At 36.8% G+C, this 72089-nt stretch overlaps 1 protein-coding gene, 2 non-coding genes and 1 pseudogene across 3 annotated transcripts; 2 read left to right on the top strand and 2 right to left on the bottom strand.

Annotated features, from left to right (window-relative positions):
* Positions 1-6701: 6701 nt before the first annotated feature.
* Positions 6702-9645, top strand: LOC131635444 (uncharacterized; annotated as a pseudogene).
* A 2151-nt stretch (positions 9646-11796) lies between these two features.
* On the top strand, positions 11797-14599 carry LOC131635445 (tryptophan synthase beta chain 2, chloroplastic-like). The gene is made up of 5 exons (XM_058906064.1): positions 11797-12122; positions 12558-12914; positions 12989-13431; positions 13523-13617; positions 13977-14599. Exons 1-5 carry the CDS (start codon positions 11958-11960, stop codon positions 14150-14152), a joined length of 1236 nt encoding a protein of 411 aa, XP_058762047.1. The 5' UTR covers positions 11797-11957; the 3' UTR covers positions 14153-14599.
* A 1443-nt stretch (positions 14600-16042) lies between these two features.
* LOC131635447 (small nucleolar RNA snoR114) lies at positions 16043-16123 on the bottom strand. Its single transcript, XR_009293819.1, has one exon. It is a non-coding gene; the product is annotated as a small nucleolar RNA snoR114 (small nucleolar RNA).
* Positions 16124-16132: 9 nt separating this feature from the next.
* TRNAG-GCC (transfer RNA glycine (anticodon GCC)) lies at positions 16133-16203 on the bottom strand. The gene has a single exon. It is a non-coding gene; the product is annotated as a tRNA-Gly (tRNA).
* Between the last annotated feature and the right edge of the window lie 55886 nt (positions 16204-72089).

A 72089-nucleotide genomic window follows, 5' to 3' on the forward strand; every position in this document is an offset into this window, starting at 1 on the left:
GCTCGCTAAGTTGAAAACCTGAAAGGGCAACTTAGGCAAAAAAATGAGCGTCTCGGTGGATTGAAAACCCGAAAGGGCGGTCCAGGCAAAAATTAGAGACTAAACAAATACTATCCCGGTAGGCTGAAAACCTGAAAGGGCAGCCTAGGCAAAAGTTAGGGAATGAAGCATACAACTATGTTCCGTTCAGCTGCCTACTCACCATCAAGATTCAACATCTCAAAGACACCGATCAGTCCAATTACTTTCTTCCAACAAGTGAGGGATGAGATGCTCGAAGACAGATTGGCAATAGCAGAGTTGAAACTTGACTGGATCGTTTTCACATAGCTATTTATCTTCATAAATATTTTCCAAAACTTTCTGACAATTTCCTACTTCTAGGATTGTTGTCTCCCTGTGCTAACCAGCCTATCATGGCTCTTTTTCAAAAATCAATGCAGCTTAGGCTCAAAATTCACTTTTTCTGTTTTAAATACGTAAGCGTCCCAATGATAATTTTGAATGAGCATGTGCATTTGAATATGATTGATGTTTACCAGGAAAAACAGGAATAGCATTCAGGAAATGTCCCAATTATCTGGACATCATTCCATCAGAAGAAAATCCCCAAGAGGAACACATTTCTCAGCAAATTCCTCAAAAAGATTTTCTCTTCAAAAGAAGTCTTATCCCCCAGCAGGGTTGTTCCAGATTGCTATCTTCAAAAGGTGTGATCCCCGCACCCGGACTTGGTCAGATAGTGCATCGGAGGATTATGCATCTTCCTCATTCCCATTTGAAAGGGCATAAGCACTTCCAGCTACCTTTCATTCTCAAGAGATATTCAAAGATCCTTCAACAGAATACCAGGATTCTCAAAGAATTTCCCCAGCCAAGGGTACTCAAACCAGACAAAAGATCATCAACGATCACAATATAGTCATATCCAGATGACTGGCAGAAATTTATTTTCCCAAATAGAAGCTCGACATCTCACATTCATACATTCACATATTCATACATCACACATTCATATTCACATTCATACATCATGCATCATGCGCATATTCATACGCATATTCATACACAACATAACATGCATATTTCTCTGGGAATATCTCACATTTACATGCATCATAAACATTGCATATCACTAACTTGATTTTTCAGGTAGACGCATATCTTCAACAAAGATGTTCTCAATCACATGCAGTGTTCACCTGAACTCCATGAACAGTTCTCTCAGATATAATCAAGCCGAAGATTCATTCTGATCACTTACCAACTCCAGAACGATCTAACGTTGCAGATCTAAAGCGATACCTCAGACGGTTCCAAAACGATCTAACGTTGCAGATCTAAAGCGATACCTTGGACGGTTCCAGAACGATCTAACGTCACAGATCTAAAGTTGATACCTCAGACGGTTCCAGAACGATCTAGCATTACAGATCTAAAGCGATACCTCAGACGGTTCCAAAACGATCTAACGTCACAGATCTAAAGTTGATACCTCAGACGGTTCCAGAACGATCTAGCATCACAGATCTAAAGCGATACCTCAGACGGTTCCAAAACGATCTAGCATCACAGATCTAAAGCGATACCTCAGACGGTTCCAAAACGATCTAACATTGCAGATCTAAAGCGATACCTCAGACGGTTCCAGAACGATTTAACATTGCAGATCTAAAGCGATACCTCAGACGGTTCCACAATGATCAACTTCCAAAATCTAAATCGGAAAAACTTTGGACAAGTTCCGTAACGATTATCTTCCAAGACTTAAAGCAGTAACCTTGGACGGTTCCGAAACAGTCAACACAAAGACTTTCAAATCCTTCATCAAGATATAATCAATGGATTCATTCTAATGAACAGACCATCAACACATATTCCAGGTGGCATCTGAAAGCCCATCTCAGGTAATGTTTCAATTTGCCAACAACATTTCGCAGACGACATTCAAAGGCAACTTCCAACATCTCTTCTGATCAAGGTAAGTGCAAATTTTCAGGGCATCTAAATATTCAATCATCTTCTACCTTCAGATTTCAAACAATCTCTTCAGGTTTAAGAAGATTGAATAGGGGCAACTGTTATACCCCAAAATTTGCCCACATATTTTTCAAGAAAACTCCAATCTGAAAATTAAGAGTCTCATATAATCATGGATTTTTATTTCAACAAATATCCTGACATATGAAATACTTAGTTTTTAGAATTTTTCTTATACAGTAATTTGGCTTGCAGTTGAATTTATTCTTACGCAAACGCCAAATACTGTTTATTACTTCACACATGCTATTTATTTATTTACAGATAAATAATACTGACGCAATTGGTACAGAGTTAAATCTTTTTGCAAGCGCAGAATCAGGAAACTCAGACTGTACTGGTAACAAGTAGATTATTATTATCTTTTGTTTCCCACTAATTTGTGTACTATATTCCATTATTTTCAAAAATCTTTTCAAATCTCTTTTTCAAAAATCAAATCTCTCTTTTTCCCAACACTATCTCCACTTTCTTTCAAATCTTACTTCCACTCAAATTTTCCTTTTGTACGGAATCACATCATTCCCCAACGTCTCTTTCCTTCTTTCCATTCTATAAATACCTCTCATTTTCTTCCATAAAATCTCACATTAAATTCCAACTCATCTTTCAAATTCCTATCTCATATCTATTTTCTCTTCTTCCCTGACAAGAATGGCAAAGTGGATAGAGACACTGTTTCTTACAGTCATCACCATTGCTACGGTGATCATGACTTTCTTCTGCCTACATAGTCCTGAAGAGTGTGGACCTGCAATGGTTGCACTCCCAATCATCTACATGTTATTGTTCATAGCATGGGTCATTAATCGTCATTCTTAAAATTTGCAGTATGTGATATTTGTACTGTCAGTATTAAATGTTGTACTATTTGTCATAATATTGCTTAATTACTAAGATAATATTTTGTGTGTTTTCTGCCAGTCAAATATTCCTATTTCTGTGCATTAAATGATTTTCAGGGTTATTATCGGTAATTTTGCCCGCATACCGTAAATATTAGTTATTTATTATGTCTATGTTTTTTTTAACAAGTCATGTAAATAAACTTTCATTTTTCACATAAAACAAAAAAAACAAAAAAAGAAAATTAACTTTGACTGTTGATTTTTCACTCTAACTGCTACCTGAACAGTCAGTCGACAGCCAAACTGCTGGCAGTACAATTCTCAGTGCTTTGTACCATCAATCAAATCAATCTTTCACAATTCAAAATTCCAAGATCTTTTGTGCTAGAAGTCTTCTGAATATCACGCGATTAGCAGAAACTCAGCACTGCACAAAAATCAGGTACGCTTAACTGTCTCCTACACAAACAGTCCCTAATTAGGGTTTTTCTTGTTTTTACAGGAGCAACAAGTTTTTGAGAGCTCAAATGGATTTCATACACATCCATATATCTCAAAGTACCATCATACAAATTTTCAAACTTCAATTCATTCAGACGCACCGTCAGCAGCTCAAACAGTCAACAGACGACCCGTTTGACCAAAAAAGTCAACAAACAGTCAAAAATGAAATTTTTGTCAAAGTCCATATTTTGTCAAAGGATTCATCATTTGATCATTGGATGATCATAATTTATCAAGGAAAGATCAAAAATCAACAAAACCCTAAGATTCAAAATTAGGGTTTTTGCCTGAAAAGTCAACTCAACTTTGACTGATCATAACTCTCTCATACTTCATCCAAAAAATTCAAACCAAAGCTTGTTTTAAAGGAAATTCAATTATCTTTCAAATGCCATTGATCCCATGGTCATTGGATTCACCATTTGAAAAATATGATCAAAGACATTACAGGTCATTTTCAAAGTCAACAAAAAGACACTTTTTTCAAAAGGACACACAAGGAGCTTCAAAAATCATTTTGACATGAGACCAAAGACATTGGTTAGAGGACTCTTTGAGGTTTCTAAAAAGTGCAATATCTCCTTCATATGACAAAAATTGAAGGATTTACACCTTGTTGAAGTTGGCTAAATTTTGGGAAAATGCATGAAATCAACATTGCTCAAAAATGTATTTTTTCCAAATGGGGCCAAGTTTTCAGCATTCAAACATCATTTCCATGATGATATGGGCCTCCCACGACCAAGACTAAGCCCACATCATTTTTTATCCATTTTTGGCATAATTTTATCTTATTTTAAGATTAAAATTAAAAAGAAAATGAAATGGATAAAGAATAGCTTGTATTCCAAGCATGACTCATTCAACTCTGTCCCAAAGCAAAGTACAGCAGAGGAGAAGAAGAAAATCAAGCCATGGTGGCTTAAAGGCAAAGCTACCAATGTTGAAAAAGTCAAGATTCCAAAAAAACTCATCAATGCTTTTGGCTTAGTTTCTAAGCACTCTAATGCTTATAAATAGGCTATAGCACTTCAGTAATGAGATCAGACAGAAATTGAGAGCAAAACTCTTGCTTGTAACACACTTGTAATCTCTTAAAATATTCAAAGAATTTTGAAATTCGAATTCCAAATTTAAGTCACTTTCCATTCAAACTAAACACTCAAACACGTTCCTTGAACTTCACTGAACATATCCAGATCATTTGCAAGGTCTGAAACTCCTTGAATCAAACGCTACAGGTCTCGATTCATCCAAACTAAAACTGACTTGTGTCTCATAACCCAAGCATATCTAGCACGATGTAGACATATATTTGAACTTGGTGTGGTGTGTAGATCATTTCTGGAGCTTTAATTGAGTTTTAGATGCTTACACACGAAGATACCATTTTAGGGTTCTTAAGCTAAAATTTGGGATCCTCTGATTTAGGCAAAATTAGAAGAAACCAATGACATATTTGAACTCAGGGGACGATTTTAAGCTTAACCATGGTCTCCTGAGTAATTTATATTGCTTGTATGAAATTTTGACATGTGCAGGTCTTGTAGCTACGGACGAAAATCGTCACTAAAGGCTTTACCTACAGTTGCAGAGCCTATAGCAACGGAGAGAGGAAGAAGATGAAGGCGTGGCAGGCTCTGGTTGGCCAGAATGCGCGCGCCAGCTTTTATTCAAATTCTTGGATCCTGTGTTGCGCTGTCCATGCTTTTGTCATGCTCCTCAAAATCTGAGCCCTCTGATTCACTTCCAGTCAGATCCAACGTGCCAGATCTCTCACCACACCATACTCCTTCATTGATTTCCACACAGGATCAGTATCCTTTTTATTTTCTATTTTATTTTCTATTTTATTTTAATTTCTTTGTTAAATTAATCAAAAATAGTTTTTAAAAATCCAAAAAATACACAAAAAATATTTTTAGACTTCTAAAATAATATATTATTTTCTGAAATAAAAATATTTTATTTTTCTTCAAAATTTTAATATTTTGCATAATTAATTAGTATATATTTATATATTAGCTTTTTAATTATTCTAACCAATCAAAAAATCATAAAAAAAATTGTTCTTTATATAAAATAGTGTTTATATATTATAAACTAATTTTGTACATATTTTGAATAATTTTCTCTTTAAGTTTTAATTATTTGTATAATTATTTGCATAATTATGTTTTAATTAACTTAAATCAATTTCAAATCAATTTCAAAAATTCCAAAAAAATTAGTTTTGTTTTAAAATTAATTGACAAATATTTTGTACATATTTTAAACTTAATTTCTAGGTTTAAATCAATTTTCATCTTTTTTCTTCATTTTAATTTAATTAATCATGCATTAATTATAATTAAAACCAATCATAAAAAATCCAAAAACATGCCTTTTATTTTTCTTGCAATTTAAAATTCCTAGATAAATGTATAGGATGTCAAATTCATGTAAATAGGCTAGTTTACATTTCCCGCACAATCGATGTAATAGCGTAGATTTACTTTCCGCACTTTACATTTCCGCACTTTAATTTCCAGCAAATATAAACTGCGTGTATGTCAAAGATAAAATTGAACCGTTAGATCACTAACTTCAAAGATAAATATCTGAATACAAACACAATCACACTTGCACCTCTTAAGGTAATCCTTTCTCATTCTTTTCAAAATCAAAGTCAAAATTCTACTGTTTTGAGTACAAAATCGAACCTTGCTTTTATATCCGGTGAAAGGATAGATTTTTAAAGGAAATAGGATAAAGACCTTACAACTCAGGGTAGACCTCCTAGTTTGCTTGCTCAAATCAAAACAAACAAAATTCTCATACATTGTTGTTTTTCAAAACAAAACTTTCAAAAAAGACAATACTTTGTATACATCCAAACACGGATTATTACAAAGTTAACGTTCTTTTCAAAACATCTTTCGAAAGATAAACAAGCATTTTGTATACATCCACACACGGATCATTACAAAATTCAAATTACAAAGGTATTTGAAACCACATATGAGCAATTTCAGAGCAATTGAAAAGTGATCGAAAAACAAGTGAGCTAAGCAAACTTAAGAGCCCATGGATAACCATGGATACAAAGGGTGCTAACACCTTCCCTTTGTATAACCCACCCCCTTACCCAGAATTTCTTAAAGGTCTTTTTTCTGTTTCTTTTATAAACCTTTCCTTAATTGGATAAAATAAAAGGTCGGTGGCGACTCTGTGAATTTTCAAAAATGCGAAAGCATTAAGCGATAAAAAAGAGTCAGTTCACGTATCTCTACAGAACAGAGGTATGGCCCGGGATTAAAAAAATCGGAGGTCCACAAAATGCTATAAAGTACCTTTTTAAGTATGTTAATAAAGGCCCTGACAGAGCCACTTTTGGAATTTCAAATCAAACTGAAAATGGAAAAGTTTTGGATGAAATAAAACAGTACTGTGAGTGTAGATATTTGGCTCCTTGCGAGTCTGTCTGGAGGATTTTTGAGTATGACATACATTAGAGGTGGCCTCCTGTTATAAGGCTTTCTTTTCATCTGGAAAATGAGCAGTCAATAATGTTTTTAGAAAGTAATTTAGTTGAGTCTGTTCTGAACCGTAGTGAAGAAATTGACACGATGTTTTTGGCTTGGTTTGAGGCAAACAAAAAATTTCCAGATGGAAGGGACTTGACTTATGGCGAATTTCCCACAAGGTTTGTTTATGATAAAAGTGTTAGAGCGTGGCATCCGAGACAGCGGGTAACTCTATTGGAAGGCTTACATATATTCCCCCAGGGTGTGGTAATGTTTTTTATTTGAGACTCCTGTTGACTATACAAAAGGGATGCGCAAGTTACAATGATATTAAGACGGTAGATGAAACAATTCACAAAACCTTTAAGGAAGCATGCATTGCACTTGGATTGTTGCAAAACGACAAAGAATTTGTGGATGCTATCATTGAAGCCAGTCATTTGGCCTCTGGTAATCAGATGAGAAGATTGTTTGTTATGTTGTTATTTATGGATTCAATGACAAATCCCTTTGTCGTTTGGGAAGCAACATGGAAACTTTTGTGCGATGGAATTTTCTATGACGCAAGGAAAAGGCTTAACAACCCAGGTATTTAATTATATATTTAACATATGTTTTACTTAAGTTTGCACACCTACTGCATGTTTAGGTTCAAACATGTTGTTATGCTTCTTCTATGGCCCCAAGGTAGAAAAATTGGTTGTGTTTAGTCTTACCTATATTTATTAAGCAATATCACAGTATAGAAATGTCACGGGTAAGTATTATGAAACTTGATTGAATTTTTTTATTGACAATTCCGCACAATTATTTGTCTTCCTATTTTTTGTTTGCTGAACTTTATTATGCTGAAATCTATTATGATGAACTATGAATTAGGTTATTTTATTCTCATATTTGAAGTTACGTAGTACTAAAAAATATAACTCCTTGTGATTTCAACATGACTTATTTGTATTTTGAACACTTCATACAATAAATTGTGCAACTATTTAACAATTTTAATTTCAAAAAATTCCACAAATAGTTTTAAACGACATAGGTATTCAATTATATATTTAATCTAAAATTTTCTTGGATTTGCACAAATGTTTAATTATATTCTCTCTGTTGTAGGTCTTCAAATTATGGATGATGATTTGAAAAATATTTGTTTGATTGAGTTTGAAAGATTACTCTCAATGAATGGCAAGTCTCTTGATAATATTGAGTCGATGCCACAACCTTCAAATTCTGAAATGCAACAGTTTAGAAATAGTCTATTGGCTGGTGAATTAAATTATGATAAGGAAGAGATGGTTGCAACCCACATGTCATTGATGTCAACCTTAACTGTTGAACAGAGGTCAGTCTATGATCAAATTATCAATTCAGTGATGATGGATTGTGGAGGATTTTACTTCTTGCATGGATATGGAGGCACATGTAAGACATTTATTTGGAAAACTGTGTCGGCTGCTCTTAGATCCCAAGGTTTAATTGTTTTAAATGTTGCTTCGAGTGGGATTGCGTCTTTATTGTTACCTGGAGGAAAAAAAACTCATTCAATGTTTGGAATTCCTTTAGTTACAACAGAAACATCTGCTTGCAGCATCAAAAAACAGACCGATAGACGTGAACTTATCTTGCAATCTAAGCTTATTATTTGGGATGAAGCTCCAATGCTAAATAGATTTTATGCCGAAGCTCTCGATCGTTCTTTGAAGGACATAATGAGGACTGTAGACGACTCTAACCAATATAAACCATTTGGTGGTAAGGTGGTTATTTTTGGTGGAGATTTCAGACAAATTTTACCTGTTGTTAGAAAGGGTTGTAGGCATGACATAGTGTCAGCTTCAATAAACTCTTCTGAATTATGGAAAATCTGCAAGGTATTGACTTTGTCAAATAACATGCGGCTGGCGAGCTCCTAACTCCAACATAGAATCTAAAGAAGTTAAAGAATTTTCAGATTGGATGCTTGATATTGGAAATGGTAAACAAGCCTCAAATGAGAGTGGATAGAGCACACTTCATATTCCTGAAGACTTATTGGTTACGGATTAACATATCCAAATCTTTTACAAAACATGAACAATTTGAAGTACTATGAAGAGAGGGCGTTACTATCTCCGACTCATGATTCTGTGGATATTGTTAATGATTTTGTTTTGTCCTTAATTTCAGGTGATGAAAAGGAATATTTGAGTGCTGACTCAAATGTTCTTTCAGATGAAAATTGTGCAGTTCGTGCGGATTGGTTCACACCTGAATTTTTGAATGAAATGAAATGTTCAGGAATGCCGAATCACAGATTAAGGCTGAAGATTGGAGTTCCGGTCATGCTTCTTAGAAACATAGATCAATCCAATGGCCTTTGCAATGGAACAAGGTTACTCATAAATGAACTATGTCATAATATTATTGGTGCCACCGTCATTATAGGAAAGAATATTGGTGATAAGATTTACATACCGAGGATGAATTTGATTCCTTCTGATCCAAGCTTTCCATTTAAGTTCCAGAGAAGACAATTTCCAACTGCGTTGTGTTTTGCAATGACCATAAATAAAAGCCAAGGTCAGTCTCTTTCTCAGGTCGGTTTATATTTACAACGCCCTGTGTTCACTCATGGGCAATTCTATGTCGCCATTTCAAGGGTAAAGTCTAGAAAAGGGTTGAAGATTCTTATTTTAGATGACGAAGGAAATCCGTGTGCGGACACTACAAATGTTGTTTATAGAGAGGTTTTCGACAATTTATAAGCATATGAGGTCAGTATGTCATTGTTCTTAATAACACAACTTTATGATGTCATGTTAGTATTAATTGTTTTGTATGGTTAATCATTTGAAATTGCTTTCTTTTCTACTGTACAAATTACTTATTATTGGATTGGATTTTTATCTATTGGTGAAACAATAACGTATTCATGTATTGGAATGAATTTTCTTTTCTTAAAAATAACACTGTGGAATATAATGGTAGCATTTTTGGGCCATATACAGTGCATTTGATAGGTCTGTTATATATTTTTCTATGATACAATTATTCAATCTTATAATGTCTCCACATTTAGAATAACATCACTTTTGTGAAATTTCTTTCTACCAAATTATACGATTATTGTAATTTTATATGATTGTTCTTAATGTTGTGGTACGATTTAAAATGCGTGTTTATGATATTGCTAATGTCGATTTTACTACAGTTATATGTTATGTTTACTGCTAGGTTCCATTTCTATTTAAACATGGTTTTGAAGAAAATTGAATGAAAAAATTAGCGTTAACTGAATTAGGTGTTTATGCGGGCGGTTAAAGTGTTTATGCAACAATGATGTTATGATTGTGTAAAATTGGATACACTACTTAATCTTTTAGAACTCTGCCAAATTAATTATTTTCTATGCACTTTTGAATTGTTGAATGTTTTGATTGATTTTATTTAAATTTCAAATGATAATGATGCTGATGATGTTGTTTTGTCGTGAATATCTAATGCAGAAAGATTGATATAATTGAGGGAAATGGATAGAGATGCAATCACATATATGATGGTTGAAGCATCGGTCTTGGATGGCTAAAAGACTTGAAGAAACTACATTTTGTAGTCTGTTGGCATGCATCTTATGTACTATAGAAACCTTTGTTCCATTTGTGAGGTTGAATTAGTGGGTGATTTGGGTGGGGGGTGTTATTTTACGGTGAGAAAACAAATTGATTGTTGATGATGGGATGTTTGGCTTAGGTGTTTTGTGAAGATAACGTGGTAACCGTACTACAAAGTTATTGTATATGAATTTTTTAGGTTCTTTTGAGTTATGATAATTTACAGTGTTTTAAAAATCTGACCGAACCGGCCGGTCGGACCAGTCGAACCGGGAACCGGCCAGGTAACCGGTCTGGTTCAATAGCTGGATCGGGAATGTCATCGAACCGGTGTGAACCGGTCAAAACCGGTGTAAACTGCTAAAACTGGAAAAACCGGCGGTTTTTGTGAACCAGTGGTTTAAATGCATTGTTTAATTTTTTAATTTTTTTTAATTTTAAAAAATTAAAACAATGTCATTTTGACTATTTTAATTAAAAATTAAAATAAAAAATAAAAAATAAAAAGATGGTTGTAAATGCGGTTGATTTTGTCACACATGATTTTGATATTGAAGAAGGAGATCCCAACATTGAAACAAATTTTCTTTTATTGAAATTAAATTTAGTAGACAATAGAATTATTTAGTTATAAATTATTCAATTTAATTATGTTGCGATTAAACTTTTGTTTATATTTTATAATTATGTACTATTTGATTGTGTGTGATACCTATGTGTAAAATTTGAATTTAAATTATGAACTTGTGAATTTTTTTATAATATGATGTTTTCAAAAAAATTGAAGTACTAGTTATATTTTGTAGGGACTGAATCATCCGATTCGACAGATTTTATAGCTATATAATTTTGTTATAACAACCGGTCTATTCAACCGAGTTATCCGGTTTAACGCGGTTTAGTCATGTGGTTCGACTAGTGACCCAGTGGTTCGACCAATAAACCAGTAACCCAGTACCCTCACCGGTTTAATATCCGGTCCGGTTTTTAAAACACTGATAATTTATTCAATTTGGAGGAAATTTTAGTTAATTTTAAACTTTTTATAATCTTCAACTTATTTTAATGTTACTATAACTTTATTTGTAAATTATAAATAATTTTAAAATATTTTTTAATTTAAGAAAATTTATCCCGTGCGAGAGGTATACACACTAGTTTATTTAACTTTAGATTTTCCTAAATCTTGCTTTCCCTTTAGCTTCTATCCCCTTTATTTCTTTTATACAATATGCTTTTATAAATAAAAAGATCAATTAAGTAAAGATGCTGTGTATTAAAATAAGATAAAGTAAATAAACAAACATGTGTGCCATTGTTTATCAAGAAAGATAGTACTAGTAATGTTTGTTGCACAAAATCCATTTCCAGTCTCCACACACTTGAATTGACCTCCACACTGTACCATTCAAATTGACCCTTTAAATTCCTCTAAGTTACAATTTTCCCATTTTCTTCTTCTTCCAATGGAGAACCACAACAACGACACCGGTTCGGTCCTATCTCAGCGACCTGATTCCTTTAGCCGGTTCGGCCGGTTCGGAGGCAAGTATGTCCCTGAAACTCTCATCCATGCTCTCACCGAGCTAGAAGCTGCATTCCATTCCCTTGCTTCCGACGAAGACTTTCAGGTTCTCTTTTTTTTTTGTTCAACTTCATAAATGCTTATTATATAAAGTGCTTATGAATATAATTCATTTTCTACTTCTTTGGCACTAGTTTTGGAAGTTCTAATCAATTTTCAAGTAGCAATCCTTTGCATGCAAAATCGAGATTGTCTTTGGTTCTGCGGTGAAAATAATTGATTTTGAATGAATTGATTCTCGTTAAAAGGGAATTGAATGTAAACTGATTTATGTTTGGATAATTGTATGCAAAATTGAGTTGAAGCTTAAATTTGAATGTAAAAATCACTTTAAACTCAAAAGTTACAAAATCCAGCTTCAATTAAAATATATTTTGGAGGCAGAATTAATTTTACTTTACAAGAATCAAACACACCAAAATCATTTCTACACCTGTAGAATTGCTTTGTCCTCTTTCAAATGCTTATGATTTTTTTGCAGAAAGAGCTTGATGGGGTTCTGAAAGACTATGTGGGTAGGGAGAGCCCTCTTTATTTTGCTGAGAGGCTGACAGAGCACTACAAGAGGGATAACGGAGAAGGGCCTCACGTTTATCTAAAGAGGGAGGATCTCAACCACACTGGGGCTCACAAGATCAACAACGCGGTTGCTCAGGCTTTGCTTGCCAAGAAGTTGGGGAAGAAGAGGGTTATTGCTGAGACTGGTGCCGGTCAGCATGGAGTTGCCACTGCCACTGTGTGCGCACGGTTTGGATTGGAATGTGTTGTTTATATGGGAGCTCTAGATATGGAAAGACAGGCCCTTAATGTGTTCAGAATGCGCCTTCTTGGTGCTGAGGTATGTTGGTTAGCCAATGTCTACTTGGTTATACTTATTCGCTGAAGTTGATACTTAAATTAATTGTGATGTAGGTGAAAGCTGTACATTCAGGAACTGCCACGCTGAAAGACGCTACATCGGAAGCTATAAGAGATTGGGTGACTAATGTGGAGACAACACATTATATTTTGGGTTCCGTTTGCGGGCCACATCCATATCCTATGATGGTAAGAGAGTTTCACGCAGTGATAGGGAAAGAAACAAGAAAACAAGCATTGGAAAAATGGGGAGGGAAGCCAGATATTCTGGTAGCATGTGTTGGCGGTGGTTCAAATGCCATTGGTCTTTTCCATGAATTTGTCGATGACAAAGATGTTAGGTTGATTGGAGTAGAAGCTTCTGGATTAGGCCTTGAAAGTGGCAAGCATGCCGCTACGTTAACAAAAGGAGAAGTTGGAGTTTTGCATGGAGCAATGAGCTATCTTTTGCAGGATGATGATGGACAAATAATTGAGCCACACTCTATTAGTGCAGGGTAACTCATAGTGTAGATAATTGGTTAGCATTTCTTGTTGACTTTTTAGATTTTGGTTTTCCAATTTTTGTTTCTTGTTTTTGTTGGATAGGTTGGACTATCCCGGGGTTGGACCAGAGCATAGTTTCTTGAAAGATGTAGGGCGGGCTGAATACTACAGTGTTACCGACGACGAAGCACTCGAAGGTAGGATATTGTCTATCTCAGTTTCTTAAAGTTTGTTATGATAGATTTATTTAAGTTTATCTACTAACATAAACACTTGTTACACTGTTTGAGAGAGTTGAAGGAAAAAGCTAACAACATTTCCATAAACTGATAATTTTTTCAGCTTATTTTTTTAAGTTCTCCTGAATAGTTTATGAAAACAGCTTATTAATTATATGAAAACAATTGGGTTTGGTTTTATTATTTTAGTATAGAAATAGCATATGCAGAAGCACTTATATGAAAAGCGCTTGTGCTATGGAAATTTCTTTTTTCTACTAGCTGCATGCATGTTTGTACCTTGTTTTTGTCTCATTTGTGTACTTCTGTATCTGCAGCTTTTAAGAGATTATCTCAATTGGAAGGCATAATTCCAGCTCTGGAAACATCTCATGCTCTGGCATATTTAGAGAAACTATGCCCTACCCTTCCTAATGGAACTAAGGTTGTGGTTAATTGCAGTGGTAGAGGGGATAAGGATGTTCAAACTGCTATCAAGTACTTGAAAATTTGAAACTATATATGATTGAGTCTCCACACAGCTTACTCTTGATTGGCCTTATTTTTCATATTGAGATTGCTTCGAAGTTACATGAGTTTGAAGAGGATCGCTCGTGAAAGAACACTTTTTGGAGTAGTTCTGTTTCTGGAAACCAGTTTTTGGGTAGGAATGTTCTAAATGTTGTTACCATTATCAGGCATTAAAGGATACTGTCATTGTTTTATTGTAAGAATAAAAAGTAAAACAATTTCTGTTTTGTTAAAGTAACAAAATTTTTAGAAAACTGTAAATCATATAGGCTTGTTTGGGGTGATTTAACTTATTTGCTGGCTTATTTCGAATAGACGAATCTATCTCCCAGTCAGAGATAAAGGGGCCGTTTAGGGATCAAACTAGATTATATGCCTTTGCAACATTTCTCCAATTCATAAGTGAACACTAAGTTTTATTTGTGAAAGCTATATCAACACTACAAGTAAGTGTAACCAAAAAACAATGTGGGATTTCAATAACAACTAATTAATATGCAGAAAATCAAAAACAAAATCCATGTTGTTTCTTCTACATAATGAAAGAACAAAATCCATGTTGTTTCTCTACCTGTTCTACTTTGTAACAGCTCAGGTTGTTTCTTCTGCATAATGAAAGAACAAAATACATCTCTTTAGAAAATCAATAATATCAACCTGCTTCAAAGAAATGAGAGACAATCGAGATAATGTCTTAAGTCATCAGTGGAATAATCCAGAGTTTCCTTCTCTTCGCATATTCAAGTGCATTGGCAAAATTAATCATCAAAGGTAAATAAAAGGGCTTTTTCAAAATCAAAACATCTACATACCTTACTATGCTGCTCATATTATTAGCTCTTACCTTACTATGCTGCTCATATTATTGGCTCTTACACAATACACAAGGAAGATTTTGCAACAGCAACCATGATGTATCACAAGAATATAGTAAAATCTCATCATGTAGACAAGATTAACCTCACCTCCATTAATCGGGAGAGCACATTGATTGGTGGATATATCGTCCTAATAAAAGTAGACATTGGTTGCATCTAAATAATATTTGCATGTGAATTCCAGCCTCTAGACTACTTGACCAAAAAATAAATAAATCGTCAAAAATAAATAAGTCCAGCCTCTAGACTAGTTGAGCCATTACATAGTTGCCAACCTTCCTGTAGAAGATTTTCACCATAATCCAATGTATTATACGCATTTCACATTTCATCTAACTTAGAGTTAGAAGCCATTTCTTAGATGAGCTAGAAGGCATTTCTAAAGGTTTAAATTTTGCTCAAAAACAAGAAACTTAGAGTTCTTTAGTATAAAAGAGTTCCAAGTATGAATGATGGTAAAGATGTACTCAAAATTTAGAGTAGACAAAAAGTATACAGAAGTTTTATTAAAAAACTTAAAGTTTTGAGATCCTAAAAATGATATTCATGCATAATAAGGTAGTTGAAATTTCCCATCCACCTAGAGTGTGGTTAGATACAAAATATATATAATGCACAACAGAGTTGAGTCCCTTAAAGCCAGAAGAATATTGAAAATCAAAAGTGAAAAGGCAATGAGAGTTTGAAAGCATGTTAAGTAATACATTTTGGTGTTAAATAAGAAGAATAAAAAGCATAATCATAATAATTCAATGTTGCTGTCTGTATTGAGTTTTGATAGGTAAAAAAATAGTGGAAATTTGAAACTAGAAGGTGTTTGAATAGAACAACTCTGCAGCAGCAGCAGGGAGAGTCTCAAGGGACATGATTATCCAAGTAGTAAGAAGCATTGTTTGGTTTGTATTCAACACAACATGCATAAACATTGCCCTGAACTTGGAGAGAAGGAAAATGTATTGCCCTGAATTGGTGTTAATTAATGACAAAAAAAATAAGAGCTCAGAGTCACATTTTCTCATCCAGTATTACAGGATGAGGTGATGTTACCGAACATCACTGCATTTTCATCACAGCTCTAACTGCTTTGCACCAGCCGGGAATCGAACCCGGGTCTGTACCGTGGCAGGGTACTATTCTACCACTAGACCACTGGTGCTTGTTGACATGCTACCAAAATCACACTATAACTACCTAATTCAACTCTTCCATTACGCAAGAATGCCTTTTAACAAAGATTAAAGGCTTTAATTTCTCAACGTCTTCTTTATTTTTCATGTATTTACTAATAATATTTTCTCATCAAAGAACCAAAACAATTCAATTTTTTCTACTAATTAATTTTACTGCTTGCTTGCCTAAACAATTTTTTTATAGTTAACTATTATTATTTAAACAAATCATTTGACACATTTTTATATGGATATGTTTATTTGAATTTTTTATATATTGATATATCAACAAAAAAAAGAATTTCATTTTAAACCCGGTAGTTCAACTCAATTGCCTGATTGTATGGACGCGTAATTTTTATCGATATTTTCTTATCTCATTAGAGGAAGACAAAGAGAAAACATTCTCATTTTGTATATTACCATAATGTTTGTTATAGCACTAAATTGATTTAATCATGAATATTGTTTGGTTTGTAATTAATTAATTTTAACATTCAATTATAATGGACGAATCTTTGTTCAATTTTTTAATCAGTAAAGACAAATTTATCAAACCCCTCAACGAGTTAAGGTGTTGCAAAAATGTTGTACCCGAGTCTCTCAGTTGGAGTTATCTCTCATTTTATTTTTATGATTTTGACACTTGGAAAAGCTATTTTGATATTTTGGTCAAAATAAATTAAATGTCGAATGAGAGGCCTCATGGAGAAGAAATTGTTTAGTAATTTCGAACTGAAAGCTAATGACAACAAAAGAGAAGAATTTGATTTAGTTAAAGGGAATGATTTAAGTGAGAGATTAATTTTATAAATAAAAAATAAAAAATTGGGTAAGGAATTATCTAAGAGGTTTAGTTCAAATGTAAGGTCTATAATTGAGGAGAACAACAATTTTTTTTGAAGAATCTTCTAGAGATCATCCAGGTAAAAACAACATAAATTCAAACTTATAACAAATGTGTTGGATGATTGATGCGTCTGTCGCGGGCGAAAAACCGTTTTGTTCCTCTTTTTTGTGGATGAGACACCTGATGCCTTCTTTGGGCTCGAGTGCTCAAAAAAATGATTTTTCTTTTGTACCGACCAAACTTTTTATTGTTTCCAAAGTAGGAAAAGGAAAAAAGCTGCAATAACCTAAAAAGTGGGGGAGAGATTCCGGGTAAGAGGGTTGGTTATACGAAGGGAAGGTATTAGCACCCAACGTATCTATAGTACTCTATAGGTTTCTTTGTTTTGTTTATTCCATTCTTGTTGTGGTGGAGGTTCTTGTGAAATAGGTGGGACCTAAGGTGTTTGTTTGATTATGCTCGCAAAGATCATCGCGATCCTCTGCATACATATCCCTTAGAGGGAATCAGAGCATCTGTAGCTCGGGTCTACGGGTGCTAAGGTTTGAATGGTTTTTTTTGTTTTGTTTTGCTCGCCAAGGATCGACCTTGTGCCTACGTATTCTCAAAGGGATGTTGAGAAAGTCAGAGCAATCGTAGTTCCCACTTATGCTAGTGGAAGCAAAGGAAAATAGACAAATGTCGTCTAAGTGCTAGATGTATCTAATCTATATCATCACATACATCTGTTTGATTTTTGTTTGTTTAACCAGCCTTGTGGCAAAAAACTTTCAATGAAGTCAGCCTTGTGACAAAAAGTTTTGATTAATCAGCCAGCCTCGTGGCAAAAGTTTCAGTGAAGTCAGCCTTGTGACAAAAACTTTGATTAATCAGCCAGTACGGTGGTAAAACAGTTTGATTGATTAGCCAGCCTTGTGGCAAAAAGAAGTTTGATTTTGATTGATTGATTGTTTGTGATGATATAGAAGAGATACTCCTAGCATAGAGATGAAAAATGTCTAATCTCCTAGGGTATTTGTTTTGGATATTGGGGATGCTTATAAGAAGCCCGTGGGTCCTTGTACGAAGCCCAAGAGGAGGCTATCCGAGGGTCCTTGCATTGTAAGCCCAAGAGGAGGCTATGGGAGGGACAATCCAGGGTCCTTGCATTGTAAGCCCAAGAGGAGGCTATGGGAGGGACACTCGTTTGTACAAAGCCCAAGGGGAGGCGTGGTATAGTTGGTTTGAGCTCTTAGAGCGATTTCACCGGGAAACCATACTCTATGTCCTAACCTAAACTAGTGGAGATTCTTTGCACGAAGCCCAATAGGAGGCTATGGGGAACCTAGTGTTGTACTAAGTTGAACAAGCACACATATCACACATATGAACAAACATGAACAAGTATGAACAAACATGAACAGATATGTATATATGACAAAGTGTGTGTATATAATGGAGTTTATGAAGGAAATATACCTGTAAGCATGATCCATTTGTATACACAGGGACTCGGGACTCGCACTCGGGGAGAAGTCCACTTGAATTTATTCAAAGCTATGTAAACAGGTATTTACAAAGGGGCTTGGGACTTATACCTACAAGGAGGCCCATGGTATTTTTGGGAAGATTTTAAGAAACCTTCATTTTTGGTTTGTTATTCAAAGTTAAAAAACAGATTGAGATATGTACAAAAATGCGTACAATGAAATACCTAATTTCATGTACTGGAGTGGGTATGTACAGAAGGGCTTGGGACTTATACCTACGTGGAGGCCCGTGGTATTTTTGAAAAGTTTTGTTTCTTTGGAGTTTCGTTGTTTTGAAAATAAATTGAAAATTGTTTGAAAAAAAGTTTTGTTTTGAAAAAGTTTTAAAAAAACTGTACAAAAAGGAAAAAAAAATGGGACTTACACTCTCTAATATTCGAGAGGCCCCACTTCGTTTTGAAAATCAATTGATCAATTAAAAAGATTTAATCAAAGAAGTGGTTTATCGTTTTGAAAGAGAATCGCGATCGCTTGTTTTAAAACGATTTAAATTTTGAAAGAAGTCAATTTAATCAAGATAAACAAAAGATTATCCTCAATTAACACTTAGATGATTAGGGTTTGCTTCAAAAAATATTTACAAGTGATTAAGTTTGAAAATCAAATGAAAAATAATATTTAAAAGTATTAAAAATACTTAAAAACAAGTCATTTTAAACTTAATTAAAAATATATTAAATGAATCTTTTTTGTGATTTTTTTTTAATATTATCAAAATATGTATATTAAATAAAGAGTGTAAAAAAAAATGAAGTGAAAATACTGAATTTTGATTGGTTAAATTAATTGGTGAAGTTTGTTAAAAATGAAAGAAAATAGGTTGCAAAAAAAATGGTTTTGTCTCCACTAGGGCTTGAACTCACGCCCTTATGTTCACCAGCCAAAACACTTGCCAACCCAGCTGCGCGCGCAGCTTGTTATTATAACTACCCCCTTTAATTATATTTAAAAACGAACATTTGAAATTTCTGAACAGAAAAAGGCGCCAAGAACACATCCCCAATTTGATTTTGAAATTTCTGAAAACTGAACCAAATTGATCAAGTGAAGGGTCTATCTCACTCGGTTTTTTACAAGGATCATGATGGTGCCCTCATAATTCATTTATTTTTGCTCTAAGGTGATCAATTTTGTGATGAACACGAAGAACCCTAATATGACAAATCATTGTGAAATCGTGTATGATCATGATATGATGCAATTGATTGAGGGTTAATGATCCTCATAGGTGCAGAAACAAGATGGTATATCAATATTCCATTTATGATGCGTGCATGATAGAGTTTGAAGTTCATGAGCACTTACCTCAAAAACGGCCAAACTGAGAATTGAATTCTGCAAATGAAGAGTTCCAGTTGTTGTTTCTTGATCTGGACAGCATCAGTGGACCTTATGGAAGGTGTTTGAATGCCTGGAATGAATTGAAAACCCCTGGACCAGTTGGTGATGCTCGATCTACAGTAGGACTCAAGTGAGGATCAAGCTTGATGATTTTGGAGTTACAGGTCAGGGAGGATGATTGGGATAGCTCACATATGGTATATAGGATGTGTTAGAAGCATTAGTTTGGACAGAAATGAGCTTGTGTGAATTTTGGCATGATAAGGCTCATTTCATGTTCATATGGAGGTTGAAAAGTGAATCTGAGTTTTGGGGTGATTTGGGGTGTGTGAGTGGATCAAACACATCACATTTGATGTTTATGAGATGTTAGAACCCTCACTTTGGCCAGAACTTCAAAGATTTAGAGGTTGAGAATTTTACCTCTTTGAAACTTAAGAAACTTGCATTCTAAGAAAGAAGAGAGAAAACCTATAATTGTGAGGTTTTGGTGTGAATTGAAGAGTGATTTAAACCTCTATTTATAGGCCAAGGATTCTGAACTCCAAGCTTTGCAACTTGCTTCAAGAAGTGATGATTTGGCTTAAGGGATAAAGTGGAATCTTTCACATTAAATGCAAATGGTTAAAGTAACTAAACCATGGTTATTTTGGCCAAACTTCTTATCCCTTTCCTATCTGATCTTAAACCAGAAAATATCATTCAATCATTGCTTTGGTGTGTCATTACTTGCATTATTTGGCAAATTGGTTCATAACTTTGCAAAAATGGCTTGAAATTTCAAGTGAAATGGTCACTAATGTCAAAATTCAAAACCATAGCTACACTCCATATTTTTTCATGCTCTTGGACATTTTGGAAAGCTCATATTACACACTTCAAAACCCTAGTTGAAAGTTTCTTCAAGATCCTTAAGGAAGTGGGTGAAAAAGTTCCATGAACTTTGAAGAAAATGAAGTTTTAAGTGAAATTTTCATAAGATACCAACTTTGAAGCTCCATATCTCTTAAATGGTTGATCTTATGGAAAAAAATTATATGTGTCAAAGTTGTTTATTGGATCAAAATCTACAACTTTCATGTTGGAAGTTTTTTTCAGTTTGTAGGTGAAATTTTGAGTTATTCCCCTCCAAAGTTTGGAAAAAACCATGAAAAACACTTAGAAAAATTTTCTAAGTATGAAAGTCAAACTTTTGACTTTTTGATTCTTGATTGATTTTCTTGATTTTTCTTGATCAAATGACTTCTCATATCATATATTGATGATTTAAAACTTCAAAAGTCATGGTTGACCAAAATTCCCCAAAAGTCAATGGTGATCTTGTACAGTTGACTTTTTTAGTCGAATCGCGTTTCTGGAGATTTCAAATGAAACAGGCTACCCTCACCAAATGAATGGTATGAATGAATCACATTGAAGCATTAGAGGATATTGAGCCATGGTTTGAGTTGTGGCACCATGTCCTGATTAAAAAAGTCAGTTATTCAATGAATTAGGTCAAAAACCCTAATTGTCGACCAGATGAAATTGATGACTGTGGATCTTGAATTGAGATGTAATTTCCATTGGATGTTGTCATAGGGATTATTTGAAGATGATTGAAACCTTTGATTGACTCCCTGGGGATTTTTAGGGTTTCCCAAGTGTGATCCCTGATTTTAGTCCCTGATAGTTCCAAAACCCTGATCTGAGGATTTGTCTGATCAATCTTTGTGTAGGAGATGTCTTGAGCCAATGGATTAGGTCAAAATGATGCACTTGAGGTCTTGATATCATGTCCCAAGCCATTAGGTCAAATTCTGAGCAAAAGTCAGGAGTGTGCTGTCTTCAGTCAAAACCCTAATTCAGTCGATTCAAAGCTGTTGAGCTTGTTGAAATGAATCTCTGAGGACCAAATGTTGATTATTGATGAAGATGATTCATTTGAGATGAAGGGAGAACAAAACCCTAATTGAGTGTTATTTGCACTGATGAGTGATTTCCTGATTAAATCCTGCTGAGTCACAAGTAGCAAACACAAGCTATGCAATTTGTTAGAGATGCAAATGATGCATATGCAAATGATATGAGGTGGTATCTTAGGTCAAAAATTGGGGTATGACAGATGCCCCTATTTAAGTTTCTTCAACCTGAGACATGAAGATTGAAAATCTTTATTTTGATAGGGTGGAAGAGACTTAAATATCAGAAGACGCGAATTTTGGACCTAAGATACCAAAATTGCGAATGATGCAACGATGTCTTTACCGAGGGATATCAAGAACTGACTCCACTGGGGACAAGAGATCGGGAAGGATGTCTCAATCCGTTTTAGGAAGAGAATCCGTTTTTTCTTTTTGGGAAAGCAAGTGTATGCTTCACCGGGGAATGATAGCTTTGTAAGAAAAGCTTACCTATCGACATTACCGACTATCTGCATGGGGATAGACTTGTTTAATAATGCGAAGGTGAAAGTATGAAACTGCATTACCGACTATCAGCATGGTGACAGACTTGACAAGGTAAAAAGAGTTTCAAAGGTTCGGTTAATATTACCGACTATCAGCCTTGTGATAGACATGTTTAATAATATAACCAAAACAAAAGGTTACCGACTACCAGCCTTGTGATAGTGGTTTTGAAGACATGATCAATTATCAGCTGAGTGATAAAATGATCTCGGAGACTTTGCTAGGGAAATTATTGGATATTCAGCCTTGTGAACAGTAATAAGGCCCTGATCGTCAAATGGTCTTCATGATTGATCTCCTTGAGAGGAAAAATCTTTTGAAAGAAACATAAACTGCTCAGATGATGAGGCTATCGTTTATGGTTCGTTTTTCTCACGACTCTGTTTGGTGGAATCGGAATTTGAATTTCTGGCAAAGACAAGGTTCTAACCAAGAATGAATTGGAAAGAGACAGTCAAACAAGACTTTGTACCCATGAGGAATGAACTCAACTGGGGATTTTCTCCTTTGTTTTGGAGAGGAGAAACTAAAGCAACCTTCTTCCACGAGGAATGATCTCAGCGGGGAACTGGAGAAAGAATATGTTCTTTCTGCTTATGGGTGACAACCTACTTGGAGAGATGACACGCCCATACTGTTTCTTTTTTTCTCTTTTCTTTCTTCTTTTTTTTCTTTTTTCTTTCTTTTTCTTTTTGAGGATAAATATATCCTAAACAAGTAAGTATTGAAAAATGCAAGAATGCATAAATGATGCAAATATGTATGAATGATGAATGTTATGAATGTAGCATGCATACTGACAATACTGACAGACAAAGAAGTATACTGGAGAGGGACCGACGTCGCAATACAACCAGATACTTGGTTAATGTTCTTCAACACGGTGTAGATAACACAGGTGATGAATGGTGCTGCGTGCTTTAGACTTCTCTGGGGAAGATAAGCATCTTTTCTTATTGAGATTGAAGAACCTCTTCACTGGAGATGGAAAATCTTCGTCACCGGGGATAACAGATCCTCTTCACTGGGGATAAAAGACCTTCTTCACTGGGGATAGAAGTGCTTTTTCACTGGGGATAGAAGAGCTTCTTTACCTCGAGGGATAATTGCTTCAAGAATTCTTTTCTGGGACAAGAATACCGTTGTTTCAACAATTTCTCAGGGAGAATCCTTTTGTTCATCCTATGGAGACGACTGCTGATGTTCCTTCCGTTGTTCACAACTCAAAGGAAAATTTTGCTTTTATTTTGAAAAAGAAAAGTGAAGTAAATTCATTTAAAACTTATTTTTTTCTTTTTTTCAAAAGTGAATAACACAATTAAAGCGTCATTTTGAAAGCTAAAAGAAATTAGAGATTGCAAACAAAGGGCACAAGGCTCAAATTTATTTAATAGGATGGTAATCAGCTAAAGGCATGATTCCATAGAGTATTTACAAAAGTTGGAAATGGTAATTATGCGGAAAAGGCTACATTGAAAGCAATAACCACTATTCCCCCTAAACAACTTTGAGTTCCAACTGTGCTTGTTGCTTCAGATTGGCGATAATTTGATTGAAGATCCTCTGATGAAGTACAGACTCTTCAGGTGACGAAGTACAGACTGATGCAGTTACTTTGTCATAATTCCTTAATTTTTGCCTAGATTGCCCTTTCAGGTTTTCAATCTACCAGGATGAATTTTTTCTGTTTATTGTCTCTAATTTTTGCCTGGACCGCCCTTTCAGGTTTTCAGTCCACCGAGACGCTCATTTTTGCCTAAGTCGCCCTTTGCGGGTTTTCGACTTACCGAGCTGTTCTTTTGTATTTTTTAGACAAAGTATTTCTTGACTGTATCAGCATTCACAGGATGTGGGAGTTCATCACCATCCATGGTTGTAAGAATCATGGCGCCGCCAGAAAATGTTCTTTTGACAACATACGGGCCTTCGTAATTAGGAGACCATTTGCCCCTAGAATCTGGTTGAAAAGACAAGATCTTTTTAAGCACGAGGTCGCCTTCTTGAAATTCACGAGGTCGAACCTTTTTGTTGAAAGCTTGTTTCATCCTTGCTTGGTATAACTGTCCATGACATAGAGCAGTCATACGTTTTTCTTCGATTAAGTTCAACTGATCGTATCTGTTTTGACACCATTCAGCCTCTGATAACTTAGTCTCCATGAGGACTCTCATTGATGGGATTTCAACTTCTACGGGGAGCACAGCTTCCATGCCATATACTAGAGAAAAGGGAGTTGCCCCTGTTGAAGTACGCACTGAAGTACGGTACCCATGTAAAGCAAATGGCAGCATTTCATGCCAGTCTTTGTAAGCGACGACCATTTTCTGGACGATCTTCTTTATGTTCTTGTTGGCGGCTTCAACTGCGCCGTTCATTTTTGGTCTGTAAGGAGAAGAGTTATGATGCTCAATCTTGAATTCCTCACACAGTTCTTTCATCATCTTGTTGTTCAAGTTCGAACCATTGTCAGTAATGATCTTGCTGGGAACACCATATCGGCAAATGATGTTATTCTTGATGAACCTCACAACCACTTGTCTTGTAACATTGGCGTAAGATGCTGCTTCGACCCATTTGGTGAAGTAATCAATTGCTACTAAGATGAAACGATGACCGTTTGAAGCTTTTGGTTCGATCATTCCAATCATATCGATACCCCACATGGAAAAAGGCCATGGAGATGAGAGAACGTTGAGTAGAGTCGGTGGCACATGGATCTTATCTGCGTAGATCTGGCACTTGTGACATCTCTTCACGTGTTTATAACAGTCTGATTCCATTGTCAACCAATAGTATCCTGCTCTTAAGATCTTCTTGGACATTGCATGCCCGTTTGAATGAGTTCCAAAGGACCCTTCATGCACTTCGTGCATTAATATGTCTGCTTCGTGTCTGTCCACGCATCTGAGCAAAACCATGTCGAAGTTTCTTTTGTATAGCACATCTCCGTTCAGGAAGAAACTGCCAGAAAGTCTTCTTAGAGTTTTCTTATCTTTGTTTGATGCCCCAAGCGGGTACTCTTGAGTTTGAAGGAAGCGTTTGATGTCGTGGAACCACGGTTTATCATCGATGACTGCTTCGGTTGCAAACACATAGGCGGGCCTTTCAAGGCGCGTAATTCTGACTGTAGGCATATCGTTCCAATGATTGACTTTGAACATGGAAGATAGAGTAGCCAAGGCGTCTGCCATTCGATTCTGATCTCGAGGTATATGATGCAATTCAACCTTGTTGAAGAAAGTCAAAAGACGTCTTGCATAATCTCTGTAAGGAATCAAGCTAGGGTGGTAAGTTTCCCACTTGTCTTTGATTTGGTTGATCACGAGGGCTGAATCTCCATATATGTCGAGGATCTTGATCCTTAAGTCAATGGCTTCTTCTAGACCCATGATACAAGCTTCATATTCTGCGATGTTGTTGGTACAATCAAATAGTAATCTGGCGGAGAATGGGATATGAGTACCCTTGGGAGTGATGATGATTGCCCCAATTCCATTGCCAAAAGCGTTAACAGCTCCATCGAAAATTAGGCCCCATCTTGATTCAGGATCAGGACCTTCCTCAGGTAACGGTTCATCACAATCTTTCATCTTCAAGTACATGATATCTTCATCAGGAAAGTCAAACTTGAGAGATTGATATTCATTAATTGGTTGATGTGCCAGGTGATCGGCGAGAATGCTTCCTTTGACCGCTTTTTGAGCACGGTACTCAATGTCATATTCGGATAACAGCATTTGCCATCGGGCAATCCTTCCTGTTAAGGCAGGCTTTTCAAAGACATACTTGATCGGATCCATTTTGGAGATTAACCAAGTAGTATTGTTGATCATGTATTGGCGGAGACGTTTTGAAGCCCAAGCCAAAGCACAACATGTTTTTTCGAGCATGGAGTAACGAGACTCACAGTCTGTGAATTTCTTACTCAGGTAATAGATGGCATGCTCCTTCTTACCAGTTTCATCTTGCTGTCCAAGCATACAACCCATGGATTCTTCCAACACAGTAAGGTACATGATTAATGGTCTTCCTTCAACTGGAGGAATCAATATTGGTGGTTCTAACAGGTACTCTTTGATACTGTCAAACGCTTTCTGGCAATCTTCAGTCCATACAACCCCTTGATCTTTGCGGAGAAGCTTGAAAATTGGCCCACAAGTAGCAGTCATTTGAGAGATAAATCTGGAGATATAGTTTAATCGTCCGAGAAATCCTCTTACTTGCTTTTCAGTTCTTGGTGCAGGCATCTCTTGAATAGCTCTGACTTTGTCGGGATCTACTTCAATACCTCTTTGGCTGACAATGAAACCCAAGAGTTTTCCAGATCTAACCCCAAAAGTACATTTGTTAGGATTCAAGCGAAGCTGATATTTCCTTAGTCGTTGAAACAACTTCAAAAGGTATTCAATATGTTCTTCTTCTGTGCTGGATTTGGCTATCATGTCGTCCACATAAACTTCAATTTCTTTATGCATCATGTCATGAAAGAGAGTTGTCATCGCCCTTTGGTAAGTTGCGCCTGCATTCTTTAATCCAAACGGCATCACTTTGTAGCAAAAGGTACCCCACGGGGTGATGAAAGATGTCTTCTCCATGTCTTCAGGAGCCATCTTGATCTGATTATAACCGGAGAACCCGTCCATGAAGGAAAAGACGTTGAACTTAGCGGTGTTATCAACCAGCATGTCAATATGTGGTAATGGAAAGTCATCTTTTGGACTGGCTTTGTTCAAGTCACGGTAGTCAACACACATTCTGACTTTGCCATCTTTCTTTGGAACTGGCACTATGTTGGCCAACCATTGAGGATACTCAGAGGTGACTAGAAAACCTGCGTCGAGCTGTTTTTGAACTTCCACTTTGATCTTGTTAGCCATGTCAGGGTGAGTCCTTCGCAATTTCTGCTTAACTGGCGGACATTCTGGCTTCAATGGCAAGTAATGCTGAACAATATTGGTATCCAACCCAGGCATGTCTTGGTAGGACCAGGCAAACACGTCAACATATTCTTTGAGAAGGTCTGTCAACTTACTCTTGACATCAGCACCAAGTAACGATCCAATGGTCACTTCTTTTTTGTCTTCTTCAGAACCCAAGTTGATCTTTTCTAAAGGCTCTTTGTGAGGCAGAATGGCTCTTTCCTCGTGCTTAAGTAATCGAGAGATCTCGTCCGGGATCTCCTCTTCTTCCTCTTCTTCGGCTTCGAACACAGGAAACTCAAAGTTGGGAGAGGGCATAGGGTTATTGCATTCAATGGGTTTATCAATAGTAAATCTGCACATGTGATTTATATTTATTTCAGAAAATTTATGAATGCAAAAGTGTATGCAGATTTTTTTTTGAAAAAGTTTTTTTTTAATTTATTTTGGTTTTTTAGGATTACCATTTCCAGAAAAAAAGCAAAAAATAAAACATATAATGTAGGGAATTCAAAATGACACTTTATTTATGATTCATTTTTGAAACAAAGCCCTAAACACAAACTCATTTGTCTTGGGCAGGACAAAGAGGGAAACTTTTAAAACAAACCCCTATACACAAAGTTATTTGGGCGGAACATTTAAAAGCAAAGCCCTATAAAACATCTCTCTGCTTTGGGCAAGGCAGGAGGTCAAAATAACAGCGAGGTGATTACTTTGAGCGGCGAACAACATTCGGAACGTCGACAGCTTTCCAGTAGCAACGAACTCCTCTGTGTATTATGTATTCAGGAAAATTCTCCTCAGAATTATCTTCAGTATTGACATTGACCGCTGGTCGAGCAGGATTTGAAGGTCCTGGTTTGTCAACCTTGTTCTTTGTAGAGTTGAAACGGTCTTCTTCTACTTCTTGAAGAGCATAAGACGAGTCACAATCTTCAGAATTTTCAGGATGTATTTCCCAGTCTTCAGGATGAAGAGACTCATTGTCAGCGACACTTTCCGAGTCAGTTGCGGGATCATCTTCCCCTTCATCTTCAAAAATGGCATTTATGTGATAATAACCATCTTCAGGATTATAAATCTTGGTAGATGCGTTGAAGCTGAAATCTTCAGTAATTTCAGGCTGCTGAGAAAATTGACAGGGCTGATAAACCTCTTCTGGTTGACTATCATATTCAAAGGAATCTCCCCATCCAGTTGGTTGGATATCTTCAATCGCAATCTTGTAACTTTCAGGTGCAGTGTATTTCACCATATAATCAAATTTTCCACTTGGTTGTCCCAAGGTGTCCCAGATTTCTGCAGGAACAGGCTCAGTTTCTTTGCTTTTGGATTCTTCTGAAGGAGGATATGGTTCTTCCTGAGATATATATCCCGAGTCATTGAGATAACATTTCCATTCTTCTTCAGGATCGGGTAAACCTTCTTCGATGCATTCTTCGATAAGGACATTAACCTCTTGAGGAATTGGGTTAAGGAATCCTCCACTAATGAATGTTTCTTTAATCGGACGAAGGGTTTCATCCTTCTTGGTGCAGTTTGAGAACGTTGGTGAACATCCGAGTCCTGCTCTGGTTTCATTCTTGGTAGGGATCACAACTTGCCCCCAGCCAGTGGTAGTTCCATCTTTCACTACTTTTACCACCTCTTTGTAAGAAGAGATTGATGCTTTCTTCTTGGAAGATTCATCTTCTAAAGAGAGACCTTGGAACTGAGTTCCTTCCACATCATCAGCACTAATGAAAGAGAAATTGGATAAATGGCTCACCATCAAGGCTTGTTCTCCACTTATTGTCACCAATTTTCCATTTGTTACAAATTTTAACTTTTGATGGAGCGTAGAAGTTACTGCCCCTGCTTCATGGATCCATGGTCGTCCTAACAGGCAGCTATAAGCAGCTTGAATGTCCATGACTTGGAAGATGATTTGAAATGTATGTGGACCAATTGTCATGGGAAGGTTGACTTCGCCGATAACAGATTTTCGCGATCCATCAAATGCTTTGACAACTACACCACTGAACTTCATAGGCATTCCTTGGTAAGACAAGCGAGCAAGAGTCGTCTTTGGCATCACATTCAAGGAAGATCCGGTGTCTACCAGTACATTAGACAAAGAATCTGACTGACAGTTCATAGAAATGTGCAAAGCAAGATTGTGATTTCTTCCTTCCTCAGGGAGTTCTTCATCACAGAAGCTTAAATTGTTACAAGCTGTTATGTTGGCTATTATCCCATCAAAGTGATCAACAGTCACATCATGATCGACAAAAGCTTGATCCAAGACCTTCATCAGGGCTTCTCTGTGGGCTTCTGAATTCAACAGCAATGAAAGTATTGAGATTTTTGAAGGAGTCTGCATAAGCTGATCCACAATCTTGTATTCACTTCTTTTGATAAGTTTCAAAATTTCATCAAAGTCAGGATTCACATTGGTTCCACTGGATTGACCTAAATCAATGTTTGTATTACTGACAGGAGTTTCCACAGGATTCCCTACTGGTGCATTGACAGGATTTTGCCCGGTTGCAGGAGCAACAGGCTGCTTTGGAGGTAGTGGAGTATACACACGTCCACTTCTTGTTACTCGACTCACATCAGCGATGTTTACGACAGATGAGAGAGTTGGTAAAGGAACTTCTTGTCCATTCTTTATCATTGTTGCATTATAGTTGTATGGAACTGCCTTGTCAGAGTCATAAGGAACAGGTCCAGGTAGACAGATGATCAAAGGAGCAATAGGAACCTTCGGCTTGTTGTAAGTAACTTCCATGCGCTCAGGCATGTTGAAATGAGGAACGATGACGTTAACTGTAGGCATTTCCGAGTTGATATCTGAGACTAAAAGCTCATGCGGATAGCATCCTATCATGTTAACTTCATTTTCATCCCTATTTCTGTAGATCTCAATAGTACCATTATCTAGCAAAACTTGGAGATCTCTTCTCACAATCGAACACCCGTGAGGATCCACACAACATATTCTACAGGAACCGTATTGATGCTGGCGAAAACTCGGCCCTCGACAGAGAGTGGCGTGCATTTGTACCAAATCAGCTCTTGAGAAATTGATATTATAGACTCGGTATGGACCAGGACATCCGTACACCATGTTTACAACATGCCCTCCATGATTGGGCAGCGGATTTGCTTGCACATTAGGATTCAAATTTCTGAAAGAGAGGAGATTAGACCTAACCAACCTCTGAACTTCATGTTTCAAAGCTATGCAATGCTCAAGATCATGGCCAGGTGCTCCTTGATGATAAGGGCATGAGACCTCAGCTTTGTACCACCATGGGAGTCTCTCAGGTACTGGTGGTGGTGCTCTAGTTTGAACGAGACCTTTTTCAATCAAAGCAGGGTACAACTCTGTGTAGGTCATTGGAATCGGATCAAACTGTGGAGCTCTTTGCACACGATTCTGATTGTTGTTAAGTTGTTGAGCCTGTTGTCGAGGCTGTTGTTGCTGAAACTGAGGAGTGAATCCTGGATTCGGTGTTGTATTAACGACTGGCGCAATAGCAGCAATCTGTTGTCGACGATTGACGTTTCCTCTTGGCCTCCCTTGGGATACCATGTCAACACTTTGTTCCTTCTTCTTTGGGAAACCACTTCCGAACTTTTTGGTTCCGCTTGAAGATCCACCTTCTTTAGTTAGACGTCCGGTTCGGACTCCTTCTTCTAGACGCATCCCCATGTTTACCATTTCGGTGAAATCACTTGGAGCACTAGCAATCATACGTTCATAATAAAACGGACTGAGAGTATTCAAGAAGATTTTTGTCATCTCTTTCTCTTTTAACGGTGGATTAATCTGAGCAGCAGTTTCTCTCCATCGTTGGGCATATTCTTTGAAAGCTTCATGATCTTTCTGAGCCATGGATCGGAGCTGATCTCTGTCCGGAGCCATATCCGAGTTATACTTGTATTGTCGGACAAAGGCCTCGCCTAGGTCATTGAAAGTTCGAATATTGGTGCTATCCAAACCTGTGTACCACTTCAGTGCGGCACCAGTCAAACTGTCTTGAAAGTAATGGATGAGCAACTGATGATTATCTGCATAAGTAGACATTTTTCTGGCATACATCACAAGATGACTTTGTGGACAAGAACTACCTTTGTACTTCTCAAAGTCTGGGACCTTGAATTTAGCTGGTATTTGTACACTGGGAACCAAACATAGCTCCTGGGCATTCTTTCCAAACAAATCTTTGCCACGAATAGCTTTGACTTCCAGTTGAATCTTGTTGAACTGTTCTTGGAGATCTTCCACAAGGTTACGCTGATTTGTGCTATCACCTTGATCATGATAAATCTCATTGCCATCATAAGGAACAGTGTGAACCGTAGGGGTCGGAACTGTCATAGTGGGTTGAGAAAGTGCCATAGTGATTTGGGAAAAAGTTACCCCTGAATGTGGAATAAATGCTGAACCTTGTGCAGCAGGTGCTTCAGTTGTAGCTGTTTGAACCCCAGAGAAATTATGGCGGAAACCTGTACCAAAACTGAAAGGCGGGCCCCAACCTTCTGGCATGGAGAAAGATGGAATACCGAATGCAACTGTAGAAACTGGAGTAGTGACTTCAGATGTTACTGTTGCTTGACTGTTGGGTGGCGGCGGCTGATTCTGTGCGGCCATTAAAGAGTCAACCAGAGTAGTGAGACTTTCCAACTTTTCCTGAAGGGTGGTCACTGTACCACGGAGCTCAATATTCTCTTGTTCAGAGTGTTCCATTACTCTTCTTCTGCTTGAACGAGTATTGTATCTGTGATCTGATTGCGAACGCGGTCGAGAAACTTTGAGACGCGACAGCTTGACGATCTATTGGAGAAAGATCCAAAAGATGAGACTCTATACAACAGACTCGATATGCAGAATGATGTATGCAAAAAGAAATTTATGATTTTTCCAAACATTTTAAAGATTATTTCCTTGCAAACATTTGAACACAAACAATTCTTTTATTGAAATAATGGGAAATGTTACAATATTGGAGCGTAGCTCCTTACAGAATCAAATGATACATGAAAATCTAAACAAATCCTAAACATCTTCATCAGACGAAGAACCAAATGCGTTGTGCAGCTTGAGCTTCATGATTTCTTTCCCATAGTAAGCTTTCAACTCGGCCTTTTCAGCTCTCAGCTTGTTAACAACATTCTTCCAATTGTCAGGCATCGGTAGGGGTGTGCAAAAAAACCGGTTATCCTTAACCAAATTAGTATCCAAATTATTCCACTTTTTAAAACCCAATCCAAATACTAAAATATAAAATTGGATACCCATTTTGTTATCCAAATATAAACCGGTACCCATAATAATAATTTGGTTTAGTTATTGGATACCCAAATTTTATTATGTATTAAATTTATATGCTTATTTTCTTTCTTGGTATTAATTGTATTTCTACATTACATATCACACGTTTAAGCATATGATGATCATATATTAATTGTCAAATATTTTTATACTGCTGTATCATTTTTATGTATAGAATGCTGTCAAATATTTTTATACTGTTATATCATTTTTATACATAGAATAGAATGCTGCCAAATATTTACTATACTGTTATTTCATGTTTATATATAGAATGAAGTTAATGTTAAGTTAATTAATCATATGTTTGATTATACTCTCATCAAATTTTGAGAGATAGAGAGGCGGTTAGTTGAAATAAATCACTGTGATGAGAGAAGAAAATTAGTTAAAATATTACACTGTTTTATTATATCCTCCAATATTTAAACACCATTTTTTTGAGATAATTTAGGTAAAATAAATAGGCTGGTTAAAGAAAATAAAAACAATTTTTTGATACAAAATTGGTTTTAAAAAAAAAGCTGGTTTTAAAATTAAGTTTTTTATATTAAACTTTTTTTAAAAATGGGTTTTTATAAAACTAGTTTTTTAAAGAAAATAAAAAACTAGTTTTAAGAGAAACCGGTTTTAAATTGGTTTTTTTAAAAAATTGGTTTTTTAAAAAAAACTGGTTTAGAACTGAACCGATCCACATGTAAACCGGTTTTTAAAAAATAAACCAGTTTTACAGAAATGGTTTTAAGATCCAAACCAAACCATATATATGGTTCAATTTGGTTTGGTTATTGATCCATGCACACCCCTAGGCATCGGAGCGTTGCTTGTCGAGGCTTCAGGATTTTTCTTGCTTTCTTTGATGTATCTTCTGATTGCGGCGTCTTTCCGACGGATCTTCTCATCTTTGCTCATGAGCCATCCATCCTGATAATAGAGAGTTTCTTCGTGATCTTTCACTCTTTTCTTCAACTTTCTATTTTCCTCATCAGTTTTACGAAACTTTTCTTCCCAAGCGTCTTTTTCTAACCTCATCTTGGCTAAAATCTCTTGGTATTCTTCCGTAGTGTTAATGGGAATGTTGTGTAGTTGAGACACCACAGGGAACATGGGTTTTTCATAATCGTAAGGCATTTGAAACTCCTTTGCTCTTTTCTTCACCCAGCTGGTGTAGGCGTTCGTAGCAATGCAGTTCCTTATCCCACCTTTTTCTTTTCTTCGGACGTCGCACCAAGCTCTCACCATTCTTGTCTTCAACCTTTGAGGATCCTCCCCTTCTCGGTAAAAGTAGCATTCCACTGCGAGACCCATTGGTTTAACTGAATTTGCATACCCGAGTTGTCGTCGGGCTAGGACCGGATTATAGTTAATTCCTCCTTGTGTGCCAATGAGAGGTACGTTGGCGAACTCTCCACAACTATCAATGGTTTCTGTACCACAGCGAGCCAAGGCATACCAATGAATATCATTATTAGTAAGTGACATAAGTCTTCGAGGCCAACGTAAGCCTTCTCGGTTTTCCGTGAAAATAGGAGACTTAGGTAAGTGTGAAACAATCCATTTGTACAAAAGAGGCGCACAACATACAATGATTCCACCACCTTGGCGATTTTTGTGATGAATAGAGAAATACATGTCACCAAGCAAAGTCGGAACAGGATTTCCATTCAGAAAGATCTTTATGGCGTTGATATCAACAAAGTCGTTGATGTTGGGAAACAGAACCAACCCATAGATGAGCAAGGCTAATACAGCTTCAAATGCTATCATGCTACCAGTTTCAATGAAATCAAAGGCTTTCTTTATTAGAAACTGCGAAGTCAAACCCGGAAGGTTTCCTTTGGTAGTCCAATTACTTTCTATTTCAGATTTCTTCAAGTGGATACCTGCTGCAATGGCTGGTGACTTAGGAATGGCTTCCAAACCATTGAAAGGTATTTTGTCAGACACAGGAATACCCAAAAGATTGGCATATTCTTCCAAGGTTGGTACCAACTGATAGTCTGGAAAGGTGAAACACCGGTAGACGGGATCATAGAACTGAACCAGAGTTTTGAGAAGTCCTTCATCAACATGAGTGTTCAAGATAGGCAAAAGCTTTCCATGGCTTTTCCTAAAATCAGAAGGATCTTGTACAAAAGATGCTAACTCTTTCAGTCTTTCCATATTAGGCGCTTTGAAACCGTACTTCTTGGTATGCCTTTTTACCCACTCCATAACTTAATCCTATAATGTTTGCAAGGAAAATTTCTAATTTTTTTTGGAAAAATCATGTTTTTATGGAAAAAGATGGGTTTTTTAATGAATGTATGAATGCATGAATGCATGGATGCCACATATTCAAACATGGTAAAGAAAACATGGTAGTTCAAACATGGTAACGCAAACATGGTACATGGTAATTCAAACATAGTACACATAGGTTCAAAGGTCCAGCGTCACGAGCATGAGGTCAGAGAACCAAACATGGGATAGTACTAGGGTTTATCACCTGCAAAACATGTTCTACTGATACGTCAGAGTCTACATTTTTCTTTCGGATATTACCGGCTTGCACAACTGAACTTGTGAGCTAGAAATATTCTCAAGAAAAACTCGTCTGAGTGTGGTTCTCCGCATGACAACTAATCCAAGTCTACACCTGAATAGTTTCTGCACCACAACCTAATAAGGCCAGGATGGGTTGGGGTTCTACAGCCAACTCAGCTTCTACAGTTCAACGAAAGCAATAATGTCTTCGCAACTGAACTTGCTAAACATATACTACCAACAAGGAACCTCCACTGAGCGGAAGGATTCTCATGCTGACTTTTTAAGGACTGAACTCCTTGTATGCCATACATGACTATACCCTCCACCTAATTCTTATGTGTACTTAATCCGGGTTAGGATTTGTCCATAATGTATCACTTGTAACAGAACCACACAAGTAACAGAACCAAGGAACCACACATGTAACAAGAATAAAATAAAAACAAAACAAATAGAAATAACCCTTTCTTTGGAAACAATAAAAGTTCTATCCCCAGTGAAGTCGCCATTTTTCTGTCGCGGGCGAAAAACCGTTTTGTTCCTCTTTTTTGTGGATGAGACACCTGATGCCTTCTTTGGGCTCGAGTGCTCAAAAAAATGATTTTTCTTTTGTACCGACCAAACTTTTTATTGTTTCCAAAGTAGGAAAAGGAAAAAAGCTGCAATAACCTAAAAAGTGGGGGAGAGATTCCGGGTAAGAGGGTTGGTTATACGAAGGGAAGGTATTAGCACCCAACGTATCTATAGTACTCTATAGGTTTCTTTGTTTTGTTTATTCCATTCTTGTTGTGGTGGAGGTTCTTGTGAAATAGGTGGGACCTAAGGTGTTTGTTTGATTATGCTCGCAAAGATCATCGCGATCCTCTGCATACATATCCCTTAGAGGGAATCAGAGCATCTGTAGCTCGGGTCTACGGGTGCTAAGGTTTGAATGGTTTTTTTTGTTTTGTTTTTCTCGCCAAGGATCGACCTTGTGCCTACGTATTCTCAAAGGGATGTTGAGAAAGTCAGAGCAATCGTAGTTCCCACTTATGCTAGTGGAAGCAAAGGAAAATAGACAAATGTCGTCTAAGTGCTAGATGTATCTAATCTATATCATCACATACATCTGTTTGATTTTTGTTTGTTTAACCAGCCTTGTGGCAAAAAACTTTCAATGAAGTCAGCCTTGTGACAAAAAGTTTTGATTAATCAGCCAGCCTCGTGGCAAAAGTTTCAGTGAAGTCAGCCTTGTGACAAAAACTTTGATTAATCAGCCAGTACGGTGGTAAAACAGTTTGATTGATTAGCCAGCCTTGTGGCAAAAAGAAGTTTGATTTTGATTGATTGATTGTTTGTGATGATATAGAAGAGATACTCCTAGCATAGAGATGAAAAATGTCTAATCTCCTAGGGTATTTGTTTTGGATATTGGGGATGCTTATAAGAAGCCCGTGGGTCCTTGTACGAAGCCCAAGAGGAGGCTATCCGAGGGTCCTTGCATTGTAAGCCCAAGAGGAGGCTATGGGAGGGACAATCCAGGGTCCTTGCATTGTAAGCCCAAGAGGAGGCTATGGGAGGGACACTCGTTTGTACAAAGCCCAAGGGGAGGCGTGGTATAGTTGGTTTGAGCTCTTAGAGCGATTTCACCGGGAAACCATACTCTATGTCCTAACCTAAACTAGTGGAGATTCTTTGCACGAAGCCCAATAGGAGGCTATGGGGAACCTAGTGTTGTACTAAGTTGAACAAGCACACATATCACACATATGAACAAACATGAACAAGTATGAACAAACATGAACAGATATGTATATATGACAAAGTGTGTGTATATAATGGAGTTTATGAAGGAAATATACCTGTAAGCATGATCCATTTGTATACACAGGGACTCGGGACTCGCACTCGGGGAGAAGTCCACTTGAATTTATTCAAAGCTATGTAAACAGGTATTTACAAAGGGGCTTGGGACTTATACCTACATGGAGGCCCATGGTATTTTTGGGAAGATTTTAAGAAACCTTCATTTTTGGTTTGTTATTCAAAGTTAAAAAACAGATTGAGATATGTACAAAAATGCGTACAATGAAATACCTAATTTCATGTACTGGAGTGGGTATGTACAGAAGGGCTTGGGACTTATACCTACGTGGAGGCCCGTGGTATTTTTGAAAAGTTTTGTTTCTTTGGAGTTTCGTTGTTTTGAAAATAAATTGAAAATTGTTTGAAAAAAAGTTTTGTTTTGAAAAAGTTTTAAAAAAACTGTACAAAAAGGAAAAAAAATGGGACTTACACTCTCTAATATTCGAGAGGCCCCACTTCGTTTTGAAAATCAATTGATCAATTAAAAAGATTTAATCAAAGAAGTGGTTTATCGTTTTGAAAGAGAATCGCGATCGCTTGTTTTAAAACGATTTAAATTTTGAAAGAAGTCAATTTAATCAAGATAAACAAAAGATTATCCTCAATTAACACTTAGATGATTAGGGTTTGCTTCAAAAAATATTTACAAGTGATTAAGTTTGAAAATCAAATGAAAAATAATATTTAAAAGTATTAAAAATACTTAAAAACAAGTCATTTTAAACTTAATTAAAAATATATTAAATGAATCTTTTTTGTGATTTTTTTTTAATATTATCAAAATATGTATATTAAATAAAGAGTGTAAAAAAAAATGAAGTGAAAATACTGAATTTTGATTGGTTAAATTAATTGGTGAAGTTTGTTAAAAATGAAAGAAAATAGGTTGCAAAAAAAATGGTTTTGTCTCCACTAGGGCTTGAACTCACGCCCTTATGTTCACCAGCCAAAACACTTGCCAACCCAGCTGCGCGCGCAGCTTGTTATTATAACTACCCCCTTTAATTATATTTAAAAACGAACATTTGAAATTTCTGAACAGAAAAAGGCGCCAAGAACACATCCCCAATTTGATTTTGAAATTTCTGAAAACTGAACCAAATTGATCAAGTGAAGGGTCTATCTCACTCGGTTTTTTACAAGGATCATGATGGTGCCCTCATAATTCATTTATTTTTGCTCTAAGGTGATCAATTTTGTGATGAACACGAAGAACCCTAATATGACAAATCATTGTGAAATCGTGTATGATCATGATATGATGCAATTGATTGAGGGTTAATGATCCTCATAGGTGCAGAAACAAGATGGTATATCAATATTCCATTTATGATGCGTGCATGATAGAGTTTGAAGTTCATGAGCACTTACCTCAAAAACGGCCAAACTGAGAATTGAATTCTGCAAATGAAGAGTTCCAGTTGTTGTTTCTTGATCTGGACAGCATCAGTGGACCTTATGGAAGGTGTTTGAATGCCTGGAATGAATTGAAAACCCCTGGACCAGTTGGTGATGCTCGATCTGCAGTAGGACTCAAGTGAGGATCAAGCTTGATGATTTTGGAGTTACAGGTCAGGGAGGATGATTGGGATAGCTCACATATGGTATATAGGATGTGTTAGAAGCATTAGTTTGGACAGAAATGAGCTTGTGTGAATTTTGGCATGATAAGGCTCATTTCATGTTCATATGGAGGTTGAAAAGTGAATCTGAGTTTTGGGGTGATTTGGGGTGTGTGAGTGGATCAAACACATCACATTTGATGTTTATGAGATGTTAGAACCCTCACTTTGGCCAGAACTTCAAAGATTTAGAGGTTGAGAATTTTACCTCTTTGAAACTTAAGAAACTTGCATTCTAAGAAAGAAGAGAGAAAACCTATAATTGTGAGGTTTTGGTGTGAATTGAAGAGTGATTTAAACCTCTATTTATAGGCCAAGGATTCTGAACTCCAAGCTTTGCAACTTGCTTCAAGAAGTGATGATTTGGCTTAAGGGATAAAGTGGAATCTTTCACATTAAATGCAAATGGTTAAAGTAACTAAACCATGGTTATTTTGGCCAAACTTCTTATCCCTTTCCTATCTGATCTTAAACCAGAAAATATCATTCAATCATTGCTTTGGTGTGTCATTACTTGCATTATTTGGCAAATTGGTTCATAACTTTGCAAAAATGGCTTGAAATTTCAAGTGAAATGGTCACTAATGTCAAAATTCAAAACCATAGCTACACTCCATATTTTTTCATGCTCTTGGACATTTTGGAAAGCTCATATTACACACTTCAAAACCCTAGTTGAAAGTTTCTTCAAGATCCTTAAGGAAGTGGGTGAAAAAGTTCCATGAACTTTGAAGAAAATGAAGTTTTAAGTGAAATTTTCATAAGATACCAACTTTGAAGCTCCATATCTCTTAAATGGTTGATCTTATGGAAAAAAATTATATGTGTCAAAGTTGTTTATTGGATCAAAATCTACAACTTTCATGTTGGAAGTTTTTTTCAGTTTGTAGGTGAAATTTTGAGTTATTCCCCTCCAAAGTTTGGAAAAAACCATGAAAAACACTTAGAAAAATTTTCTAAGTATGAAAGTCAAACTTTTGACTTTTTGATTCTTGATTGATTTTCTTGATTTTTCTTGATCAAATGACTTCTCATATCATATATTGATGATTTAAAACTTCAAAAGTCATGGTTGACCAAAATTCCCCAAAAGTCAATGGTGATCTTGTACAGTTGACTTTTTTAGTCGAATCGCGTTTCTGGAGATTTCAAATGAAACAGGCTACCCTCACCAAATGAATGGTATGAATGAATCACATTGAAGCATTAGAGGATATTGAGCCATGGTTTGAGTTGTGGCACCATGTCCTGATTAAAAAAGTCAGTTATTCAATGAATTAGGTCAAAAACCCTAATTGTCGACCAGATGAAATTGATGACTGTGGATCTTGAATTGAGATGTAATTTCCATTGGATGTTGTCATAGGGATTATTTGAAGATGATTGAAACCTTTGATTGACTCCCTGGGGATTTTTAGGGTTTCCCAAGTGTGATCCCTGATTTTAGTCCCTGATAGTTCCAAAACCCTGATCTGAGGATTTGTCTGATCAATCTTTGTGTAGGAGATGTCTTGAGCCAATGGATTAGGTCAAAATGATGCACTTGAGGTCTTGATATCATGTCCCAAGCCATTAGGTCAAATTCTGAGCAAAAGTCAGGAGTGTGCTGTCTTCAGTCAAAACCCTAATTCAGTCGATTCAAAGCTGTTGAGCTTGTTGAAATGAATCTCTGAGGACCAAATGTTGATTATTGATGAAGATGATTCATTTGAGATGAAGGGAGAACAAAACCCTAATTGAGTGTTATTTGCACTGATGAGTGATTTCCTGATTAAATCCTGCTGAGTCACAAGTAGCAAACACAAGCTATGCAATTTGTTAGAGATGCAAATGATGCATATGCAAATGATATGAGGTGGTATCTTAGGTCAAAAATTGGGGTATGACAGATGCCCCTATTTAAGTTTCTTCAACCTGAGACATGAAGATTGAAAATCTTTATTTTGATAGGGTGGAAGAGACTTAAATATCAGAAGACGCGAATTTTGGACCTAAGATACCAAAATTGCGAATGATGCAACGATGTCTTTACCGAGGGATATCAAGAACTGACTCCACTGGGGACAAGAGATCGGGAAGGATGTCTCAATCCGTTTTAGGAAGAGAATCCGTTTTTTCTTTTTGGGAAAGCAAGTGTATGCTTCACCGGGGAATGATAGCTTTGTAAGAAAAGCTTACCTATCGACATTACCGACTATCTGCATGGGGATAGACTTGTTTAATAATGCGAAGGTGAAAGTATGAAACTGCATTACCGACTATCAGCATGGTGACAGACTTGACAAGGTAAAAAGAGTTTCAAAGGTTTGGTTAATATTACCGACTATCAGCCTTGTGATAGACATGTTTAATAATATAACCAAAACAAAAGGTTACCGACTACCAGCCTTGTGATAGTGGTTTTGAAGACATGATCAATTATCAGCCGAGTGATAAAATGATCTCGGAGACTTTGCTAGGGAAATTATTGGATATTCAGCCTTGTGAACAGTAATAAGGCCCTGATCGTCAAATGGTCTTCATGATTGATCTCCTTGAGAGGAAAAATCTTTTGAAAGAAACATAAACTGCTCAGATGATGAGGCTATCGTTTATGGTTCGTTTTTCTCACGACTCTGTTTGGTGGAATCGGAATTTGAATTTCTGGCAAAGACAAGGTTCTAACCAAGAATGAATTGGAAAGAGACAGTCAAACAAGACTTTGTACCCATGAGGAATGAACTCAACTGGGGATTTTCTCCTTTGTTTTGGAGAGGAGAAACTAAAGCAACCTTCTTCCACGAGGAATGATCTCAGCGGGGAACTGGAGAAAGAATATGTTCTTTCTGCTTATGGGTGACAACCTACTTGGAGAGATGACACGCCCATACTGTTTCTTTTTTTCTCTTTTCTTTCTTCTTTTTTTTCTTTTTTCTTTCTTTTTCTTTTTGAGGATAAATATATCCTAAACAAGTAAGTATTGAAAAATGCAAGAATGCATAAATGATGCAAATATGTATGAATGATGAATGTCATGAATGTAGCATGCATACTGACAATACTGACAGACAAAGAAGTATACTGGAGAGGGACCGACGTCGCAATACAACCAGATACTTGGTTAATGTTCTTCAACACGGTGTAGATAACACAGGTGATGAATGGTGCTGCGTGCTTTAGACTTCTCTGGGGAAGATAAGCATCTTTTCTTATTGAGATTGAAGAACCTCTTCACTGGAGATGGAAAATCTTCGTCACCGGGGATAACAGATCCTCTTCACTGGGGATAAAAGACCTTCTTCACTGGGGATAGAAGTGCTTTTTCACTGGGGATAGAAGAGCTTCTTTACCTCGAGGGATAATTGCTTCAAGAATTCTTTTCTGGGACAAGAATACCGTTGTTTCAACAATTTCTCAGGGAGAATCCTTTTGTTCATCCTATGGAGACGACTGCTGATGTTCCTTCCGTTGTTCACAACTCAAAGGAAAATTTTGCTTTTATTTTGAAAAAGAAAAGTGAAGTAAATTCATTTAAAACTTATTTTTTTCTTTTTTTCAAAAGTGAATAACACAATTAAAGCGTCATTTTGAAAGCTAAAAGAAATTAGAGATTGCAAACAAAGGGCACAAGGCTCAAATTTATTTAATAGGATGGTAATCAGCTAAAGGCATGATTCCATAGAGTATTTACAAAAGTTGGAAATGGTAATTATGCGGAAAAGGCTACATTGAAAGCAATAACCACTATTCCCCCTAAACAACTTTGAGTTCCAACTGTGCTTGTTGCTTCAGATTGGCGATAATTTGATTGAAGATCCTCTGATGAAGTACAGACTCTTCAGGTGACGAAGTACAGACTGATGCAGTTACTTTGTCATAATTCCTTAATTTTTGCCTAGATTGCCCTTTCAGGTTTTCAATCTACCAGGATGAATTTTTTCTGTTTATTGTCTCTAATTTTTGCCTGGACCGCCCTTTCAGGTTTTCAGTCCACCGAGACGCTCATTTTTGCCTAAGTCGCCCTTTGCGGGTTTTCGACTTACCGAGCTGTTCTTTTGTATTTTTTAGACAAAGTATTTCTTGACTGTATCAGCATTCACAGGATGTGGGAGTTCATCACCATCCATGGTTGTAAGAATCATGGCGCCGCCAGAAAATGTTCTTTTGACAACATACGGGCCTTCGTAATTAGGAGACCATTTGCCCCTAGAATCTGGTTGAAAAGACAAGATCTTTTTAAGCACGAGGTCGCCTTCTTGAAATTCACGAGGTCGAACCTTTTTGTTGAAAGCTTGTTTCATCCTTGCTTGGTATAACTGTCCATGACATAGAGCAGTCATACGTTTTTCTTCGATTAAGTTCAACTGATCGTATCTGTTTTGACACCATTCAGCCTCTGATAACTTAGTCTCCATGAGGACTCTCATTGATGGGATTTCAACTTCTACGGGGAGCACAGCTTCCATGCCATATACTAGAGAAAAGGGAGTTGCCCCTGTTGAAGTACGCACTGAAGTACGGTACCCATGTAAAGCAAATGGCAGCATTTCATGCCAGTCTTTGTAAGCGACGACCATTTTCTGGACGATCTTCTTTATGTTCTTGTTGGCGGCTTCAACTGCGCCGTTCATTTTTGGTCTGTAAGGAGAAGAGTTATGATGCTCAATCTTGAATTCCTCACACAGTTCTTTCATCATCTTGTTGTTCAAGTTCGAACCATTGTCAGTAATGATCTTGCTGGGAACACCATATCGGCAAATGATGTTATTCTTGATGAACCTCACAACCACTTGTCTTGTAACATTGGCGTAAGATGCTGCTTCGACCCATTTGGTGAAGTAATCAATTGCTACTAAGATGAAACGATGACCGTTTGAAGCTTTTGGTTCGATCATTCCAATCATATCGATACCCCACATGGAAAAAGGCCATGGAGATGAGAGAACGTTGAGTAGAGTCGGTGGCACATGGATCTTATCTGCGTAGATCTGGCACTTGTGACATCTCTTCACGTGTTTATAACAGTCTGATTCCATTGTCAACCAATAGTATCCTGCTCTTAAGATCTTCTTGGACATTGCATGCCCGTTTGAATGAGTTCCAAAGGACCCTTCATGCACTTCGTGCATTAATATGTCTGCTTCGTGTCTGTCCACGCATCTGAGCAAAACCATGTCGAAGTTTCTTTTGTATAGCACATCTCCGTTCAGGAAGAAACTGCCAGAAAGTCTTCTTAGAGTTTTCTTATCTTTGTTTGATGCCCCAAGCGGGTACTCTTGAGTTTGAAGGAAGCGTTTGATGTCGTGGAACCACGGTTTATCATCGATGACTGCTTCGGTTGCAAACACATAGGCGGGCCTTTCAAGGCGCGTAATTCTGACTGTAGGCATATCGTTCCAATGATTGACTTTGAACATGGAAGATAGAGTAGCCAAGGCGTCTGCCATTCGATTCTGATCTCGAGGTATATGATGCAATTCAACCTTGTTGAAGAAAGTCAAAAGACGTCTTGCATAATCTCTGTAAGGAATCAAGCTAGGGTGGTAAGTTTCCCACTTGTCTTTGATTTGGTTGATCACGAGGGCTGAATCTCCATATATGTCGAGGATCTTGATCCTTAAGTCAATGGCTTCTTCTAGACCCATGATACAAGCTTCATATTCTGCGATGTTGTTGGTACAATCAAATAGTAATCTGGCGGAGAATGGGATATGAGTACCCTTGGGAGTGATGATGATTGCCCCAATTCCATTGCCAAAAGCGTTAACAGCTCCATCGAAAATTAGGCCCCATCTTGATTCAGGATCAGGACCTTCCTCAGGTAACGGTTCATCACAATCTTTCATCTTCAAGTACATGATATCTTCATCAGGAAAGTCAAACTTGAGAGATTGATATTCATTAATTGGTTGATGTGCCAGGTGATCGGCGAGAATGCTTCCTTTGACCGCTTTTTGAGCACGGTACTCAATGTCATATTCGGATAACAGCATTTGCCATCGGGCAATCCTTCCTGTTAAGGCAGGCTTTTCAAAGACATACTTGATCGGATCCATTTTGGAGATTAACCAAGTAGTATTGTTGATCATGTATTGGCGGAGACGTTTTGAAGCCCAAGCCAAAGCACAACATGTTTTTTCGAGCATGGAGTAACGAGACTCACAGTCTGTGAATTTCTTACTCAGGTAATAGATGGCATGCTCCTTCTTACCAGTTTCATCTTGCTGTCCAAGCATACAACCCATGGATTCTTCCAACATAGTAAGGTACATGATTAATGGTCTTCCTTCAACTGGAGGAATCAATATTGGTGGTTCTAACAGGTACTCTTTGATACTGTCAAACGCTTTCTGGCAATCTTCAGTCCATACAACCCCTTGATCTTTGCGGAGAAGCTTGAAAATTGGCCCACAAGTAGCAGTCATTTGAGAGATAAATCTGGAGATATAGTTTAATCGTCCGAGAAATCCTCTTACTTGCTTTTCAGTTCTTGGTGCAGGCATCTCTTGAATAGCTCTGACTTTGTCGGGATCTACTTCAATACCTCTTTGGCTGACAATGAAACCCAAGAGTTTTCCAGATCTAACCCCAAAAGTACATTTGTTAGGATTCAAGCGAAGCTGATATTTCCTTAGTCGTTGAAACAACTTCAAAAGGTATTCAATATGTTCTTCTTCTGTGCTGGATTTGGCTATCATGTCGTCCACATAAACTTCAATTTCTTTATGCATCATGTCATGAAAGAGAGTTGTCATCGCCCTTTGGTAAGTTGCGCCTGCATTCTTTAATCCAAACGGCATCACTTTGTAGCAAAAGGTACCCCACGGGGTGATGAAAGATGTCTTCTCCATGTCTTCAGGAGCCATCTTGATCTGATTATAACCGGAGAACCCGTCCATGAAGGAAAAGACGTTGAACTTAGCGGTGTTATCAACCAGCATGTCAATATGTGGTAATGGAAAGTCATCTTTTGGACTGGCTTTGTTCAAGTCACGGTAGTCAACACACATTCTGACTTTGCCATCTTTCTTTGGAACTGGCACTATGTTGGCCAACCATTGAGGATACTCAGAGGTGACTAGAAAACCTGCGTCGAGCTGTTTTTGAACTTCCACTTTGATCTTGTTAGCCATGTCAGGGTGAGTCCTTCGCAATTTCTGCTTAACTGGCGGACATTCTGGCTTCAATGGCAAGTAATGCTGAACAATATTGGTATCCAACCCAGGCATGTCTTGGTAGGACCAGGCAAACACGTCAACATATTCTTTGAGAAGGTCTGTCAACTTACTCTTGACATCAGCACCAAGTAACGATCCAATGGTCACTTCTTTTTTGTCTTCTTCAGAACCCAAGTTGATCTTTTCTAAAGGCTCTTTGTGAGGCAGAATGGCTCTTTCCTCGTGCTTAAGTAATCGAGAGATCTCGTCCGGGATCTCCTCTTCTTCCTCTTCTTCGGCTTCGAACACAAGAAACTCAAAGTTGGGAGAGGGCATAGGGTTATTGCATTCAATGGGTTTATCAATAGTAAATCTGCACATGTGATTTATATTTATTTCAGAAAATTTATGAATGCAAAAGTTCATGAGAGGAATTATGCTACGCATGATTTAGAATTGGCCGTTGTGGTGTTTGTTTTGAAGATTTAGAGACATTATATTTTTGGCTCAAAATTTGAAGTGTTTAGTGATCACAAAAATTTGAAGTACTTGTTTGATCAGAAAAAGTTGAACATGAGGCAGAGAAGATGGTTGAAATTATTGAAAGACTATGATTTTGATTTGAGTTGTCATCTGAGTAAAGCAAATGTGGTGGCTGGTGCATTGAGTTGGGAGTCTTTGCATATGTCAATGATGATGGTGCATGAATTAGAGTTAGTTGAACAATTCCGAGATATGAGTTTGGTGGGTGAAATTGGGAATGTTAAAGTTGACAAGTGGAATTCTTGAAGAAATTTGAGAAGGACGAAAATCCGACTTGAAATTGGTTGAGCAATTAACATTAATTAACCAAGGTAAAGGAGGTGAATTCTGACTTGATGAGAATGGTGTGATGAAATTTGGGAATAGAGTATGTATTCCAGATATTTCCGAACTTAAGAAGAGTATTCTTGAAGAAGGACATAGAAGTGGTTTAAATATTCATCCAGGTGATACGAAGAAGTATCAAGACTTGAAGAGATTATTTTGGTGGCCCGATACAAAGAAATATGTTACTGAGTTTGTTTATGCTTGCTTAACTTGTCAGAAGACGAAGGTGGAACGTCAGAAGCCTTTCGGGTTAATAATGCAACCATTAAACATTCCAGAGTGTAAGTGGGATAATATTTCTATGGATTTTGTGACGGGTTTGCCAAAGACTACTAAAGGCAATGATTATATTTAGTTGATTGTGGATAGGTTGACTAAGTCGGCTCATTTCTTACTGATGAAGATTAACCATCCTATTTATAAATTGGCTGAGGTGTATATTGAGGAGATCGTGAAGTTGCATGGAATACCTTTGAGTATTGTGTCAGATAGAGATCCAAGGTTTACGTCGAGGTTTTGGAAGAGTTTGTAGAATGCTTTGGGTACTACTTTGAGGTTGAGTTCGGCGTATCATCTGCAGACGCATGATCAGACCGAAAGGACTATTCAATCATTAGAGGATTTGTTGAGGGCTTGTGTGTTAGACCAAAGAGGAGCTTGTGTGTGATCGACAATTCTATTTGCTTATCTTTGTGTTGATCTGTTTGTGCTTGTGCTACTCTTGTGGCTGTCTGTCTGTTTTTGTCTGAGCACTGTGTGCATACTGGTGATGTATGCTGTTTGTTTGGATTAGTTTGTGTTTTTGTGTTTTGGTTATCTGCTGCAAGTGTTTCTCTGGTATGGTGTGATAGGATGTTTTAGCCAAAAATTTTCCAAAGGGGGAGATTGAAGGTGTTTTGCATGTTGGCTGCATTATTGGTAAAACATATGTGGTTGATTGTGTATATGCAGGTTTCATATATGTGTGGAGCTAATACAGGTTTTGTAGTGAATGTCATGATCGATGTCATGACATTCATGTGTGACAACAGGAGCTGTTAGTTTTTATTAACTGTGTTTCCTGATTTGTCACTTTTATCTGTTTAGGAAACTTTTTATTGAGTGCTGCAAATTTCGTTCAGAAGATCCTACTGACAGCATATTGTGTAACAGACAGTTGGCGTGTGAATTAGGTTAACTTTGTTAACCCTAATGTGTTTCTTAAAAAGCCCATGGCCCAAGACTGCATATAAAAAGAACTGCAATCCTAATTTGGAACGCAAACAGAAGATTATGTGTTATGAAGAACGGTTGTTCTGTAACTGTCTCTTGTGATCCACGCTATTATCTTTGATGATTGCGTTGGAATTAGTTTGTGTTCTTTACTGTTTTATGATGTTGGTTATTATTGTCTGTGCTGCGTAATTGTGGATGTCATAACATCCAGTTTGACATCGAGCATGTGTTACTAGAATTTTCAATATCAATATCACATCAATATCATAGCATATCATCACCACATTATAACATTGTAACATTTAACAATACATGCACACAATGTATAACTCACCAACATAACTAAATCGGAATCTTTAAATTAAAATCGGGTCACTGCCCATATCACCATTTTATGACATAATTTATTTTATTAGCTTTACAATGCCCAAAACGGTACTTGAAACGGACCTACAGTTCAAAAGACACGAAAAATAAAAGTTGTAAAACTGGGCTCATTCGCCTGGCGCCTAGACTGGCTCGCCCGGCACTCTGAGGCAGTAGCATGACATCCCCTCGCCCGCTACGCTCGCCCGGCAAAGACGTGTGGGCGCACGCTCGCCCGGCGCTCCGTCCGTCCGCCCAGCGCTCCGCACCAGAACCAGAATTTCTGCTGTGCGATTTTGGCTTCCCTTTTCTCCCAATTCCAATCCAATCGCACCAAAATGATCCCCATACCAAAACATCACCAAATAACATATCCTAACAAAATTCTAACACTTTTTAAGGGTCATTTAACACCAAACACATTCATCATTCCATCAATTTCATCAAATCACTCCAAACAACCTAAACTTCTAAAACCCCAAAAGTCCCAGAATCTAAACATTCAATCGACATGAACAATACACATAAATCATATCTATCATATCTAGACTAATAATATAGACTAAATGGATTGTCACCCCTTACCTTAGCCAAATTCCGTTGAATGTTCTTCTCCTCTTCTCTTGGTTCTTTCACGTTCTTTTGATATTCTCCTCTTTTGCTTTCTAATTTCTTCTTTCCCCTTATTTCCTTGTTTTATGAAAATAAAATAAATCCAACTTTAGTAAGGCCTAACACTTAGCACTTCCCCTCTACTAATCACGACACTGGTCGAACAACATTATTTTCACAATTACTCCAATAATCTAATAAAATACCAAATAATCCAAATAATTAATTTAAATTCTAATTAAATTAAATAATGGAAAATATGGGGTGTTACACGAAACGTATCGGACGGTGACTTAAATTGGATAATCAGAGTTGCGCAGCGAAAGCGTGATGTGGTGCAGTTTTTATGCGTACTACTCGTAGGCAGTGAAGGATTAATATGTCTGAAGCCTACAGAAAGGATATTCCTTGATTTATATGTTTGTTTTAGTGGGTTGTGATTTAAGGATGTCGTACTAAAGCATCAGAATTCTATTGAGTAATTGCTGAAGTAGTAAGTACACTACTGTGGTTGTTTGTAGATAGTGAATATGTACTTGGTGAAGTTAAAACGTTGAGTTGATACTGTATGGTGCTATGATATATCTGGTTACCGTTGTTAAGATGTTGTTGTAGATTTCCGTATATAACAAAGGATGATACTCCATAAATGACGAAGTTTATTATGTGGCTATGTCGATGTCATTTTAAGAGTGATACGATGAAATAACTAGAGTTGTTGGTGTTTGTTGATAATTGACAAGTACAGTTTTAAGAATGAAGTTGTGTATGTGATTGGTATTTAAGAATGTCGTTAAGGATGATGTGACGTTGAATATCCAAGTATAAGTGTACTGTGGTTGTTGCTACCTTAAAGTTGATATGCCAAGGTATTGGGAAGAGATTGGTGAGTTATTAACAATTATGTCGTAGAGACGTTGGAGGAATTAACGTGTGTATATTGGATTCAAACCATGTTGAGTTTTTGTAGTAATCAGAAAGGTAGTAGTCGGGGTGTTTCCTAACGCAATTGAGGATCAGAGAGTTGGAAGCGGAGTTGAGGATGGTTGCATCAGATAGATTTTCAAGGACGAAAATATCCTAAGTGGGGGAGAGTTGTAACGCCCCAAATTTAATTAATTATTTAATTAAATTAATTAAGGATTTAATTATTGGAATTGTCGAAGTTGAGATTTATCAATATGATTCTAAGAGGCGTAATCAGATTAGTATGTTGATTTGGAACTATTAAGTTTAAAGTCGGGTTATTTAATCGGTTAGTCAGGAAAATTATATTAGAAATAATATTATTACATTGGAATATTTTATTTAATTGAGATGGTTTGGTTAGTGTTAGTAATCTGGAGGTGTGGCAAGAGTAAGCCCAATGTGAATGATACAATTGATATTATTTTAAGTGGAATTATAATACTATAAGGAAAAATAAGAAATAACAGAGAGGTTAGGTTTTGGTGTTGTGGCAGAAAGAAGAATGGAAAAGAGGAACGAGGTTTGGTGGTGATACGGAGAGCTTTGTCGTGAAGAGGAAAACGGAAGAATTATGCGAAGCTAGAAGCTAGGAAATTCGACCGGAAATTTTAGAGCGGTCTCTAATCCAAGGTAAGGGTGGGTTTTTGCTCTATAAATGGGGATATGATGAACCGTATGTGGGGTTTAGGATAATAATGTTATCTCTGTGTTTCGGTATCATTTTGATGTTGGTGATGTTTGCTGTGTTGAAATTTCTCTGAAAAATCTCATGTGAAAAATTGATGCTATATCGATTGTTAAATAACTGTGTTGTTTGTGATTTTGAGTGAATTGGAATTATTCCTGAGATCGATGAATTTATGTGTGATGCTATGTTGTCGAACCTCTGTGTGTTGGTAAATTTGTGGAACCGGAACAATTCTGGGTTGATTGATGAAGAAGGGACGGACGTCCTAGAAAATGCTCATCGCCCCAACGTTGGGACGAGCGTCCCATAAGTGTGGGTCGGGTGCCCCTTAGAAAGCAAATGAAAACAAAAAAAATAAAGGGACGGGGGCCACACCTAAGGGATGGGCGTCCCATGGCCTAGATGGCCGTCCTAGATGAAGGCAAAAGGTTTAGGGACGGGGGCCACCATCTTCATTTAGTGATCCCTTTAAATTGATAACCCTGTAACATGTTTTGATAATATATATGATTGTTGTAAAAAATGCATATGTTAAGAAGTAGTGAATGTGTATGATTCTTATTTTTCCGCTATAAGTATTATCATACGTTTCTTTATCGTGAATGATATCTCACCCCTTCTGTTGTATGTTACCTCTTCGGTGGTAACTTGCAGGTACTGATGACGAGTAGACGTTAGCTTATTGGTTGCGTTGGTGTGTCTTATGCTCTGATATGTAGCACCTGGGGGGTTTCGTCGTTTGTGTCGCGTTATGTTACCTTGTATTTGTTGAATTTTGATATTAACTCGTATGATGACATGATATTTCATGGATGCCATGTTGGCAATTTCTCATTATGTTGAGATGTTATGATTTATGTGTTCCGCTGCTACATTATGTGATGTTATGCATAGTTGTGATGATACTTTGTATTCCCCCATGACTATTGTTACGTATCCATTATATGAGCTTTGATGCATTATGTTGTGTTTGCTTATGTTGATCAAATGTGACACTCTGAATATGCATGTTTTCGCATCTCTAATTACTCTTATTGTTATTTAAATTGCGGGGTAGATTCGGGGTGTTACATTAGTGGTATCAGAGCAGGTCAGTCTGTCCGGCCACGTGTCGTGTCGTAGTTGGTTAGCAATCGTGTATTGTTGTTTTGTTCTGATTGCTTTTGTGTTGTAGTGACAAGTCGAGATGGTGGGAAGGAATGATGTTGCGATTGCTGCTGCCTTGGAGGCAATGGCTCAAGCTTTGGATCATCAACCGAATGGTGGTGAGAATGCTGCATCTCGCAATTTGGCTATCTTCCAGAGGGAGAATCCACATGTTTTTAAGGGTACCCATGATCCTGATGGCGCATTGACTTCACTAAAGGAGATTGAACGAATATTTTGTGTGATGGATTGCTCTCCAGAGCAGAAGGTTCGGTATGGGACTCATCAGTTAGCGGTTGAAGCTGATGATTGGTGGCTCGAGACTTGTGAGAGGTTGGAGGCTAGTGGGAAAGGAGTCACATGGGCTGTTTTCCGTAGGGAGTTCTTGAGGAAGTACTTTCCTGAAGATGTTCGTGGCAAGAAAGAGATTGAATTTCTTGAGTTGAAGCAAGGGAACAAGTCGGTTATGGAGTATGCTGCTAAGTTTGGCAAGTTGGCTAAGTTGTACCAACGCTATGATGGGCCAACAGGTGAATTCTCAAAGTGCATTAAGTTTGAGAATGGATTGCATTCCGAGATCAAGAAAGCGGTTGGTTACCAAAAGATTCGTATCTTTGCGGATTTGGTTGATCATTGTCGTATCTTCGAGGAAGATAGTAATACGCACTATAAGATGGTTAATGAGAAGAGGAGCAAGAGCCAGCAAGGTCGTGGCAAGCCTTATGATGCTCCTAGTGGCAAGGTTAAGCAGAGGGCTTATGAGGGCAAGAGGACTAGTGGGGGAGATGCTCCTACTAGTATTGTGTGCTTTAAGTGTGGCAAAGTCGGTCATAAGAGAGATGTGTGTACTGCTGATGCGAGGAGGTGTTTCCGTTGTGGACAACCTGGTCATGCCGCACCTGAGTGCAAGCGTAAGGATGTGGTGTGTTTCAACTGTGCTGAAGAGGGACACGTTAGTACCAAGTGTCAGAAACCGAAGAAGGAATAATCTAGTGGAAAGGTGTTCGCCTTGTCGGGAACTCAAACATCTAGTAAGGACAAACTCATCCGAGCTACTTATTTCATTAATAGCATTCCTTTAATTACTATTATTGATATCGGTGCTACTCATTGCTTTGCTGCTGACTGTGTAGAGAGTTTGGGTCTTGTCGTGTCTGCTATGCATGGAGAGATGGTAGTCGATTTGCCAGCTAAGGGATCAGTAACTATATCTCTTGTGTGTTCTAAGTGTTCCATGTCGATTTTCGACAGAGACTTTGTTGTTGATTTTGTTTGCTTACCGTTGAGAGGATTGGACGTGATCTTAGGAATGAACTGGTTAGAGCATAACCATGTTCATATTAACTATTTTGATAAATCAACGAGGTTCTTGGCTCAGGAAGAGGAAGGAGTGGATTTGTTATCTGCTAAATAGTTGTGTTTGTTGATGAAGGAAGAAGTTCAAGTGTTTGCGCTGATGGCTTCGTTGTCTGTTGAGAATCAAGCTATTATAGACGAGTTGCAAGTGGTGCGAGAATTTACTGAAGTTTTCCCTGATGAAATTCCTGATGTACCACCAGAGAGGAAAGTGGAATTCTCTATTGATCTTGTAACTGGTACTAGACCCGTGTCTATGGCACCGTACAGGATGTCTGCATCCGAGTTATTAGAGTTGAAGAAACAACTGGAGGAGTTACTTGAGAAGAAGTTTGTCAGGCCTAGTGTATCGCCGTGGGGAGCTCCAATGTTGTTGGTAAAGAAAAAGGATGGAAGCATGAGACTTTGTATTGATTATCGACAGTTGAATAAAGTAACGATCAAGAACAAGTATCCGCTTCCGAGGATAGACGGCTTGATGGATCAGTTGGTTGGTGCCCGTGTGTTTAGCAAGATTAATTTGAGGTCGGGTTACCATCAGATTAAGGTGAAGGATGAGGATACGCAGAAGACTGCTTTCAGGACACGTTATGGAGACTACGAGTATTCTGTGATGCCTTTTAGTGTTACTAATGCACCTGGAGTATTTATGGAGTACATGAATCGTATTTTTCATGACTACCTAGATCGGTTTGTTGTTGTGTTTATTGATGACATTCTGATTTACTCTAAGTCAGAAGTGGAGCGTGCTGAGCATTTGCAATTGGTTCTGCAAGTTTTGAAGGATAAGAAGCTTTATGCAAAGTTGTCCAAGTGTGAGTTCTGGTTGAAAGAATTCAATTTTCTCGGTCATGTTATTTCAGGTGATGGAATTGCGGTAGATACATCTAAAGTAGATGCTGTGTTGAGATGGGAGACTCCTACGTCAGCTACCGAGATTAGAAGCTTTTTGGGATTAGCTGGTTATTACCGACAATTCATTGAAGGTTTCTCCAAGTTGGCACTAGCGTTGACAAGGTTAACCTGTAAGGGTAAGGCTTTTGTATGGGATAATAAATGTGAAGAGAGTTTTGCTGAGTTAAAGAAGAGGTTGACGTCGGCTCCGATTTTGATATTGCCTAATCCAGAGGATTCATTTGTGGTTTATTGTGACGCATCTATGATGGGGTTAGGTGGTGTGCTCATGCAGAATGATAAGGTTGTTGCTTATGCGTCAAGGCAATTGAGGGTTCACGAGAAGAACTATCCTACGCATGATTTGGAGTTTGCTGCTGTTGTGTTTGTGTTGAAGATTTGGAGGCACTACCTGTATGGTTATAGATTTGAAGTATTTAGCGACCATAAGAGTTTGAAGTACCTATTCAATTAGAAGGAATTGACTATGAGGCAGAGAAGGTGGTTAGAGTTGTTGGAGGATTATGACTTTGGTTTGAATTATCATCCAGGAAAAGCTAATGTTATGGCCGATGCTTTGAGTCGAAAGACTTTGCATATGTCGGCTATGATGATTAAGGAATTGGATTTGATCGAGCAATCCAGAGATTCGAGTTTAGTTTGCGAAATGACCCCGAAGAGTGTTATGCTGGGTATGTTGAAGATTAACAATGATTTTCTGGATAGTATCCGAGAGGCGCAGAAGTTAGATGTGAAGTTGGTAGATTCGATGGTTGGGATTGACCAACCTGGGAATAAGGATTTCAAGTTGGATACGCAAGGTGTGTTGAGATTCAGTGATCGGATTTGTATTCTTGATGACATTGATTTGAAGAGAGCGATTCTGGAAGAAGGTTATAGGGGTAATTTGAGTATTCATGTAGGAGCAGCTAAGATGTACCAAGATTTGAAGAAGTTGTTTTGGTGGCCTGGAATGAAGCGTGACATAGCTCAGTTTGTGTATGCATGTTTAACTTGTCAGAAATCGAAAGTTGAACATCAGAAACCTGCAGGATTGATGCAACCGTTGGAAGTTCCGGAATGGAAATGGGATAGCATTTCTATGGACTTTGTGACAGGTTTTCCGAATACGTCTAGAGGACATGATTCGATTTAGGTGATTGTTGATAGGCTTACGAAGTCAGCTCACTTTATTCCTATTAACATCACTTATCCTGTTTCGAGGTTGGCTGAGATCTATACCAGTGTGATTGTTAAGTTACATGGCGTTCCTTTATGTATTGTTTCGGATCGAGATCCGCGGTTTACTTCTGATTTTTGGAAGAGTTTACGAGGAGCGTTGGGTTCTAAGTTGAGGTTGAGTTCGGCGTATCATCCTCATACAAATGGTCAGACGGAGGGAACTATTCAATCATTGGAGGACTTGTTGAGAGCTTGTGTACTTGAGCAGGGAGGTTCGTGGGATACCTATCTTCCTTTGATCGAGTTCACTTACAACAATAGTTACCATTCGAGTATTGGTATGGCACCTTTCGAGGCATTGTATGGTCGGAGGTGTAGGACTCCATTGTGTTGGCATGAATCCGGTGAGGGTGTAGTTCTTGGACCGTATCAGATTTTGGACCGGATTGTTAATGTGGCATATCGGGTGGCGTTACCGCCAAATCTTTCGAATTTGCATGACGTGTTTCATGCGTCGCAACTTCGGAAGTATATTTCTAACCCTTCTCATGTGATTAGTATGGATGACGTACAAGTGCGGGATAATCTCACGGTGGAGACTATGCCGGTGCAGATTGAGGATCGGGAAATGAAGATTCTCCGAGGCAAAGAGATTGCCTTGGTGAAGGTTGTTTGGTCAGGTGCCGCCGATGAGAGTATGACGTGGGAGAGTTGTAACGCCCCATTTTTAATCGATGTATTTGTTGAATTGTGTGATTGGTAAATTTTCGTATTATTTATGTGATTATATGTGAATTAAGTGATTACGTGATTAATTGACTTTTTATGCTAATGTTGTTAGTAAATAACCTAAGTTAGTAAAACAATTGGCATTTGGGCCTAAGTTGGTGTTAGTAAGAGTGGGTGTTAATTAGAGCCCATTAGTAATAATAAAATAGTAAGGGTTTAACAAAACTAGGGTTTTATGAGAATTAGAGGTTATTTGGGAAATAAGAGAAAGGGAGAAGAGAAAGGAGGAAGAGGAGAAGCTAGGAGAACCCATTGAAGATTTAGAGGTTCCTTCAATCTAACCAAGGTAAGGGTGGGGTTCTTTCATTCTAAAGGGATGTATGATGATAGTTTATGGTGGGATTTAGGGGTTATATGTATTGAATCATTTTCTTGATAAATGTTAGGTTTTGAGTGAATCAATTGAGTTTTTGTGAATTGTTGTGTTGAATGATATTATAATGATTGCCCATGAGTAGTAACATGCTAGGTATCACTAATATATGCTGGATGTGGTCTGGAATGAGATTTTGGGTGAAATTCATATATTTGTATGATTAATGAGGTTTTGATGAATCTAGTGGTACATATGAGTTGTATATATGATATGTATGTGAATTTCATGTGCAATTTTGAGCTGGAACATGGATTTGGGTGTTAGGATGAGAAGGGGGTTATGCTGAACTCGTACAGAAAAACGCTTCTGACCTGTGTTTGCGGCGCGAACATGTGGTGGCGGCGCGAATGAGTCAGTTTTGAAACGTTGGCTACTGACTTGTGTTTAGCGGCGCGACTGTAGGGTGGCGGCGCAAACTGTAGGCAGAATTGGGAAAACTCATATATGCGTAACTTTTGATTCGTAGATCCGTTTTATATGCCGTTTAAACCTATGTGAAGTTGAAATTAATTCTTATATGATGATATATATGAATAGCCCTTGACAACGTTTTGAAAATTGTATTTATTCCTTGATGTCTTTATGTGATGTGAAGTGATATTAGTGTACTTTGAAATGACAAGTGACGTGATTGCGAAGTGATTCATTGCTATGAACATTAATGATATTGTGGTTGTCGTTAAATTGTGACCTTGGATTGATGATGTTCAGTTTTTATGTGATGAATGACGTGAATATGGATGTTGCATCATTAAGTCTCATCCATTTCATAAATGTGAAGTGGCCTTAATGGCAAATGTGACGATGGCCTGAAAATGGCAAATGCGAAGTGGCCCTAATGGCAAAAGTGAAGTGGGAGTTTTACTCCACATGGTACCACATGCATGTGCATTATGTCGAGTTACATATTGAGTCCTATTTTGGTATTATGCAATGATGAACATGATGCATTTGTTATATGATGTGAATGATGTTTGAATGCTATGTTGCTTGAATACGATATAGCTTGGATAATTGATAATATATATGATTGTTGTAAAAAATGCATATGTTGAGAAGTGGTGAATGTGTATGATGTGAGGGCAAGGTGTAGTTTTCATGACGTCAAAACATTGTGAATAAACTACAACCCAAATGGAATCTGAGAAACCAAGCTAATGCAACAAAGACAAGTATCTTTGACCACAAGACACTAATAGGTCGACTCATGGATGCAATAGGTTGACCCATTGCAAGCTGATTCTGAAAGATTCCAAGTAAGGAGTGAACGCGTCGACGCATTACATGCATAGGTCGACGCATGGAACCTTGAGTTTATCTCGGGTATGCGCACGCTGACCCTTCAGGTCGACGCATCCAGCTTTTGAACCTCAGATGAAAAAGGAAAATGCGTCGATGCATGGATGGAGCAGGTTGACGCACAGGACTTTGGGGAACTCACGGGAATGCGCACGCCGACCCTTCAGGTCGACGCAAGTGTCACACATTCCTCTTTCTCAGGTGCAACAAACTCAATAGGTCGACCTATGCAGAGAGCAGGTCGACCTGTCGCTAATTAATCTGGTTTTTCTGCTGTGTTCAAATTGGTATATGCATCAAATGTGGTATAAATACTCAAGTGATCATTCAATAGCTAAAATAACAAGAAACGTGAAATATAGACTCAGCTTCTTCTCATCTTCAGCCTTTCGCTTATTGATCGAGAATCACACATAATCATCTTTCTCGATCGAAGTAAGGAACGTGTGTTGATAAGGTTCGACGGTAGAGTTTGTCTTGTTCGAGATTCGACGGTAGACATTCATCTTGTTCGAGTGAAGATTGTTGAGGGTGTTTCTTGTATAAAACCTTAGGGTTTTTCCTTCCTCATCAAAGATTTTGTTCGAAGGTTTTTGACGATCGATTCGCTTTGGTAATCAATTCAGCCGTGCATAAGGGTTTGAGAGATTGAAGATCTACTCAACAAACTTGCTACAACCGGAGGATTGAGAAAGGAACGATCGGGGTCTTGATCGTGAAGATCTTAGACATTGACTTGATTCGACTTGAATCAAGGGGAGGATCGAATTGTATTTCAATTTTACTGCATAATTGTAGTTGGTGATTGGTACTTTCTATCCTTGTTAAACATTTTGCAATCAAGTAAAACTTTCCTAATTTCATTTGAAATTAGGGGCAGGCGTACTCCTGCGAGGACGATAGAGGAACTGCCTAAACAAATATCGTGTTCCTTATCGCTTTTACTTTATCACATCTTCACTTGTTTTCGTTTATTTCCATTATTGAACAAAAACTAAGGTTAAGTAAAATATCGATCACCAAGTGTTCGATAAAATTACTCAATCAAATTTTTGTTCATATTTTAGTGAAAACGTTCATTGTGAGTAATATACCATATAGTGTGTAATTGAGACAATCGAGATATTCGTTAAAACGTAATTCATCACTTGACATTCTCATCCGTTCGGTTTAGTGCACATATCCGGTCCCCAATAACATAATCATCTTAGACGATTAAGTGATTCAGGGAAGTCACGTTTCAAATAGCTAAAAAATTTCTTAAGTCGAAAAAGATGGTCTATTCACCCCCTCTAGACCAGTCCTATCGTCTAACATATGATTCTTATGTTTCCGCTATAAGTATTATCATACGTTTCTTTATCGTGAATGATATCTCACCCCTTCTGTTGTATGTTACCTCTTCGGTGATAACTTGCAGGTACTGACGACGAGTAGACGTTAACTTATTGTTCGCGTCGGTGTGTCTTAAGCTTTGATATGTAGCACACGGGGGGTTTCTCCGTTTGTGTCGCTTTATGTTACCTTGTATTTGTAGAATTTTGATATTAACTCGTATGATGACATGATATTTCATGGATGCCATGTTGGCGATTTCTCATTATGTGTTCCGCTGCTACATTATGCGATGATATGCATAGTTGTGATGATACTTTGTATTCCCCCGTGACTATTTGTTATACCCCAAAATTTGCCCGCATCTTTTTCAGAAAGAAGGCAACAGACTTCTGTCTAAAAATTGGGAGTTTCATATAATCTTGGATTTTATTTCACAAATATCCTGATTTTTATGAATACTCGGTTTTTAGAATTTTTCTTATACGGTATTTTGGTTCGCTGTTGAATTTATTCTTACACAAACGCCAATTACTGTTTATCACTTCACACACGCTGTTTATTTGAGATTTATTTACAGATAAATAGTACTGACGCAATTGGTACAGAATTAAATTTTGCAGGCGCAGAGTCCGGGGATTCAGACTGTACTGGTAACGAGTAAATAATTATTAGTTTTTGTTTCCCACTAATTTTTGTACTATATTCTATTATTTTCAAAATCTTTTCCTTTCTTTTCAAATCTCTTTCTTTCAAAATCAAATCCTAACTTTATTCTATACATCTCTCTTTTCAAACCCTACCATACACTTTCTTTCAAATCCTACTACCACTCAAATTTTCCTTTTTTGTACGGAATCACTTCATTCCCCAACGTCTCTATCCTTCTTTTCACTCTATAAATACCTCTCATTTTTTTCATAAATTCTCACATCAAATTTCAACTCATCTCTCAAATTTCTGCCTCATATTTATTTTCTCTTCTTCCCCGGCAAAAATGGCGAAGTGGATGGATACGTGTTTTCTTATGGTCATCACCGTCTTGGTGGTGATCATGTCCTTTTTCTGTCTGCATAGTCCTGAAAAATGCGGACCTGGGTTGCTTACACTCCCGATCATCTATATGTTGTTATTTATAGCATGGGTTTTTAATCGTCATTTTTAAAGTTTGTCGTATCTTTTGTTTTCAAGTAATGTACCGTTTATTTGTCGTACTGTTCATTATATTATGTAATATTTGTACTGTCAGTATTAAATGTCGTACTATCTGTCGTACTGTAGTTTAATTATCAAGATAATATTATGTGTGTTTTCTGCCAGGTAAATATTTATTCTTCTGTGCATTAGATATTTTTCAAGGTTATTATCGGTAATTTCGTCCGCGTACAGTATTTTTTGTTTATTTATTATGTTTGTGTTTTTCTAACAACTCATGTAAATAAATTTTCACCATTAAGATAACAAAAAAAACAAAAAGAAAAAATTAACTTTAACTGTTGAATTTTCACTTTAACTGTTACGTTAATGCCTGAACAGCCAGTTGACAATCAAACCCGCTGACAGTGCAATTCTCCGTGTTTTGTACCATCAATCAAATCAATCTTTTACATTTCAAAATTCCAAGATTTTTGTTCTAGAAGTCTTCTGATAATCACATGATCAGCAGAGACTCAGCACTGCACAAAAATCAGGTACGCTTAACTGTCTCCTACACAAACAGTCCTTAACTAGGGTTTTTGTTTTTTTTCAGGAGAACAAGTTTTTTGAGACCTCAAGTGGATTTCATGGACCTCCATATATCTCAAAGTACCACCATACAAATTTTCAAACTTCAATTCGCTCAGACGCACAGTCAACAACTCAAACAGTCAACAGACGACCAGTTTGACCGAAAAGTCAACAGACAGTCAAAAATGAAATTTTTTGTCAACATCCATATTTTGTCAAAAGATTCATCATTTGATCATTGGTTGATCATAATTCATCCAGGAAAGATAAAAAATCAACAAAACCCTAAGTTTCAAAATTAGGGTTTTCTCCTAAAAAGTCAACTGAACTTTGACCGGCCATAACTCTCTCCTCGTTCATTCAAAAAATTCCAACAAAAGCTTGTTTTGAAGGAAATTCAATTATCTTTCAAATGCAATTGATCCCATGGTCATTGGATTCACCATTTGAAAAATATGAGCTCAGACATTACAGGTCATTTTCAAAGTCAACAAAAAGTGGTTTTTTGTCAAAGGCCATAACATCAAGATAACTTCTCCAAATGAAAAAAGGTTTCCAAAGTAGCTTGTAGAGGACATCTTGAGGTTTCTAAAAAGTACAAGAACTACTTCATATGATAAAAATTGAGGGATTTATGCCTTGTTGAAGTTGGCTATATTTTGGGAAAATGCATGAAACCAACATTGATCAAAAATGTTTTTTTTCCAAAAGGGGCCAACTTTTCATGATCCAAACATGATTCTTACAATGTTAAGGGCCTCCCACGACCAACCTAAGGCCCATGACATTTTTATTTCTTTTTTGGTTTAATTTTATTACATTTAAAGTTAAATTAAAGAAGAAATGGTGAAGGATAATGATACCATGCTTCATTCTTAAGCTAAAGCCACCAAAGTTGATCAATACTCTGCAGCATGAAGGTACAAAGCAGGCATAGAGCAAGAGAGACCAAGAAGATCAAGCCATGGTCAAAAATTCAAAGATTTTTAATATAAAAAAATCAAAAGTTCAAACAAGCAATCAATGCTTCTTAGCTTCAATTTGCAGCACTTCTTTGCTTATAAATGAAGTAGGATACTTCATCAACACAACACACACGAAATTATACCAAGAGAATAGCAAAGAAATCCATAAAATTGTCAAAAAAATATCAAATATATGTAATTTTTGTTTTCATATTTCCAGCCACTATCAATACAAAATAATCATTCTATCACTCTTGTATAACATCATAGGTAAGGTTTGAACTATAGCATGTGATAGAAACAACCTCAAACACATGCATAATCATCTTCCTACTTATAACCATGTAGCTTTCGTTTTCCTATGTGTACTTAACTATAATACAAACTAATCATTTGAATGGACTCATGGCATGATATAGAGTAGATTTGAGTGATTACATGCAAGCTCTAACGTGGTTTTGAAGCTCCACCATTTTTGAGCTTCAAACATGTGAGGCTTTCGTTCTCCATGATGCAAGCTCCAAATGACAAAACTAACACCGCTATCATGTTTAGAAGGATCAAATTAGGTGATCTGGGTGGCCCTTGTTCTTTTTTATTTTCATTTTGTAGGTCGTTCAAAAGATTGAAAATTTGAAGGAAAAATCCGCAGGAAAATCCGCAGGTAAATCTGCAGCAAAATCCGTAGGTAATATGAAGAAGAAGATGAATAGTAAGTTTGAAAAGTTGACTGCCTGCATGGCCAGTCTTTGCTTTTCCATTGGTCCACCTTGCGCGCGTGGGACCCAGCCAGAATAATGAATTCTCCTTGAATTCGGTGCACACTATCCACCATCATATCATGCTCCCTCTTTATTATAGCCATCAGATCATATTATTGTTTCATCCAACGCTCTCAAACATGCAGGTTCACCATGGACACTCAGTCCTTTACCACACAGGATCACAGATTTAAATATTTTCTATTTTTATTTGATTTAACTTCTAAAATTAATTTAAAATAGTTTTAAAAATCAAAAAATATAATAAAAATATTTTTAGGTTTATAAAATAATCTATTAATTTTTGACACAAAAATATTTTATTTTTCTTAATAATTAAAATATTTTGTTTAATTAATTAGTATATATTTATATATTTGCTTTTTAATTATTTCAACCTATCAAAAAATCAGAAAAAATTTGTTCTTTTTATTAAATTTAGTTTATATATTATAGACTAATTTTGTACATATTTAGAATATTTTTCTCTTTAAGTTTTAATTATTTGTATAATTGTTTATATAATTATATGTTAATTAGCTTAATAAATTTCCAAAACAACTTCAAAAAATCCAAAAAATTAGTTTTATTTTAAAATTAATTAATAAGAAATATGAACATGTTTTAGACTTAATTTTAGGTTTAAATTTTATTTCTACCTTCTTTCTCATTTTAATTAAATTAATTATGCATTAATTCTAATTAAAATCAACCATCTAAAAAATCCAAAAATACTTCCCTTTATCTTATTACAATTTAAATTCATAGATGAGTGTATAGGTTGTCAAAATCATGTAAATAGCGTAGTTTACATTTCTCGCACAATCGATGTAATAGCGTAGATTTACTTTCCGCATTTTACATTCCCGCACTTTAAATTCTGTTCATATAAAACTGCGTGTATGTCAAAGATAATAACTGAAGCGTTAGATCACTAAATTCAAAAGACAAAAATATCTGAATCAGAACACGATCACACTTGCACCTCTTAGGGTAATCCCTCTGTTACTCTTTTCAAAATCAATTCTACTGTTTCAAATGCAAATCCAAACTTTTGTTTACATCCGGTCAAAAGAGAATTTTCTAAAAGAAATGGGAAAGGACCTTATAAACTTAGGGTAGATCTCCTAATTGCTTACTCAAATCAAAACAACAAATGTCTCACATATTCATTGTTTTTCAAAACAAAACTTTCAAAAAAGACAACATTTTGTATATATCCAAACAAGGATCATTACGAAATTAAAGATCTTTTTTTCAAAACATCTTTTCGAAAGATAAAACACTTTGTATACATCCGCACAAGGATCATTACAAAGTTAATTTACAAAGGTATTTTAAAACCACATACAAGCATTTCAAGGCAAGACAAATGATTCAAACAAGTGAGCTAAGCAATTAAGAGCCCATGGATAACCATGGATACAATGGGGTGCTAATACCTTCCCTTTGTATAACCAACCCCCGAACCCAAAATCTCTTAAAGGTCTTTTTCTGTTTCTTTTATAAACCTTTCCTTAATTGGATAAAATAAAAGTCGGTGGCGACTCTCTGATTTTCAAAACTCAAAAACAAAAGAAGAGTCAGTTCATATCTCTCACGAGATATAAAAAACCGAGGGCGACACTATTGTTACGTATCCATTATATGAGCTTTGATGCATTATGCTGTCTTTGCTTATGTTGATCAAATGTGACACTCTGAATATGCATGTTTTCGTATCCTTAATTACTCTGATTGTTATTTAAATTGCGGGGTAGATTCGGGGTGTTACAGGTAGGAGAAGAAGAAGAAAAGAAAAAAAAGGCTGAGGGCGTTCATCCCCTTGGTGCATAAAGGAAGGGGCTCCCACCCCCATTGAATATGAAAGAAAGGGAGCGTGTGCTCCCTGATGGCAAATAGGAAGGGGGAAGTCACCACAATGTTGGGGTGGGGGCCACCATTTCTTTTCTAGGGCTTTTAGGTAATTAGTACTCTAACATGGCTTGATATATATATATATATATATATATATATATATATATATATATATATATATATATATATATATATATATATATCCTAAATGAATTCTAATAATAATTAGTAATGGTGCTACTTAGTAAATGAGAAACATATGTTAACCATGAATAAAATAATACTATTTTGTTGAATAGGTAGTAGCAGGAGCATTTAAATAGCAGGATTGATATATCTTGGTAACAGTAGCAGATAACGTGTAGCAGCAAAATAATGGGAGTTAGCGACAGTAAAATTAGAATGAATTGGCAGAAGCATTATACAACGACTATCAGTAGAAATAATGAAAAATTATCACTAGCAGATTAAATATTAAATAGTAGAAAATTAACAGAAAATATAATTGTGTGTGAATGACTTTATTATGATTATTTTCTCATTTTGCGTTGTTCCGTTGATACTATGATGCTACTATGATATTTTGATGATGCGAAGTTGTAGTACTTGTTGATAATATTGTTGTGACGATGTTGTTTTGATTGTTGAGATGAAATTATATTATTGTGTTGTTGTTGTAATGATGTTATGACGAAGCTGAAATAGTTTATAATAATAAACCTGCGGCGATGTGATGATGATGAATTACCTCTATTTAATGTAATAATAGTGATATAGGTGTATGCCTTGCGATGAGATTTGTTGTTGTTGAGTACGTGATGTTGCAGTCATCAAGTCACATACATTTTCATACTTTGCGACGGCCTGGATTAGCAAACTGCGATGAAGGCTTATGCCTTGGTGATGCCTCTATTAATTGGCAATTTAGCAATGAGGGTTGATACCCTTTTGGTACCACGTGCATGTGCATATTTAGTGTCACATTTTATAATGCATAAGTTTGAATTGATGTGAAGTGTTGTGACTTAAATTGTGACTTGAATTGCTTGTTGGATATAATGATGTGAAGTGAAGTGAATTGCGATGTTGATGTTGTGAAGTGGTGATTTTATATAATCTCATCTATTATATTATTTATCATAAACTCGATTATATGGTTCGATATCTCACCCCTTCCGTTTGAATGTTACCCCTATGTTGGTAACGTACAGGTAATCCGAAGTGAAGGTTGTCTACCTTCATTAGTTTGAGTCGGTGTAGTCGCTCTGATACGTAACACTCGGGGGGATGAACGCGTGTCGTTTTATTGTTGTTATTATATTTATGTTGCTGAATTTTTAAGTTGCTTCCATGAAAGACTTGATGTCTTAAAGTTGTTTTGAGTTGGGCATGAGATTGTGTCATTTTAAATGGAATTTTGTGAATCTGCTGCGTAGTAATGAAAGTTGTTTTAATTTTAAAGATTAAATAAGCTGTTATCGGTTCATCCGAAATTATGTGTTATGTATCCGTTTTACCTGTGATTTATTGTCGTTGTTTTTAAGTTGAAAGTATAGCATCCCATGCTTTTGTTGTAAATTTTAAAACTCTGATTTTTATAATATTCGCCTGGTAGAATTGGGGTGTTACAATAGTAGGACGAGATGTTTCAATATCTTGCTCAACATCAGTTAAGAACCATGTTTTAGAAAAATTATGCCAATCACAAAAACCATGGAACTAATAATCTTCCCCTTTGGAAAATTTTGGCTAAAACAAACGAAAACACAGTTAAGTCCTGAAGATAACTCACATTTGTATGATAGCATGTAAATTCACATCAAACTGCAAAGATATATCAGAGATGCACAAAAGTTACACAAAGTCTTCTTCTTCAAAGCTCTTTGGAGCTAGTACAAACAAGCAGGTCCATTAATCCCTTGTCATAGAGAACCAGTACTCCCCCTCAAAGGGATACCAGTACCTGAACTACCAAAGTTCACACATTCACACATCAGAGGCATATGCAGCAGAAGATAATAAAAAGTCTCACATCAGGCAGGATGTCAGAACAGCTTGCAGACACTTTTAGTCTTCAGTTCCAGCTTCACCGTAATCAACCAGCATGATAAACTATCATGCTCCCCCTAAATAGTTGCATCCAACAAGCAACCATAATAGCCACTCTTCCCTTAGCAGTAGCACTATCCTATTAGTATGATGATCATCATGGCAGAACATGTGTCTTCACATCAGGACAAACAAACAACTTAACACTTTATTCCCCATTTTTAGCCAAAAATTGACAAAATTAGAGTAAATATAAACAAATGGAAGCACACAAAAAAATGTAACCAAGTAACACACAGATGGAAACACACAATCACAGATGGAAATACACAAATCAAAACACCTCAGGTGGTCTTCCACCTTATTCCCCTGTCAAAAAGTCTTTTGCATTCCTTATGGTTGTCTTGTAGAGACCTTTTGTTCCATCCCTTGTCCATAGCGATTTGATTAGGCTTCTAAAGCCTAAGCAAATAAAGGAAAGATGTAGTAACAGTTGCACTCCTTCATAATTGTAATTGTTATAACTCATCAAAAGTGCAAGTTACAGTCTCACTGCTTATGTTCTTAGTTTGGGTTCCTTGTTGTCCATATGCTCAAGAACAACAATCTTTCCTTCAACAAAATTCTTGATTAGTTGGCTATCAAGATTCTTGTCCAGCCATGATGAATGAGATACCAGATAATTTTTTAGATCAGCACATAGTAATGTCAAGACATCATGTTTGATGTAACACCCCTTTCTAAACCCCGCGGCAATTAATAAGTTTATTCAGATTACATGAAAATAAGGGTGCCACAATTCAAAATTTAATTAAACATCGTTCAGTCATGTCATGCATTCACCGAGGCAATCATCATCAAATAAACATTTCATGTCAACACAGCGGAAATTAAATCATACAGATTAAGCTTAACATCTTTAAAACTAATCCTTCAAAACATCAAAACACAGCCAGATTATAAACCATAAACTCTAAAACATCGCGTCCCCAGTGTTACAAATATCATAGCATGACACCTGACGCTAACTAAATAACTTACTCATGAGCTAATCCTCACCGAGTCGAACAGCCGCTATCCTCAATCTGAAAATGACAATATGTAAGGGTGAGTCTCATCATAATTAACAAATGTTATAAGGCTATAAAGCAATAACACATCATAGCTGCATCGTTCACCCAATTGTTTCATAAGCAGACATTCAGACAAGTTTTATCATCACAAAACAATCAACCAACACTTCATTAATAATTAGAACACTTGAATACATCCAATCATGTTATAAAAGTATACATATGTATGAACTGACACTATGCATGTGGTACCAACATCATCAAATGGGAATAACCCATGACCGATCCAAAATCATCAAGATACGGCCCTGCCAGCACAGATTATGCCCTTTACTGATCCAACACATCATCATGGATACATCATCATCAATGAACATGAATGAATGCAAACATACATGAACATACTTATACCATCGTCAAGTCTAATGAGTAGCATCATCAAATACTCATTTCATCATAATCATCATCATCATCATCAAGCATGTTTACATATATATATATATATATATATATATATATATATATATATATGCATCATTCAATCATAATCACATCATTAATCATCAAATAGATTATTTTATAAGGTTCGTTTAGCTCGAAACGGCACACCGAACGGATCAACGGTTCAAAAGTTATGCTTCTTTAAAACTATTTCAAAAATGGTCTATCACTAACAACACGCGGCGCCAACATAGGTTCGCGGCGCGAACTGAGCGTCTCAAAACTCCTTGGCTCTCTGCCAAGCACTTCGCGGCGCAAACATGTCTTCACGGCGCGACCTGAGCGAACCAAAGCTTCCTGGATTTCTTCCAAGCAGTTCACGGCGCCAACCTTGGGACGCGGTGCGAACTGGCGATTTTCAGAAACCCCCAATCGCAGAAAACAACATTCTACACATTCCAAACTCACTCAATTCATACCAGTACGAACTTAAGGAAATGGAATGCACATACAACACGAAATACACATCATAATACACCAATTACGCATCAATTGATACCATAGCAACACAAACATCATGGATTCAAACATAGGGATCAAACATCATACAATTTGACTCAATCCCTAAATCTATCATATGACTCAATCGACCCGAATTCTACATCTATTCAGTATTATCAACCCCTAACCTGATAATAGATGCTAATCAGATAAGTCCCCCCTTACCTGGATATGAGATTGCTCCACTCTCCCGGTTGCCATAGCTTATGCTGCCGCTTCCAACTTTCTCCGAAAATTTTTCCTATCGACGTGCAGAGACGCACAAAAACCTGTTCGGAAATCGCTTTGTCATACAGACTTAAAATCATCAAAACGAAAATCGCTCCGGTCAGAAGTTACCTCTACGAGTCTAGAACGTTGTGTCCAAGAACCGCGACGATCCAACGGTTGGATTGGGAGAAACGTCTGTTTTGCTAAGGTGTTTCACTGCAGAAACTTGCTGCGAAAATTGGACTTCCTCTAGCTTTTCTCTTCCGCCATGGCTCTCTTCACCTCTCCTCCAAAACCTATTCCTCTTTGTGTTATGATAACTCTTCCTTCTTCCAATTCTAAATCCAACATAGTAAGGTTATTTTATTTAACCACTTAAATAACTTAATTGGGCCTAAGTGACATACCCCCTCCTTACTTCACAACAACTCAAATTAAACCCAAAGTTATTTTTAAGCTCATTAATAAAATAACACTTCAACTTTATTCCACCAAATTAATTCAACGAAAATACTAAATAATTCTAAATTATAATTTAATTTCCGATTAAATTAAAATTAGAAAATATGGGGTGTTACAACTCTCCCCCACTAAAAGAGTTTTTGTCCTCGAAAACATACCTCAAGTGAAAAGTTCTGGATAAGAGTCCTTCCTCTGACTCTCCAGTTCTCAGGTAACATTTCCCTAGTCGATCCTCAAAATTCATCTGACATAACCAACATAAAGCATGTCTCATGCATTCAGTCTCTGCTCTTACGTCGCATTCGACCAATCCAAAGGTGTGTCACTCGCTATATCTCCAAAAGGTTAACAACAATAGAGCATTGAGGTACGACCCATACAATGCGCTCAATGACTGGATAATATAATTACAGAACCATGGTATGACCACACCTGATCAACACTGCAGTAATGTATTCCATCTACCGAACGTACCATCCTTAAACATACTTTTTCATTTGAACGATGAAATAATACTTACACTTTTCACCAACTGCTTCTCTCAAGAAAACTCAATAATCATATTCTTCATACTATTGAATTTCAACTTGTCATACCCCAAAATTTACCCGATATAATTCGCATCTTTTAATTGGTTTAAAGGTATTGAAATTAAGAGTCATGGGGTTTAACACATCTATTGTTAAACCCAACCTCTTATGAAACCTTTAATCAAATTCAGGTGTGTAATTAGCAGGCATCTAGGCCCAAATTGATGGCCCATATATCTCATGATTCTTTTTATAGATATTCTACTACCATTATATATTTGTGTGATGATTATTTGGGTTGTTATTATATTAACCTTTAAACTAAAGAGAGGGGAGGGGGTACATTCAAAGATGGGAAGAGTGTGGTAAGCCGAATTAGCTTAAAGCCCATGTAGAAAAAGAACTTTGTTTTAATACTTCTTTTTTTGCTTTAAACTTATTTATATAAATATATATATATATATATATATATATATATATATATATATATATATATATATATATATATATATATATATTCGGAAAAAAAGAAAAAAAAAACGTGTGATTAATTTTATTAGCAGCATCATTATTGTCAATAAATTATATTAAATAATATTACTTGTTGATAGTAATTATTGTTAGTATTAGGTGTTATCATTAATTTTATTAATAAGATTAATTAAACATTGTTTATATTTCAGTATAACATTTATTTGGATTTTATTAATTGATTAATTAATTAATTAGGTGGACTTAGTCAAGGGTAAAAATTAGGGTTTAGCAAAAAAAAAAAGACTGTTCATCTTCTTCCCAAGCCCAGCGGCGGCCGCCCCCTTTCAGCCACACAAACCCTAATTCTAAATCTGAACCCAAGCCCATGAATCCAAAAAACAGTCTCAATCTTGAATCAAAACGCAAATTAACAGAAATCAATCTCATAACAATAAAATCACAATCTGAATTAAACTTAAACAAAATCAAATATTTCATTCCAATAAAAATCTGAATCAATTACAATCAAATCGGGAAAAACCAATTAAACCACACGAATCTAATCTATCCTAATCTGAAAAAACCCTAAAACTATTTAAGCTAGGACCTAAATCAGAAGAAGGGGGATTTTGGGGGGAGAACTTCGGGCGCCGCAACGAACACAAAACCCTTGAAGTTTGGACCTCCAATCGTGACCTGCGAATTGAGGAAGAAGAGAGGGATTAGCAAGGAGCTTACACATTACCGAAAAACCAAGACCGAAAGGTAAGCTTTAATCCACTTAGCTTTTAAAGATTTGTTGCGATAGTAGCTTTGGTCGTGTTGCTTGTGGGTTCTGGGTTAGTGCTAAGGCGCCGCCGCGCCGGCCACCGTGTGTATTCATCGGCACCACCGCGTGTTCTTGAGCACCGCCATGGGTGTTCTTGAGTAACACCTTGTTGGATCTTATTTTATGTGATTGTTAGGTTTTATTTATGTTTGTCTTTTGGTTATAGAAAGAGAAAAGAAAAAAAAAGAATTTGGTGGTGATTCTTGGGATAAGGGAACCGAATGAGAGAGAGGAAGGAGTTTCTTGCTTTTGGTTTTTTTGTGTGGTTGTTTGTTGTGTTATCGTAAACCGAAAATCATGGCATTGGTAAGCCATATTGGGTTGTTGGGAAGATAAAGGGGAAGAGATAAGATGATTTTTTTAGATCCAATAGTCGCGCAACACGTGGCCACTCCCAGGCCACGTGATTGGTTCGTTCCTTTATGAGGCACCAACGCTTTACCATGGTCCTTCACCCAGTCTCATGTATGGACCGTCGATCAAAAAACTGAATGAATCTCGGCCATCCATCGCCCCTGATAGCGCATCATAAATTTTTTATGTGCCACACGAGATCTGACGGACCCAAATCCTGTTGGGCCAAGCCCTTTTACTATTGACACCCTCCAATTCTGCTTACCCTTAACAACATGCACCCCCACACAAAGATTAAAAAATAACATTTAATTAATTAATTTTGTGAAATTTTAATTGTTTAATTATTTGTTCTCTCTTGATGATTTAATCCAATTTTTCCTCGAACCGACTAAATCCATTAGTCGCAGTAGACGAGAAATAATTTTTGATCATTTAATTTATTTATTAATAATATAATTGATTTTAATTTATTTATTAATAATATAATCGATTCTAATTTATTTATTAATGATATAATCGATTCAAGTTTAATTCTCTCCTCGACCTGACTAAAGCTATTAGTCGCATTAGACGAGAGATAAAAAAATACATAAAATTTAAAACACATTTAATTTGCTGCCCGCGACGATCAATCCATCGATCTGAGTAACCAGCAATGCCCCATTAATCTGTTAGCTATACTGATCAAATCTATTGATCATCGCATCTAACAGTGACATATTAAACCAGGGTTGTACGCCCAAACATTCAAAACACACTAAACCACGATACTACGGATTTTCATCCTTGTCAATCAGGCAACTCAAAATGCCTTTCAAATCAAATTCAAACTACGACAGGCCAGTCAAAAAGCCTTCAAACACCTCCATAATCAATTCAAAGGCGTACAACCCTGTGCCTGAACTACGTTGACTCTGATTCTCCATAAGGAG

The sequence above is a fragment of the Vicia villosa genome, unplaced genomic scaffold, assembly GCF_029867415.1.
Source record: "Vicia villosa cultivar HV-30 ecotype Madison, WI unplaced genomic scaffold, Vvil1.0 ctg.001488F_1_1_1, whole genome shotgun sequence".
Taxonomy (NCBI): Eukaryota; Viridiplantae; Streptophyta; class Magnoliopsida; order Fabales; family Fabaceae; genus Vicia; species Vicia villosa.

Coding starts and splice junctions, on each gene's coding strand:
- LOC131635445 (XM_058906064.1), top strand. CDS start 11,958: ATGGAGAACCACAACAACGACACCGGTTCGGTCCTATCTCAGCGACCT. Junction 12,123..12,557: donor CTTCCGACGAAGACTTTCAG/GTTCTCTTTTTT, acceptor ATTTTTTTGCAG/AAAGAGCTTGATGGGGTTCT. Junction 12,915..12,988: donor TGCGCCTTCTTGGTGCTGAG/GTATGTTGGTTA, acceptor ATTGTGATGTAG/GTGAAAGCTGTACATTCAGG.